Source organism: Ornithodoros turicata, chromosome 3 (assembly GCF_037126465.1).
Source record: "Ornithodoros turicata isolate Travis chromosome 3, ASM3712646v1, whole genome shotgun sequence".
In the NCBI taxonomy this organism is placed as follows: Eukaryota; Metazoa; Arthropoda; class Arachnida; order Ixodida; family Argasidae; genus Ornithodoros; species Ornithodoros turicata.
The window spans coordinates 100,549,481-100,621,569 of record NC_088203.1 but is presented as its reverse complement, the minus strand read 5'-3'; the positions used below and the strand labels follow the sequence as shown (position 1 = coordinate 100,621,569).

General features: G+C 48.6%; 4 long non-coding RNA genes and 1 other non-coding gene across 5 annotated transcripts; 2 read left to right on the top strand and 3 right to left on the bottom strand.

Annotated features, from left to right (window-relative positions):
* Positions 1 to 21,128: 21,128 nt before the first annotated feature.
* Positions 21,129 to 24,298, top strand: LOC135387553 (uncharacterized). Its single transcript, XR_010421190.1, has 3 exons — positions 21,129 to 21,266; positions 21,727 to 21,799; positions 24,097 to 24,298. It is a non-coding gene; the product is annotated as an uncharacterized LOC135387553 (long non-coding RNA).
* A 6,586-nt stretch (positions 24,299 to 30,884) lies between these two features.
* On the bottom strand, positions 30,885 to 38,747 carry LOC135387554 (uncharacterized). The gene is made up of 3 exons (XR_010421191.1): positions 38,539 to 38,747; positions 36,187 to 36,262; positions 30,885 to 31,076 (listed from the first exon to the last, which is right to left on the bottom strand). It is a non-coding gene; the product is annotated as an uncharacterized LOC135387554 (long non-coding RNA).
* A 6,630-nt stretch (positions 38,748 to 45,377) lies between these two features.
* On the bottom strand, positions 45,378 to 49,197 carry LOC135387552 (uncharacterized). Its single transcript, XR_010421189.1, has 3 exons — positions 48,974 to 49,197; positions 47,492 to 47,564; positions 45,378 to 45,488 (listed from the first exon to the last, which is right to left on the bottom strand). It is a non-coding gene; the product is annotated as an uncharacterized LOC135387552 (long non-coding RNA).
* Positions 49,198 to 54,875: 5,678 nt separating this feature from the next.
* On the top strand, positions 54,876 to 54,947 carry Trnap-cgg (transfer RNA proline (anticodon CGG)). The gene has a single exon. It is a non-coding gene; the product is annotated as a tRNA-Pro (tRNA).
* Positions 54,948 to 56,531: 1,584 nt separating this feature from the next.
* Positions 56,532 to 59,455, bottom strand: LOC135387551 (uncharacterized). The gene is made up of 3 exons (XR_010421188.1): positions 59,348 to 59,455; positions 57,974 to 58,043; positions 56,532 to 56,743 (listed from the first exon to the last, which is right to left on the bottom strand). It is a non-coding gene; the product is annotated as an uncharacterized LOC135387551 (long non-coding RNA).
* Between the last annotated feature and the right edge of the window lie 12,634 nt (positions 59,456 to 72,089).

The window sequence follows — 72,089 nt, the reverse complement described above, 5'->3', positions numbered from 1 at the left end:
CATCAGCGTATAGAATATATCGGAGTAGCCATGAAGAATTACAGTGCACACTGCTGTATTTAATACTTGCAGATAACATGTCTCGATTATATCAAACTGTATCTATTAGTACATTTTTCTTCGTGCTGCGATTGGAAACATGAAGCACATAATAAAACGCGGTAACCGTAAAAAGCACATTTATCAATAAATGCAAAGCGACATCTGCCTATGGTATGTTGGCTATCTTAGTGTCGAGGGGCAGTATGTAATGTACCACCTATAAAGAGTAGTGCTGGTGATGGTGATGGTGTAAGGACTCGCCGTTGTCGAACTCACAGAGGTAGGCAACGTCACGACAGACGCTCTGTGGCATGTGCGTCCTGGGCCGACTTCTAAAGAAACGGCGCCAACATAAGTCTGAATGTGTCTGAGGAAAACCGAGGAAATACACCCGACAGCACAGCCGGCACCGGGAGTATAGAACACGGGTACCTCCTAGTCTCCTAGGCTCCTAGTCTCGACATGACGTGGCCAGCACGCTAACCACAGAGCCACGCGAGCTGGCACAGAGAGAGCCCCCTAAGATCACACTCTTTGAACTACGTGTAATACTAAGTACCGCGCATAATACCATTGGCATCCTACTCCCCTGCCATCAGCGCCATGAAGCGTTGAACGTTGGGTTTCGAGATTAGGTCGCAGTGAGCATGCAGAACAACCAGTAGCGAGCGTGAGTGTGAAGTAGAGCCTAACTGTGGGTGGGATAACAGCCCAACCGAGCTCAAATCAAAGTCATGTTCCAGTGAGTGTAAATCAAGCATGCTGAGACGCTCTCTTGAGGTAGTGTATGTGACAACACAGCCTCGGACTGCAGCTTCACACACGGAGGATAGCGCTCCGCGGCGTCTGCGCAGGCAACATGCTCGCGTGTTGCGGCGCCTGTACCTTTTAGACAGCGTTCTAACTGTGATTATAAGTTCCCCTTACATTCTAAACATCACTAATCTATGCACGGTTGGTTAGCTAGTGACGTTCTATTGCCGAGCGACCAGCCTGTCAACAAGGTGGCGTGTATAGCGTCCGAGGAAAACCGAAGGAGAACAACCAGCCTGTGCACGAGAAGCTTACACTATAAATTTAAAAAAAAACTGCATTTAATACAGAGCCATATAGAAAACGTTGGCGTAAGCTTATCTAAAGCACCCATTTCGCCTGATTCATTTTAAACCGTGAGAGTGAGACAGGTTCGTGAATACCGCAAACTTCGCCTTATTTATTTAACACACCGAGAGAAGGGGACCGACATTAGAACGTGTCTTCTATGACGGACAGCCAAATATTGCGAGTGCAATACAGCACGGCATTCCGGTCCCTAATCCTCTGGAAACCCCCAAGTGGTCTTATCCTGTGCTCGAGGGAGAAACTAGCTCGGATTCCAGATGCCTTTTTGACGGCTAAACGGCATCCGTCTTACGCTTTCGCGGTTGTCATGGAAACTATGCAGGAGAGGCGAGATTGCCCCGTCTACGCGTCTTCTCCCTATACCAGAATTTCTAAATAGTGAGTTTTGGAAACGAGGTTCGTTGAAGGAATAAGATGGACAATAAATCACCGTGAAATAGCTTTCGTTTTTGTTCAAGATTTATTTATGCCTTCATCTATAACTAGTAAGAAGAAACAAACTTGATATTGGTTAGCAGCTCAATGGATTGCGTTGATGATTGATTGATTGAAAGAAAGAAAAAAATGGGGATTGTAGCCCTCATCACGAGGGCCGGCTACCCCGGATCACCTAAGGAAAGGAGTTCCAGACACATCCACCATCACCCACTGGAGATGTCAGGAAGCGGCGACGAACGCCACAGACAGGTCATAGCCCATCTAACAGCTTGGTGTCCCTTAAAAACTGTGTAACGGCTCGCAAAGCTGGCAGTTGAGTGCTCATTGGCCATGGGCCCAGCACCTTCTGCACTCCGAAGGGTCGACGGAGGTACCCGGGTTCGAATCCCGGTGCCGGCTGTGCTGTCTGGGGTTTTTCCTGGGTTTTCCTCAGACGCTTTCAGACATATGTCAGCACAGTTCCCTTAGAAGTCGGCCCAGGACGCACATTCCCCCAGGGCGTCAGTCGTGACGTTGCCCACATACGTGAGGCCGACAACGGCGAGCCCTATCGCCATCACCACCACCACCACCACCGAAGGGTCGATTGTCAACCCGGCCTAACGCGGCTACAAGTCTGTCACGACACTCAGAGTATCTTGGGCACGTAACTATAATATGTTCGACGTCTTCGATTGAGCCACAGACTGGACAATTAGGAGAGTCCGCCTTCCCAAGCCTGTACAGGAGTCTTGCACTGTATGGTACATTGAGCCGGAGCCTGTGAAACAATGACGTAATCTGCCGTGGCATGGATGTTGGGAGGACCAGAGCTAGTTCGGGGTCAACCGGGTGCAGAAGGGGATTGCGTTGACCTGCTGTAACATAGGAAAGTTAAGCAAATAGGAGCAGCTCAGTGGCGGCGCTGTAACAAATTGCAAGAACACAATTGCGTGTGTGTAACCGTGTATTCGGACCAGCGGCATCCTCACGGAAGATTCTAGTGGAAGAAAAAGCGAAAACACTGCACACGGGGTTCAGTGAAATGATTTATGTTCCTGTGTTAATTCGCAACACGTTTATCCTACTCAATTTGTAGAGCTAATTTTTTTATCGCAGTCGGAATAACAGTTTTCGTATCTTGGGTTTCTTATTTTTCGGCCTTTCGATAATTCGGTTTTCTGAATTTTCGGCTTTCTCATTTTTCGGTGTTTTGACTTTTCGGCCTTCTGGTTTTCGGCCTTATGATTGTTCGATGTTTTGATTATTCGGCCTTTTGAGTTTCAGCCTTTTGATAATTCGGCCGTATGAGTTTCGGCCTTATGATTGCCACCCCTTATTCATAAAGCGAGCCGGAGTATGCTAGCTAAAAAAAAAAAAGGAAAAAGAAAACGCAAACGCCATCGACCTTGTAGAGATCGCTTATTCTCCGCACGAACATGCTTCATGGCGCGAAGATAACTTTAATAGTGAGCCCAGTCACACGCATATAGTTTAGTAAAGTGAGCTGGTGTCACGTGTCAACAGGGTCATTTGAACAATCACAAACTTAATCCTTTTCGGGTAATATGAAACGTAAGATATAGTAACTTCAGACGATTTTAAGTTTGTTAACTTTTGGTTTTAGCACTACCAAGCACTTATGGATGCACAGATAGGATACCAAGAAGAAACACAGGGATTAGTATGCGTTCTGTGCCGACAACTGTCTAGAAACTCGGCCGTATTCGACTCTCCAAATGGCTGCTCGCCACCTAGCGGACCCCAACTCAATGAATGATAATAACAGCAGACGACCGCTATGTTTCGCGCTGACCCGAAACTGTCGCAAGTTCCCTTCGTGTGCGACGGAGTTTCCCGGCTTACAGAACTCAAAAACAGCAACAGCATTGCTCAATTCCGCAGTGCAAAAATACAAGAATAATATTCGATGTCGAGAAGGGGATATGAGAAAAAAAGATACCATCACGGGAGCGACGTGAACGAAAACAACGAAGACAGCGAGAAACAACACATGAGTTATATGTTACTTTTACACTTTTTGAAGCGTCTCCCGTGGAAGAAGGCACGAAGCAGGCTGATTTATAGTCATCGCCAATCGTTCTCGTCTCCACCGTCTTGAGGACGACGCGAGCGCCTCTATCGTTAGTTGGAGAGGCGAATAGGTGGGGAGGTTCCAACCCGACACCTTCTAGGATAGCCTTGTCTCCATCAACGAGCAAGATCTACAGGGTGAATTTAGCAAAGGTTACACATTTAGATCGAGTCGTAGAAATGCAAGATAACGTCTCTGGCGCTTTTCAAATTTCGCGGACTAGTCGCCATTCTCGTGAAGTTTTATCAGTATTTTCTTCAAATGCTATCACTTTAGGGACAAAAAGTTTGAAGCAAAGCAAATTCTCACCCCATGCATTTCCTATGGCCTATATATACCGCCCACAAATCACCATTTTCTCCTTTGTTTGCTTCATGTTTATATCACCACGTGTAGGTGGCGCTGCCAGGAGACGAAGCAAAACCGAAACCTATGGAACAGCCAACAACTAGATGGATCAGACGCAGGGTTTCGAGGCGGCGTCACCTATACGTGGTGATGTGAACGTGATGCAGACAAAGGAAAAAATGGCGGTTTGTGGGCGGTAGATGCCTTAGGAAATGCGTGGGATGAGAATTTGCTTTGCTTCTAACTTTTTTTTTCTACAAAGTGATAGCATTTAAAAAAAGAAAAAAAATATGGATAAAACTTCAAGCAAATGACTATCAGTCTGCAAAGTTTGAAGCGCCGGAACGATCATCTTCTATTTTTATGACGCGATCAAAATGTGTAACCTTTGCTAAATTCACCCTCTATATCCACAGTCATCGGTGTGGTGAAAACTTGCATAACGAACAAACAGACAAACAAATCAATAAATAAACGTGCTGCACGGCCTCAGAGACTCCGTAGCGTTTCCTTCGTATACGGAAAATGGGACCCATAAAATGCCCTCGCGTTAAACCGCCGTGTATGTGAACAGTAAAGCTATTCAAAAAGAAGAGGAGGCGTTGGCTCCGGAACACTCCGTTTTATTGGGCCATATCAGGCCATAAAAACGTACAGCGCGCTGAAATCTTGACGATCAATCTTGAAACTTTAGACAGCTCAGAATCAAGATTGCAAGAAAAATGTTATTACTACGAATTTCTAATTTCTGTATAGTAAACACGATATAGGCGCGAAGCTCAATTAATTTAAAATGCCATGAACGTGTCTTCGTTAACAAGTCGGAATTTTTTAGCACGCTTATTCTTTTATTTTTCTTCGCGTCTACAGGAGGTCTCAGACGTTTCAGGTGAAGAGGGTTGTTTCTTATTTTGCAGTGCATCTCGTCTTTTTTCCTTTTCTTTGTGCTTTTTCTTTTTTTTTTTTTTGTCGGTATTCCCTCATAGATTCCGTCAGACGATCCTGTATAGTTCTCATGTTTGATGCCAGCACACACCGCCGCTCTCGTCGGGGATCCACTAACTACACTATATAGTTCAATCAAACTACCAGCTAACGGCCTCGGTGGCTCAGACGGTAGCGTGTTCACCTTATAATCCCGAGATCGCGGGTTCGAACCCGGCCGAGGTGGCAGGGTACAAGTTGCTTAAAACAGGCTGTCTTCCGCGATGGACGTTAAATACGGTGTGCCGCGTGGTGAACTTTCATCGCACGTTAAAGAACCCTCAGGTGGGCAAAAGCAATCCACGAACCGACCGCTGCGGCGTCGCTCATGATCTCAGTTGTCTCGCGACGTAAACCCTCAATTATGTATTTATTTAAACTACCACCTAAAATTTTCTCATCTGCATTTTTCTCCGGTCGGCCTCTCCAAAGCCTTGGAATGGCAGGCAACGTAGGTGGAAGCTTTGCGGAATCCTTGGCCAATGTGCCGGCTCTCTCATTTCCAGGTGGGCAATACTGCGATTGTACCCATCTGCACGGCTATTCCATTGCCTTTGACCTTTAGTTCTTTTATAATTTCGCAATTTTAGATCAGAGAAACAGTCACTCCTTGCCGGCATTTTGCGCATGACGGACTGCCCAGTGGAGCTGACTCATTTATTGGGACCTTGTGGATACTGCCTGCTATCAACGGAAGGCAATCTGTCTGCTGGTAGCCTTGCTGAGTGAGGCTGGGTATGACAACTGTATATTATGAACACTAAGTGCGAACTCCCTTTTAGTGTTAAATGCTGACACCGTTTTTGTAGCTCTGTAGTGTGCTAATTTGTTTTCCCGCTCTATTGATTGAGTGCCCGTGAGTACGTGAGGGATCCCGCTGTGATTCAAGGTTTTGACTCAGAGCGTGCAATAGCTATACAGCTTCTGCAATGGAGCAGGTACACTGTAAAAACAGAACTTCACTGCATAGCACACTGTGCGCCAGACATTGCCAAGAATGATAGGGTTATCGCTTCTGATTCGAAGAGAGACGGGGGCGTACGCCTTTTTGTGGCACTTTTCATATATCCAAATTGCCACAAAAAGGCGTACACCCACCTCTCTCTTCGAATCCGAAGCGATAACCCTATCATTCGTGGCAATGGTTGGCTCACATCGTGCTATGCGATGAAGTTCTGTTTTTAGACTGTAGCACCCATGGTAGGGTGCTGAAAGCTCCAGGGTTTACTTTATTTTACTAATGTACTAGCTAACTATAATTTCAAGAATTTGCAATGCAACAGGATAACTTCTTTTAGTTGCTGGATATTATCTGGAGGGCGTCTTTTGGGTCTGATATAATGATACATATACGGGACATTTCTATGTGCTTCGTTTTGTTTTGTTTTCTTTGTTTTTTAGGTACCTTGCCGCCGATTCCGGCAGGGAGACCGCCTTTTTCCGTAAACATCAATCCACACCACGCCTTCGAAGCCAGTACATCAATCACAGGGCGACGTTTCGAAATGGCGTGAATAGAAGATTTTATAACTGAGATAACGCGCATGTTATGTTATCACCAAGCCTTTTTCCTCTTGACTCTAAATGCTAGATTATTCCTAATTACAAGGATGCAACAAATTCTTAATTCAAACTGGAGACGTCACTACGAAAATATTACCGAACTACGCTGTAAGGATTCAAATATCTTCAACGTACCATTATTTTCTTATATAGCTACGTCCCTCACAGAAGTCGTACTTCGGCAACATGTGCCGCACCAATTGATGATGGCCACGATCTGATTGAAACCATCATATTAATATGCAAATAAGGTAACCCTCTCTAAGTGCTCGTTTTAAAACTTTTTACTTCTCTTTACGTTATCGCGAAAGCCAATAGGTATAGATATGAAAATATAAACGTGACATAGCCATATTTCCCAGGCTTGTAATTGACACAAGTGCTTCTCTGCACGTGCGGAGGCGGTAAAAGTGTGCGTGGCAGGCATTATGAAGTTGTGTGCCAACGGTACCGTTTGCAAAGCGGCGATGCTTGCTCAGCGTTTCCGCAGGATGCAGGACACATAGCTGGACGCTAATTATCGCCCGCCACCAATTTACCAAATGCGTACGCGGTCGGTCACTTCACTGGAACAACAGCCTACTTCATTAGCTCCCCCAGAGGGAGAGCGACTTGGATAAAAGGTTAAAAGTGCAGGGCGCGCGCAGCTGGCACGTTCATGACCCATGTGGCTCTCTAGTTAGCTGGAAATAGTATTCAATTACTAGCTGCTAATAAACGCCCTCGTGATCATCTTGTGCACGGATGCGCCTAGTGTGAGCTCGAACGTATAATATAGAACCAGAGCATGAGAGTCGGCGTGAACAAGAATAATCCACCACATAACGGAGTATGTAGCAGTGAGGACGTGGTATAGGTAGTGGCTCGGGACGAGCACCTCCATTTTTTTTTCTTTTACGAATCAATCAGTCAACGTCGTAAGTTGTACTTAATACGTCACTAATAAATTGTCCGTTTTATATTGTTTTTTTTTACTAACCCAAGCTAACGTTACAGACAACGTAACACAACGCAGAAGTGCTTACATGTGAATATTGAACATAAAACTATACGGAAGCAAGCGAGCTAGTGATAATGTGCACACAGGGCCGATGAGAGAAATTCTGGGCCTCGTGAATGGGTAGTACCCAGGGCCCCTCTTAACTCCTCCATAACATAGTCTAAGCATTTTTTTTTTCTATACACGATTACGAAGGGTCTTGGGTCATGCGGGCCCCCGCAGTGTTCCGGGCCCCGGGGCGCCATCCCCTGCTGCCCCGACCTCTCGCCGGCCCTGCCTGCGCACGGTGACATTCCTTGAGGTTGAGGTGCGATAACTGGCGGGCATGAAGCTAAAGGACAAGTCTCGTAATCAGCAATGAAGAGTTTCACCTTTTTAATGGCACGGAGCCTTACAGTACTACATATGCCTGTAGGAGCTAACCACAATGACCACCACCGACCTCAGCTGATGCAGTCGAACTAGAGTTTATTGCCGCTCAAACAGCGCGCGACTTCAGCGTCGACGGCGATACATACGTCTAGAGGAAAGAATCGGCCAGATGACACCACTCTCGAGACGCCTTTAGGAGCGCTATAACCCAAAGACGGAATGAGTTGTGTAAAAATGCCGTTTGGAAGGTTCCGGTACAGTGTTCCGGCTAGTGTTCTGGTAAGAGTGTTCAATGGCTGCGGATTCAATGAAGTAGCGCTGTATACTGCACAATGGTAATGGCTTACAAGACACAATGACGACGGTGTTCGACACCTTCGGTTCGCAGTTACTGCAATTACTGACACGTTTCGCCAATTTCGAGTCCTTCTTTTCGTCTTTCTCTTTTTGTTCGTTGTTGTTGGTGGTGGTGTTAGGGCTTGCCGTTGTCGGCCTCACGTATGTGAGCAACGTCACGACTGACGCCCTGGGGGAATGTGCGTCCTGGGCCGACTTCTAAGGGAACCGTGCCGACATATGTCTGAAAGCGTCTGAGGAAAACCCAGGAAAAACCCCAGACAGCACAGCCGGCAGCAGGATTCGAACCCGGGTACCTCCCAGTCTCGACGTGACATGGCCAGCACGCTAGCCACTGAGCCACGGGAGCTGGTCTTTTTGTTCGTTCGTTTAGAGACCGGCGCAGACCACAAAAGTCAGGCCAGCCAATACGATGTACTTTTTGTTCGTTCGTTTAGAGACCGGCGCAGACCACAAAAGTCAGGCCAGCCAATACGATGTACTTTTTCCGAAGTTGAAGAACAAAAACTTGCCAACAGAAGATTTCTTTCTCGGCCAGAAAGCTGCTGTAAAGATAATATTGCGGCCGACTCATTCAGTTGCATTGTAGTGGCTAAGCGGGAAAAGCAAAAAGTGGCCATGGGTGTGATCTTTGTTTGGGGCATATCCGACTACTCATACTTGTTTACATACAATCGTAACGTGTGAACAGCATTGGATGTGTTTCATCCCGAACATTCCGTAAAAATTAACAGTGCTCGGAATATTTGGAGCGAGAGCAACACACGTTACACACAGACACAAATGCACTTTTCGTGCTGTGCGTACATAGTGTTTGATCAACGCACGACGCGTTGACGAGCAAGCCTGACCTCAAACTGTGCATAAATTAAGGTACCAAATAGCTGTCGCCATTGGTATATTTGAGTACAGTATAAGGTGCCATACTCAAATGTACATAGCGTAAACTACAAAGCATGCGAAGTACTTCAGGTATTCAATTAGATGGGTTAGTGTAACGTATTATTGTGCACCTGACTTATCCATCTACCCAATGCACCGTGTTCTGGTTCTAATCTCTTATACAAGAGAACATGCTTTCGTACAGAAACACAGGAGTGGTTGATGAGAAGCAGTGTGTGCAACATTTTAAGTCAACAAAGCGTGATTATACCACGTACGCCAGCGATTAAGCCGTGGAAATGGAGTGCACACGTGTGGACGCAGGCATGGTGTACCTTGCAGAATTGCGAGAATAGCTCGGTAGGGGAGAGAACTGCGCTGGCGTCGGTTCTCTAAACGCCGAACAGGCCAATAGCGCTTTTAAAAAAATTACAAAAGCTGAAAGTGGACGAGACCTTTATCGCCGTGACGATGACGAACGTCGTTTGGAGGGACTCGGAGGTAGAAGTGAACAAAAAGCGGTTATCACCGGTGGCGCCGTGATGAACAACTGATCACCTCTAGTTTCAATTACAACGCTAGCTGTCCATGTGGCTCCCCACCGCGGCAGCGCAGTGAAATGCGAACTGTTCCGGCCCATTTTTAAAAAGTACCGCGTGTCGTAGTATGCAGTATCCTGATACTATGCTAGCTGCAGCTTGTCAACTGCAAGACAGTTTATACAAGCAAAGAAAGAAATTAACGAACACCATAGGAGACCGCACGCTGCCTTTATTTAGGGAAGTTTCAGTACTGTTATATGTTTCATTTTCTTTGGCACTGCCCTAAACGAGGGTTCCCATCCTAGGGATAGGGAGCATATAATTGATGAAGGAAGGGCTCAATACTGTTTCTTTGGACCTTTTTCACGACGCTTCTGCGCATGCTCTGTGACGCTGACGGTGCAGGAGAGGGTTCCTTAATTCTTCAATAGACGGCGCCAAGGTGGCGCTGGCTGTGTTTTGGAGCGCGCCGAGCCTGTTTGTTTCGCAAGACAGCCGCTTGGATACAACGAGCGTGTGAAAAAGGTCCATTCCGTGCTAGCGCCGAGAAGCAAGCGTGATTATGCACGGCGCATGCGCGTGGACAGGTGGAGATATGACAGCAGGAAGGATTGGGGGACAGAGGCAGTGTACGTCCTGGTCCGACTTCAGGGGGGGGGGGTACCAAGTTACAAAATTACCCTACCACAAGCACTGATGTGTGCATGAGAAGGTAGTTAGCTTTGCATAACCTGTAGCAACACTGACCGGAGGTCGAAGGATGTGGGTTGGACCACCACTGCTGGTGACTTCTCATAAACTGTCATTCTTGAATTATGTGCTATGAGTAGCAGTTGGTTCATTTACAGAGACGCAGAGAGGTTATAGAGCAGGAGATACGTGGCAAACGCCGCAGACGATTTCAAACGCACGTAAATTATAACTGTAAACGGCGTTTATTGCTCGACAATTTATGCGAGCTGAGTGGTGTTCAAGTGTGTGCGTAGCTGCCGTGAGTCACAGCAAGTATGCATTGTCACAGTGGGTCCAGCTTGCACTTATTTGATAAGGCGTTGCCGCTACCAGGCCCACAGGAGCAGTCTGGGCCACAATTGCCATGGTGCGAGCACTGTAAAATATAAAGTATCTCTTGTATAACCTGTGACTTCTAACATTCTGACGTGCACGAGCGTGGATCTCTGCACACGATAAGCTGCTGTACCTATTACATGTGGGTTACATTATGTGAGTGGGGTAGAATGAATGGAGCACACACACACGATAGGTGAGGCATACACTGTAGGCATACGTCACCGAGTGGACATAAAAGGCGCTGTACTGACCACGTGCACGAGTATAAGGCATAATAAAGGCTGCCGACAGTTCCAGTTCAGTTCAGCCGTCAAGTCCTCTAGCGGCAACTGGCCTCTCTAGTGCAATGTTCCCAGGCATATATGTAATGGCACATATCACTACGACTGAACCACCTGGAACGAGCGGTGGTTTCCAAGAACTTCATAAATGATTCAAGACGCTGTCGGCATACCCACAGGGTTATGAAAAGGTTCTGAAACTGGCAGCAAGACTGAACGGCCTCCCAATGATGTTAGTCAATTCAATCCGAACTATGTGTCTCTTCGATTTATATAAGTCCGCAGTGTCTGGGGTCATGTATACCAAAACATTTTCTTATTTCCCGTATTCTCGCTCAATCCTGAAGGGGGAGGACATGTTTATTAAGAAAAAAGAAAGGCAAAGAGGAGTCCTGAGGGATCCTTAGCTACGACAGTATGTCTCTGCGCATGAGGGAGCGAGTTTGAGTTTGATTATAGAAAAAAAAAACGGAAGATATTGAATTCGTCGCCTGACGAATTCTGCTACTCCCACAAAGGAAATTAAATGAATGAAACGAGAAAGAAAACTGTAAAGATGAAAAGGTAAAAATAGAAAGACATCACCCCCTCCAAGTCACCGCACTGTACGTGCACATGACTGTACGTGACAGGCTACATCCCCTAGAAGTGAACTGACTTGCAAGAAACTAACAGGAACAGGGGGAAGTCGACGACACATGCCTAGAATACGGTCCTAAAGTACAGAATCCATCTCACTGCTCACTACGAAGTGGTTTCAATAAATATATATCCCCCCCTCACTATGAAGTTGACAAGCGCTGATAACGCCGCGTCTCTCTTGTTGGGTTCCCATACACCCAGCACCTTGACCATATCGAAGGTTCTATTGTCCAAGCGGGATAGAGCAGACTTCAACATTGCTCTTTGGGATGCGTATCTTGTGCAGTGCATAAAGATGTGTTCCGTGTTTTCCACAGAAGCACACACTGGACAGTTTGCTGAACTATAGCCCTGCCGACTTTATGGAGAAACAGTTGACCATACGGAACGTTAAGGCGAAACCGACGCAAAAGCCTTTGTAATGGTCGCGGTATGCTGGACGGAACACGGCATTTCAGCTCCGGGTCAATCTGATGAAGCAAGGATGACCGCCTGTCGACTTGTAACCATTGCCTTCTGCATATGTCTTCCGTCAACAGTTTTAACACATGTTTCACATCTGACCCGGAATATGTAACGGTGTGTTCCGTTGACGATTGGTGCGCTAGGTCTGCTACCTCATCTGCTGCTTCATTAACCCGTATGCCAGCGTGTCCAGGAATCCACTGAAGCAGTATGTCGTGGCCAGTATATACTGCTTTCTTGTATGCGATAAGGATGTCCCGTACTATTGGTGCCGAAACGAAAAGGTTGTTGTTGTTGTTGTTGCTGCTGCTGCTGGTGGTGTTGTTGAAAGGGCTCGCTTTTGTCGGTCTGACAGAGATGGGCAACTTCGCGACTGACGCCCTGGGGGAATCTTCGTTCTAAGCCGACTTCTAAGAGAACTATACCGACATATGTCTGAAAGCGTCGGAGGAAAACCCAGGAAAAACCACAGAAGGCACCGGGATTCGAACCCGGGTACCTCCCAGTCTCGACCTGACGAGAAAGCACGTGACAAAGCGTCTGTCCACTCAGAAAGGCATTCGCGGACGGGCCACAACACCTGCATGGTGAATTCTATTCCCTCTATTTCACTCCACTTCATAAATAATGGACATCAAGCAATTTGCTTTGTTATGTGGCTTTGTGGATGCGTACTCTACAAGATGTTCTACAACAAGCGCTCGGTGTTCTGCGTGTGTCCGTGCTCTGCCATGGTTTTAGCGCATTTAACACCATGAATTCAATCTATTAACACGCCCAAAAAAGATGCTTCGGTGAATATTTTCTAACATAGTAACAAACGCAGGAGGATGCACCGACACGCGTTCGACTTCAACTGATTTACTAGACAAAGACTCCGCAAACTGCAGTTATCGTTCAGCCTATGCCCGAAGAAAACTGACCGACGTCCTCTGGAGAAGGTGACAAGGACACTCATGTTAGTTGGAGTAAATAACGCTAGTTATATATAAATCTATCAGTACGTGTAGTATGTCACCGAATGTCACGTTCCTTTACCACACTCTTCCACCACATGATACTTAATGTGGCTTTTACACCGGCATTCAAACATCTCTTCGGTGTTGACGCATCCAGCCTCTGTTCCAGGTGTGACGTGCGCGGGGACCTCCATCACATCCTCCTGGTCTGCGGACAGTACGATCGCGAGCGCGCCCTCATGGAAACTGTCCTGCAACGCGTCGATTAACGCCATTTCGACTTAGTCAATATTCTCGGGCCATGGTAGGACCCCTCACATCAGATGCGAGGCCTACGAGTTGTTGCTGAGATCCTCTCCAGCATTGGACTAATTGACAAACTCTAATGGGACACCTTTCCATCATCATCCCTTTCTCATCCACTCCACAAGATCAATGTGGAAGTGTACCGCCATAACGGCGGTGAAAGAGCCACCGCATCATCATCCCATTTATGTGTGTGTGTGTGTGTGTGTGTTCACCTATCATCTGCCAGCTATACAATCTGATTAAAACACTGTGAAACTTACTATATTTCTATCGCATTCCCTTCTTCGTCCTCCGAATCTGTCAGCCTCAGGTTTCCCTCTGGAATTATCACCTCTGCAAGAGAAGCATTATGTCTCATAAGGGCCATTTCTTTGCTTACTGCGAATGGTGACACCGCCGTGCCGCTCAGCTTTTTGTAGTATTATTATAAATCATGACTCGTAATGTCAAATTAGCTCTGTGGTTCGTTTTGTATTCGCATTGACGACAGTGACAGCGAGACGAAAATTTGATTAACCTCAGGTGAAAATGTCAGGAATGTTTTGGCAAGTTCATTTGTTCCAGGCAGTATATAGAGGACAACAATATGAAAATCACAATTACTTTTATGAAAATTAGTTGCTTACGGGCATGACTGAACCATGACAATCAGTGCTGACAACGTGGCAATCAATAACAGCTTCATATCCGTGAGGGCTCCGCCGACTACGTAGATGAAATGGGTGAACCTCTGAGTTTCCGCTCTTTAGTTTGCTCGCGTGGCATATAAGTGGAGGGCAGCCTTTATTTAATATCATGAGCACTTATTAACTTTACAAAGGACGCTTCTCGCAGTACCACTTACTTCCACGTATACAAGAGGTAATTTCCAAGCGAACACGGCAGGCAAATAATGCATATCACAGTTTGCACCTGTTGCCGTGAATGGGAAACGAAGAACTGCCGTAATCATGTAAAAGAACATGCGGTACTTGCTCAGGCACCTGGTTCTGGCAAAAAGAAAAGTTACGCCTCTGTTGCTGATGGAAGCAGCAGGGAAAGTTGCGAGAAACATCCGATGTCTCCAACCGCTGGTCACAGCCAGCAAGTGGCTCCGACGAGTAGCACTGCGTCGCCCCATCGGCCTCGGCAGCGGCTCTCCACCAAAGCAAGCGCCCCGATAAATTTCGACGCAGTTGTTTCTTTACTCTTTGTTGCTCTGCGAGCTATTCTGCGTTCTCTGCCTTCAGCATCAGCGAATCTACCAGAAGTGCAGGCGTTGCTGTCTCTGGAGCCATTGTTCGACTTTCATTCCTCCGCGGCTCTCCTGAACGCCGGCGATGGAAAGTGAATATAAAAGGACTACCATTTTTCAGTGGAACTGTAATGGGCTAAGCTCTAAGTTGGGCGATTTCCGGAACTTCGTGTATCGGCATCGGTTTCCGATCCTTGCGCTCAGTGAACCTAACGTTAACCCGACGTTCAGACTGTCGAACTATGTCCTGTACAGTTCCCAACGAGTTTCCGGTGTAAGTCGGGCTATGTTAGCAGTCCGAAAGGACGTACCATCAGGAAACTTGAAAGTGTCCAGTGACGAGCATTTCGAACATGTACAGTGTTGTGTATTGATGAATAACCGACGGGTGACTGTCGCCAGTGTATACATCTCCCCGAGCGTCCGTATATCCGAAGACCAGGTTAGAGGTTTTTTTATGGACCTCCCCGTACCCTTCATCGTATGTGGCGACTTTAACGCCCACAGCGTTGTCTGGGGAAGCGCCCGGTCTGACGGGCGAGGGCAGATCGTCGAACGGTGCTTAGAGGAAGTCAGGGCCATATGTGTTAACGATGGATCACCCACCTTCTATAGAGGCCCAAGGTACAAGAGCTGTCTCGATGTCACCTTCTGTTCTGAGGACCAAGCGCAGCACCTACATTGGGCAACTAACTTGGAGTCCATGGGGAGCGATCATGTACCAGTGCTTATTTCACATTCGTTAATGGCTACCCGAAGCCACAGAGTGCGGGTCACAGATTGGAAGCTATTTGAAATAGAAGCGGATGCCACTGTCCAGCGTGCTGCCAACATCGCAGCCTTTGAGGCCCAGATATCTGCTACGGTGGACAAAGTGACAATCCTCACTTCAGCCCCAAGAGCACACCAGTCTGTGGACGTTGAGTACCAACGTCTACGGGCAATTCGACGCCGTGCCGAGCGCCGTTTCCGTAGAACTGGCCGGATCGAAGACTACAAAGAGGCCTGTAGGGTTAAAGTCATTATCCGCAGACATCTGGGGAAGCTTTCCTCCAAACGGTGGAAATCTTTCTGTGAAACATTAAACCCACATGCCACTACAGGACACATGTGGCGAATTGTGAAAGGCTTAGGAGCACCGGTGAGTCAGCTTTTTCCATTCCGCGCTCTTACCGTGCATCATGGTACGTCAGAAACAGCTGCTGGAGAAGAATTTTGCGCGTTACTCCTAAAACCATCGACAGCGTCCCTAACTTCTGGGTACCAGGTGTCAACGCAAGAGGCACTTTGCGCTGTCGACCTAAACCAAAATGCTGAAGATACTGCGATGGATCTTGACTTCACCCCTCAGGAGCTGGAAACAGCCATTCAAGCGTGCAATCGCCGGTCGTCCCCGGGCCCGGATGGTGTATCGTACCAAATGATAATGCATCTTGGCCATGTGGCTCGGAATGTATTGCTTCGGTTGATGAATGACCAATGGCAAAAGGGAACTATCCCTGAGGGCTGGAAGGTATCGCGAGCAATACCTATTCTGAAGCCGGGGAAAGCGCCAAGTCAAATAGACTCGTTTCGCCCAATAAGCTTGACAAGTTGCTTGTGCAAGATTATGGAACGTATTATCTTATCTCGGATTGAGTGGTATTTGGAATCTCGCAATCGTCTGCCGAAAGAGATGGCGGGGTTCCGAAGAGGAAGGTGTACAATGGATTGCGTACTGGACCTAGTATCAACAGTTGAACAGGAGCGATTGGGTGGACGATTGACTGCAGCTGTGTTCCTTGACATCAAAAGGGCGTATGACACTGCAAGTCACCCTCATGTTCTGCATGGCCTCTACTCCCTCGGCATAAGGGGGCGAGCGCTGAGGTGGATTGCTAACTATTTAAGTGGCCGGGCGGTGTTCATGCGTACCAGCACCGGGGATACACAGAAACATTCAGTGACCGCAGGAGTGCCGCAGGGAGCAGTACTCAGTCCCATGCTTTTTAATGCCCTACTGGCGACACTCCCGTCCCTGTTACCACGAGGTGTACGTCTGAGTATGTATGCCGATGACTTATGTCTGTGGTCGTCCGGGAAACAGTGGCCAGCGCTTCGTACACGTCTTCAGGAGGCACTAGACAAAGTTACCATCTTCTTGTCTCAACGGGGCATGGATGTGTCGTTAGAGAAAACAGTAGTGATGCCGTTCACGAGGAAACGTTTACCGAACTTTCAGCTTCAAGTCAATGGTCAACAACTCCGAAGAGTAACACATCACAGGTTCCTTGGGGTCATCGTGGACAGAGCTCTGTCCTGGGCAGCCGAAGTTCAGCGCATAAAGGAGAAAGCTACATCCGTCGTTAATGTCATGCGCTACATCGCAGGCAGTCGATGGGGAGCGTCTCCGACGGCTATGCTCGGTCTACATCATTCACTAATTCGTCAGATGTTGGCGTACTCCCTGCCACTTCTACAAGGTCTGTGTCCCACCTCAGAATCTATCCTCGAGAGTGTGGTTGCAAGGAGCCTAAAAGTGTGCTTGGGGGTTCATCGGTCAGCTTCTAACCAGCTCACAGTTGCAGAAGCGAAAGAACCTCCGGTCCCAGCTCTAAGAGTTCAGGAATCACTTCGTCACTTCATCCGACTGTCAACGCGTCATCGTCGGCACCACCTTGTTGAAGCAATTAATAAGAGAGATAATTCCACTTTTCACCAGGCCATTCTGCCATACCGAGGCATCTCACCATCATATAAACGCATTCCAGCATCGCCTTTGCCATGGTGGAGTGTTGTGCCTCTCAGAGTCAATGCAGAAGTTCCAGGCCTTTCGTCGAAGAAGTCCTCACCCCCTTGCATGCAGCGACAGCTGAGCTTAGAATTGATCCAACGTCTGGATGATCGCACGGCTGTATATACGGATGGCTCCACAATATCTACAGGATCCGCCTGTGCCTTCGTTGTACCAGCGTCGAATACTGCGCGCAGTGCTCGACTATCGCATCGTACTTCGTCGACAGCAGCAGAGCTATACGCTCTTCTTCTAGCCATAGAGCATATCTCGTGCGCGCCTTCCCAGGGAAAATGGGTGATTTTCTGTGATTCTAAAGCCGCTTTACAGACCCTTATGACACCGGGTACACACCACCTCACAGCTCCTGTACTGAATGACATACTAGCAGCGCACCAAAAAGCAGTGATCGCTGGCCATGACGTGATTTTCCGGTGGATACCTGGCCACTGTGGGATCACCGGACATGATGCGGCCGATCACAACGCCGGGAAAGCACATGGAAATAGTACATTCCGCAGTGTTTACTTCACGAAGGTGGACGCCAAGAGTGCCTTAAAGTCTCTGAGCCATAAGCTGTCAAAAGATCAATGGTTTTGTGGCGAGGCTGGATCTTCCCTTCTGCACCGGGTTGACCCCGAGCTAGCTCTGGTCCTCCCAACATCCATGCCACGGCAGATTACGTCATTGTTTCACAGGCTCCGGCTCAATGTACCATACAGTGCAAGACTCCTGTACAGGCTTGGGAAGGCGGACTCTCCTAACTGTCCACTCTGTGGCTCAATCGAAGACGTCGAACATATTATAGTTACGTGCCCAAGATACTCTGAGTGTCGTGACAGACTTGTAGCCGCGTTAGGCCGGGTTGACAATCGACCCTTCGGAGTGCAGAAGGTGCTGGGCCCATGGCCAATGAGCACTCAACTGCCAGCTTTGCGAGCCGTTACACAGTTTTTAAGGGACACCAAGCTGTTAGATGGGCTATGACCTGTCTGTGGCGTTCGTCGCCGCTTCGCGACATCTCCAGTGGGTGATGGTGGAGGTGTCTGGAATTCCTTTCCTTAGGTGATCTGGGGTAGCCGGCCCTCGTGATGAGGGCTACAATCCCCATTTTTTTCTTTCTTTCAATCAATCAATCAATCAACATGCGGTACTGAAGGAAGCTCGCACCTGGTGTGCCATGAAATGGACTAATCATGCTTTCCGAGTAGTGTTCCTTTTAATTGGTACATTTGAACGATGGGAGTTGCGACAAGTCTGCTTAAATGCTCACGACCGTTTGTTAAGTATACAAAAACTATAACTAGACATGAGACAATTGATGTTCTGAGGCTGCAACACATTCAGAAGGACACTACAGCTGGTCAACCTTTTCAGTGACTTCCATCTTTCATTATAACTAGACCCCGGAGCACAACAAATGTTCGTTTTAGTCGCCTATAACAGGCAAAAAAAAACATAATTATAGGCATCATATTACCCCACATGTTCTCGTATTTTGACCTGTATAAATGCTGAAGGTAGTTCTTAGTTCCATTGTTCCTGGTTGTGGCTGTGATGCAATTGCTTGCCATAGTCGGCCAGCCTCAGGCGGGCAACCTCACGGCTATCGCAGGGGTGGAGGGAATCGTGTGCCCTGGGCCGACTTCATGGGGAGCTTTCCTCTTTTATCCTTTGCGTGTTTGTGCGTGTATCTCAGCCAGCCGGTAGCTAACCCGAATTGGTCCTGACTTGCATCCTATTTTTTTATTTTCTCTATCATGATCATGATGCCTTTTCCGGCCTCGTAATGCCACATGAACCACCAAATATGAGCTCTTCAGCTACGGTAGCACTTTTATTATTCATTCGGGTTGTTCATGGGCACCTTATCAAAAATAAATTATCATCATCATCATCAAGGTTTTCCGAAGCTATGTAAATGACTCGTTGCATGAGAACTAGGAAACGTCAAACACAATGCGTTTCTCGCCAAGCGACCAATTTCGTCCACGAGGGGAAGTGCGGAGACTATAGTGTGGTAGCCGACAGGAGTTGTTGGCATGACTTCACATACGAGGCGGCCACCGGCTCGCGTGGCTCAGTGGTTAGCGTGCTGGCCATGTCATGTCAAGACTGAGAGGTACCCGGGTTCGAATCCCGGTGGCGGCCGTGCTGTCTGGGGTTTTTCCTGGGTTTTCCTGAGACACCTTCAGACGTACGTGAGCACCGTTGTTCCCTTAGAAGTCGGCCCAGGACGCACATTCCCCACGGGCGTTGTCGACCCCTGTGAGGCCGACAGCGGCGGGCCCTACCACCACCACCACTACATACGCGGCGGCACGAGCGTATGTATCGGCACGCACAGGTACATCTGGTTAATCGCATTAAAGAAGTTTCCACCAAGCTTGCGGCTACTCCTTCCTAGTTCCACGCCTTCGTTGACGAAGAAGACAAGGACTCTGCGTCGTACGCGGAAAGATTTGGGCACTATTGTAATGTAGCCAACGTACAAGAAGGAAGTGTACAAGATCGCTCAAGGACTTTCTTCACCTATCGAAGCCAGGTGAAGTTCGAAGATACGGTGAATGTACTGTGCGACCACTGTATGAGCCCATAAGCTAGGAGTGCCGAAGTGGATGACCACGTGGCCCCCCGCGCAAAAAAAATAAAAAGCGTACAATAATAAATAAATAATAAACGGTCGTGGCGTTATCATTGGGACTCTGTACTCGCGCTGTTTATCTTGCGTTAAGTAGTGACATAAAATTGTTGCCACTGACTTGTAGCAATAATAATAATTGGGGTTTTACGTCGCGAGACAACTAAGATCATGAGCGACGCCACAGCGGTCGGTCTGTGGATTGCTTTTGCCCACCTGACGGTTCTTTAAAGTGCGACGAAAGCTCACCACACGGCACCCCGTATTCAACGTCCCTTGCGGAACACGGCGTGTCTAAGCAGCAACTTGTACCCTGCCACCCGGTTGCTGGCGTCCTCGGCTGGGTTCGAACTCGGGATCTCGGGATCAGAAGGCGAACATGAATAAAGAAATAAAATAAAGGAAATATAAAAAATAAAGAAAAAATGGTTTTAACCTTCACGAGGAAAACCATTACGAAGTAGTACGAGGGTTGAAAAGACTGATGATGATGATGATGATGATAAAAATGGACACGTAAGTCAGGACCCGGGCTAGCTACTGGTTGTAGGCTGGCTGAAAAGGACACACACACAGACAGCAGAAGATACGAAAGAAAAACACTGCTTGCCATATATTTGTAGAGCTCAAACTACGAGAACATGTGCGCTAATTTATGACGCCTATATAATTCCGTTTTTAGTGCCTTAATCAAGGTTTTCCTTGCGTTTTATATGCGTCTAAAAACGCCTAAATTTCTTTCTTGCTTAAACCATCGGCTCTAATTATAATTTTCACGTAACAAACTGTCATCAACATTTAAACATACTGGCCGTTTCGTAGTGCAGGCGCGAAGTAATTTCAGTACCAGATTTTGTGTTACATAAAACGCATTTCCTCGTTTCCCATTCACGGCAACAGGTGCAAACAGTGATAGATGGGTACCTCATTAGCCATGTTCGTTACGAAATTTTCTGCGTTGAAGTAACTTGCGTAAGTTGCTAAGGGTTGAATATGATATTAAATAGAGGTTGCACCATTGGACTCCCCTACGCATGCGAGCAAATTGCAGAACGGAAACACAGAGAGACTTCATTTCATCTCCTTCGTCGACGGAGCTCTCACGGATATGAAGTTCTTATTAATTGTCACGTTTGCAACACTGATTGTCGTGGTTCAATCATGCGGGTAAGCAATTCATTTTAATCAAAGTAATTACCATAAAAGTAATTTCATAATTGTAATTGCCATAATTTTATCCTATATGTGCCGCTCGGCTTAACAAAACATTCCTGACATTTTCATGTGAGAGGAATCAATTTTTATTTCTTCCATCCCATTCTGTCGCTGTTGTCAGTGCGAATACAAAACTGACGACAGAGCTAATTGAATATCACGGGGGCATTATGTTACTAAAAGCCGAGGGGTACGGTGGTGTCACCCTTCGCCAGTGGCGGATCCAAGGAGGGGGGGGGGCGATGCCCCCCCAAAACGTCAGCTTATACATTGGATCTCCCTCTCCCCCCTCCCCCACTAAGCGCTCCGACAAAGAAACCGCCCCCCCCCCCCCAAACCGAGGGTCTGGATCCGCCCCTGCCTTTCGTAGTGCAAAGGAATGTGAGTGACAAGATATAACTTACTCATACAGAGGTGGTAATTCACATGCCGAACCAGAGGACGACAGCTTCGGAGGACGAAGAAGGCAATGCGATTCCGATAGAGTGAGTTTCACTGTATACGTCACTTCTTATATGTCTTACATCAGTTTATAGCTGGCAGATTGTAGGCGAACATACGGGTGTCCCAGCTAAATGCGAACATATTTTTAAAAAATAATTATAGCACTTTTTCTGAGATGAAATCAATTGCAATATAGCATATGCTAAAGGGCACTCCTTAGGAGGGCAATAGCAAACTGCTTATGCAATGTTTTAATTAACTTTAAATAATTAAGTTTTCAATTATAAAAGCTACGAAGTTGTCCCAATAAGAACATCTGAGCTCTTCGGTCACCTGATACCGGAGCCGTTTTCTGAGCAAAAATCGAAAAAAATCTGAAAAAACTTCGTGAAGGAACATCTTTTTTTCTTTATTTTGTTCATTGCGCATCTCTATAGAGTCGCGTCTTTCCTTCACCCCCAGTATGAGGGTGAAAGAGCATAATATCGTCTCTTGCGTCCTGGAAAAAGATTAAAAGGAAACAGAAAATTCAACCCAAGATAAGGGCATTTCCGATAGAGTCACCCAATTCATTTGTTTTTATTTTGTTTCCGCAAGTTAAAGCTCATCTTCGACGTATGAGGCGGCACTCTGCTCCTTCACCCTCTCACATTGAGGGTGAAGGAAAGACGCGTCTCCGAAGATGCGCAATGAACAAATTAAAAGAAAAAAAATGGTGTTCCTTCACGAATTTTTTGCGGACGATCTATCGAACGGATTTTTGTTCTGAAAACGGCTCCGGTATCAGGAGACAGAGGAGATCAGATGCTCTCATTGGGAAAACTTCATAGCTTCTATAATTAGAAAGTTAATTATTGAAAGTTAATTAAGACATTGCCTTAGGAGTTTGCTAATGCCCTCCAAAGGAGTGCCCTTCAGCATTTGCTATATTGCAATTGATTTCATCTCGGAAAAAGTGATATATATATATTTTTTTTTGAATATGTTCGCATTTAGCTGAGACACCCTGTATATTACTCGTACTGATAGATTTATGTAATACGTATATCTAGCGTTATTGGCTACAACTAAGGTGAGTCACTGGTCCTTGGAACCTTCTCCAAAGGAGGTCAGTCAGTTTTCTCAGTCAGGAGAGAGAGAGAGAGAGAAATACATGATGACGATGATATGGGGATGACTTCCGCTCATTGAGCTCAGCCAGGAGGCTGGAAGAGACCTGCAGCTTTCGGAGCCTGTGTGCAATTCTGCACATTAGCTCGTCATAAAAACCCACCTTTTTTTACTGCATAGATGCCTGGGAACATTCCAGTAAGGATTCAAGGGGCAGTTGCCGCTAGGGGAGTTGTCGGCCTAACTGAATTTTGGCAATCGGCAGCCGATACGTATAGCTTATGCTCGTACCTGTCGTCTGTATAGCACCTTTTTTATGTCCACTCGGTGGAGTATGCCTAAAGTGTATGCCTCACCTATCGTGTGTGTGAGTGTGTTTCATGGATTTCACTTGACTGACGTATTAAACCGCATGTAATGCAATAGGGTACAGCAACTCCAACGCGACCCTCATCACGAGGGCCGGCTACAATCCCCATTTTTTTTTCTTTCTTTCAATCAATCAATCAACTCCAACGTGACTGTTTAAGAGAGTACAGAGGGCCATCCAAAAACTTTTCAGGTTAAGAGAAGATTAAGAAAATGTGTGTGTCATTTTACCAAGTACCGCGAAAAGTTTTGTTGTGTGCAATTTGTTTCCCAGATAAAAACTCACATAAACATGGCTCCGCGCGGTCGCCCAAAACTCGCTACTCCGGGTGTAACGAGGAGGAGAAGTGTGATGCCACGTCACCGATGACGTTACAGGGGCAACTTATTCTGGTTCGCTGGTCAGTGAGGGTCAGCGCCCTGTCCTTTTGCCTCCATAAACCAGTTTTGCAGGTTCCCCAGGAGGATCGACCGAATCATGACCGAGTCAGGAGAAATGCTTTTTCAGAACCCCGAACAGCCGAGTAGAAGACGACAGCTGAGTAGCAGACAACATTTCTCTGCACCAATCAGGAAGCGTGGCCCCTGTAGCGCCAGCGCGAGGTCCCAGGCAGATCACCTGCTGGTACTGCTCTCCACCGCCTTTGCGCACGGTCCCTTTTTGCGGCGTCCTTCAAATTCAGTTTCTGCGATAATTATGACTCTACGGGGATGAATTAATTACGTATTATGGTGCATTTTACTGGCCCGCTTATCAGTTTTATACAAAGAAAACATGGTGTTAAGATCGATGAGATCGATGCACATCTATGCTCGTACATGTCAGAATGTCATACAAGGGACAGTTTATATCTTACAGTGCTCGAACAGTGCCCAGTGTGGCGAAGACTGCATCTGCAAGCCTCCTATTAGCAACGCCCTATCGAATAGGTGCCAGCTGGGGCCACTGAAGCAACGATGAATATTTGCTGTGGCTCATGGCCAGCTGCGATTCCTACGGACATCCTTTTGCCCACCGCTATGATCGCATAAATTGTCCAGTAAACGTCATTGATAGCTACTATCTCTGTTATCTCTGTTTAGCATCGACTATGACATCGTCGTGTTTCGCTTGCTCTGTGGTAACAACGCCACTGAAATGAACCAACTGTTATTCTTAGCACGCAGTTGAAGAGAGGCAGTTTTTTTTTATAAAAAGAAACCAACAATGGTGACCAACAAGCTGCGCTCCGTCGTGTCCGCCCTGCTAAGCCTAACGGCTGCTAAAATGTGCACATACGACTTGGACAGACATCGAACACAGGTGAATTTGAGTATTTAGAACACGGCATATCATCTTACGAAGCAATCGAACATTCTCATTGATTTTCCGGGTTTCGATAACGTAAATTTTGAGAGAGGGTATTTCGCGACTGGGAATATCGAGGTCCTCTTCTTCGATTTCCGATCAGAGATGAGCTACACCATGCTAACTTCCCTCTCATGAACACGCCTTGTACTCTGCTGTGGCAACGTAATTCTGTGGCTTGGTGCGTATATGAAAAGGTCGCTACTATGGTGAAGCCGTGATGTGGTGGCTGTGAAAGGGCTCGCCGTCCTCGGCCTTACAGAGGGCAACATCGTGACTGACGCCCCGGGGAATCTGCGTCCTTGGCCGACTTCCAAAGGAAGTGCGCCGACATATGTCTGAACTCAGGAAAACCCAGGAAAAAACCCCAAGCAGCACAGCTGGCACCAGGATTCGAACCGGGTACCTTCCAGTCTGGACGTGGCACCATGAAACCGTGAAACCAATGCTAGTGCGGAAATGAATGTAGGTTCCTTGGTCTACCAACTGCAGGTTTGCCAAGTATCCAAAAACAATCCATTATATAGGGTATTCCAGCTAATTGCGAACATATTTATTAAAAATATATATATCACTTTTTCCGAGATGAAATCAATTGCAATATAGCATATGCTGAAGGGCACTCCCTAGGAGGGCATTAGCAGACTTCTAAGGCAACGTCCTAATTAACTTTCAATAATTAACTTTTTAATTATAAAAGCTACGAAGTTGTTACCATGAGGAAATCTGATCTTTTCCGTCACCTGATATCGGAGCCGTTTTCAGAACAAAAATCGGTTCGATATATCGTCCGTAAAAAAATTCGTGAAGGAACACCTTTTTTTTTCTTTTAATTTGTTCATTGCGCATCTTCGGAGACGCGTCTTTCCTTCATCCTCAATGTGACAGGATGAAGGAGCACAGTGCCGCCTCATGCGTCGAAGATGAGCTTTAACTTGCGGAAACAAAACAAAAACAAATGTATCGGGTGACTCTATCGGAACTGCGCTTATCTATGGGTTGCATTTTCTGTTTTCTTTTAATCTTTTTCCAGGAAGCCAGAGGCGATAGTGTGCTCTTTCATCCTCTCATATTGGGGGCGAAGGAAAGACACGTCTCTAGAGATGCGCAATGAACAAAATATAGAAAAATGGTGTTCCTTTACGAATTTTTTTGCGGACGATCTATCGAACGGATTTTTGTTCTGAAAACGGCTCCGATATCAGGTGACAGAAGAGATCAGATGTCCTCATTGCAACAACTTCGTAACTTTTATAATTCAAAAGTTAATTATTGAAAGTTAACATTGCCATAGAAGCCTGCTAATGCCCTTCAGCATATGCTATATTGCAATTGATTTCATCTCGGAAAAAGTGATATATATATATACTTTTAGAAACATGTTCACACTTAGCTGAGACACCTTGTATATCTCTCGACTGCACAGAAGGCTTGCTTTTCTGGGACGATATTCAAGTAAAAGTACTCAACAGACGTCTATCTGTTAACCCACACACGACACACTTTCTTCTTTTACACTCAAAGGAAAATATAAGGTAAGACGTTATGATGCTCATATCTATGGACTGTCTTTGGGGGTTTCTTATGGCCGACAGAAACGAAGAGCCATTGATGGCTCTTCGTTTCGAGCCATTGTAGATTTTCGAGCCATTGTAGATGCAACGTTGTGCAACTCTTCTTTGCTAATATACATTATTTACAAGGGTCGTTCAAGGTACAAAGATACTTTTGCTCGAGCAAAAACAGTGAGTAAATGTAACTGAATAAAACTTGCTGATGAAACCCCTGGTGGTGTAACTTTCCATTAATCATCTCAAAATAAAGTTGTTGTTTGACTTGCTTACCTCAACATCACGAGTTCAGCCACGGACGAGGATGGTAGCAATATAGGGAAGGTAAACATAGTGGAGACTCCATGCACGCGTTCCCTGTTGCAGCTGCAACAACCATGGAGGGTCTCTAGGTAAACACTGCTTCCAGCATCATGCGTCGGGGATTTCCTGCGTACATCAAAGGGACACCCAGGTAATCGAAAATATCCGCAGTCCTACCCTGCGGCACGTGCAGCATGTCGCCACACAATTGTGGGCGAGCTCATAGTACGTGTAAGTCTACTCGCAGAAGACGATATGCAAAACACAGCGCCCTCTTGTAGCGCGCATGGAAACCCCCGAAATTCCGCCATGGGTCTCTACCAGACCCGAATCATACACACGACTCACGTGCGGCTATCGCGTGAGTAGTATACGGCCTTGTCCAGTTGCCTGCAACCCCGCCAGGGCTGCGCCACCGTCGCGTCTGGGCCGACTTCAATTGCGAATTTTTTCCGCGCGCGGTAGGTGGCGCGTGGGTGGAGGGCTACCCGTGCGCTTATCGTCGGACGTTTTTCCGATTGGGCCGACTTCGTTCACAATCTTTTTTCCGTGCGCGGTGGGCAGTTTCCATCCAAGTATGGACATACACGCTGGCAACCCTGCCAAGTGATGCCACCATCGCACCTGGAACTACTTTACTCGCGATATGGCGCAGTACTGCAAGCGACACTGCCCCGACGACCGTCTTATAGGCCGCGTAATCAGAGTCATGGCCCACCCAGGGGCGGACAGTGTTATCAAGGGGCCCTTATCCAAGTATGAAGGACCAGCTCACTTTCGCCTCCCTCCACCGCGAAAGATTAGTACGCGGAGCGTAAGGGAGACCTGAGCATAACCACAAGGGACCAAAGGGGCCAGATGTTCTCATTGGGACAACTTTTATAATTAAAAAGTTAATTATTGAAAGTTAATTAGGACATTGCCTCAGGAGTTTGCTGGTTCCCTCTTAAGGAGTGCCCTTCAGCATATGTAAAATTGCAACTGACTTCATCTGAAAGTGATATATATATTTTAAAGAAATCTGTTCACATCTAGCTGGGACACCTTGTATATATCTACATAAGTCGAGGAAACTTTCGTCAGGACCTGACGTCAAGTCCTGACGAAGACAGTGCCACTGTCGCAACGTCAACCCTTTTTCACTTAACTTTTACTTTCTCCCTATTAGAGAGTGTTCCTAACTTCCCTAAAATCTGTTCCCTGTAAAAATGAAAGGCAGACTCCGAAGGTACGCGAAGTAAGAAAAACGGGGCGAAATTTATTTACTTTTATGATATATGAAATGGTAAAAGGATGCCTACGTCACGGCGGAGGCTCTGCCTTCATCAGGACGGCACAAACGTGTAGTTGCTGCAACGGTAAGACACAAGCACCATTTCTGTACTCGTGTGGGTGAGGCTGAGTCGTGTGTCACGGAGCGCCATCTTGTAAAGCAGTGAAGACGTGTTCGGTGTCCACCGATCTCCGCGAAGCAGAATTGAACTTCGACATGTTCAAAAGCAGATTGTTGTATGCAGTGGCGTCCCAGGCCTTAGCTCTCGTCACTCCACTTTCTCCAACAGTGAAACCCCAGTTCTTTTTTTTTGTCAGAGAAAGATGCAGTTTCATCCCAACTTCATCAGCTACTTGACAGCTGGACACATTCTTCGCCTACTTTCGGACGTGAGAAACTGTATCAACAGTGTTGTAGCTTTAGCGAGCAGGAACAACTCTGCTCTACAGAGGCCCGTGCTCATCGGAGGATCGTCGTATCGGTTTTTCTGACAATCAAGCGGGCATATGACACTGTCTCGCACATTTGTGTGCTGCACGCCTTGCGCTCTTTTGGGGTAACCAGTCGACTCTTCATCTGGCTCCAAGACTTCATTACAGACCGACCTGTCGCTGTCCATACATTCCAAGGCCAAAGCCCTAAGCATCCTGTTGATCAAGGAGCCCCCAAGGAAGCATTTTGAATTTGACACTCTATAATATGGTGTTGGCCAGCCTACAATGGGTAATTCCTCGTAAAGTGTGATTTTCCGTGCATGCCTATGACGTCACACTTTAGACAGTAGGAATATCACGCCCAGCCATCATCATCTACGTAATGGAAAGGAATGGAAAGCACAGCCTGCGAGCTGGCCAAATGATGTGACAGAAACATGCCACGAAAAGGAGCCTGACACAACCACCGTACCAAATTCTAATACTATGGAAGACCATGGTTCTACACCGAGGTGTAGTACAGGAATCAAGAAGCCACCTGACCGCTTGATGTATTGACTGTTTTGTTAAGTTGCTGTATTGTAAAGTGCATTGAAGAGTTGTACTGTAGTTATTGCATGTCTTTGAATTGCCTTCATTAAGGGGGAAGGAATGTTATCGACGATGGTATCGTACATGATAGCTTGCATCTGAACCCTAGAAGGTCATTGTTTTCTAGCTTGGTTGTATCCACACACCGAGGTGATAAGCGAGCAACCTGACTCAACTTCATGATTCTCTTCTTATGTCCTGACTGGAATAAAGGGGTTCCGCAGTATGGCTGTCCAAGTTCCTACAAGCCGGTTGAGGTTCTACATGAACGTGAAACGGGACGGCACTTCCTACGCTTGCGTGGTCACAACCCCCGTCACCCGATCCTCAGGAAAATTTGTTACCACCCTGAAAGTCACTTCTACCGTGTAGCGCAGAGGAGACGCCGGACTCTCACAGGCTTCGTAGCTAGAACGCAACACCACCGGAAGCCGGCACCCCCTGGCCTCTGCCGGTACCACCAACCTTCTGGAAAAAAGAGACCAGGTTCCCCCTCAAGTCCTTCAAGCCCATTTTATGCTCTGGTAGACGAGAAGTTTTCTACGTCTACAGCAGCATATACAGATAGCGCACCCAGAAACGGCAAGTCTGCCTCGGCATTCGTCATACGATCCACAGGCGTAGTGCAAGGACGACGCCTTTCGCATCCAACCTCATCAAGAGCTTCGGAACTCTATGCCGCCCTTTTCTTTCGGCGGCACTTGGTTGCTTTTACCCCCCGAGAATGGACAGTCTTCACTCACTCAAAATCTGCACTGTAAGCTATTGAAAATTCTGGCATACAGGGCTCATCCACACCCCTATATAGTCGCGGATGTGCTAATGACTTACCACCACGTGTACAAAGCAGGCCACAGGCTGGTTCTCCAGTGGGTTCCAGCCCATTGTAGTGTGGTTTGCACTGAGCAGGCAGACAGCTCTACAGAAGCAGCTGTCTCGTATTGAAAGCAGATCAGTATTGCACTGCTGCTGGGAGACCGTCTTTCCATTCTGCGATGCCTCGTGACACCCCTGGCTTCCTGCCAATGAACAACCGACATTCTCTGCTCCCCCCGCCATGTATGCTGAGCAGAGTTGATCTAACACTCGCTTTCTGCATGGCATTGAAACGCCTCTCGTCAAGATGCTGCATTAATTCATCAAATGTGACTAGATGTGGCTTTTAGCTCATAGGCGTTCCCGCTTGAGACAAGTTGACTCTCCCAAATGCTGTGAACGCGCAATTCTTCTTCGTTGGCCACACTACCAACCTTCCCGAACCGCACTCTCTGGGTCTCCTAGTCAGCTAGACTCTCACCACTTTCTATGAATATTGCTTGGTCCCTGGCCAAATCCAGCACACCAAAGCTCTGCGCTCAAAGCTCTTTTGACCGTTTTGGACACAATAGGACTTCGATCTTTATTGTGAATGGGCTCATTATTTAATTCCGCACATCACCACCAGCAATGGGGTATAGAGTATCGTCCCTGGCAATGAAACTCCCCATTCAACGTCTGAAGTTGTTGTCATTGTACAATGGAAAACTGTGGTTTGGTCTTGGAAAAATGGCCTTGATGTAAGACACGACGGCATCGTGCGCGTGGTTGAATGACAGGCGATGGCGGTGTGGTGGCTGCTGCGTATCGGCTTCGGGCCAACAAAATTTGGGGTGGTGAACAGGAGAGTGGGGATATCGATGTCCGGGTCACCAAATGTTGAGCGGACGACAGTTCCCTTACATGAGTCATCGACGATGGTCCCATGGGGCCTGAAGTCCTGGGAAGTGAGTTTCTCTCATTTGTACCGTCAGTCGCGACGTTGCCGTTTCTAAGGCTGAGGACCGCGAGCCCTTTCACCACAACCGCTTCATGGTTTCACCATAGTAGCTACCCTTTCATATACACACCAAGCCACAAAATTACGTTGCCACTGCAGATCACAAGGCGTGTTCATGACAGGGTAGTTTGCATGGTGTAACCTATCTCTGATTGCAAGTCGAAGGGTGTGAATTCGAACACCACTGCTGGTGTCTGCTTATAAACTGTCATTCTTTAATTGTGCTGTAGGAGAAACAGCTGGTTCATTTCAGCGACGCTGTTACCACAGAGCAAGCGCCGCACTCGATTCCAAACAGAGATAACTTGCAGCTATAAATGGCGTTTATTGGACACTTTATGCGAGCATTAGTGGTGGGAATAAGCATGTTCATAGGAACTGTAGACGCCATGAGCCACGGCAAACATTCAGTCCAGTTTCTTCAGCGCGCACCTGTTGGCTAGGGCGTTGCCTCCAGAAGCCTTGCAGTAGCAGTCTTCGCCACACTGGCCGGCGTTCGAGCACTGTAAGATATAAACTGTCCCTTGTATGACATTCTGACGTGTACGAGCATAGATGTGCATCGATCTCCGTAACCGAAGTCTATCTACCGCGTTCCATGCAGTGTTAATACGCCGGTGAAATGAAATCGGTGAAGCACACGCGCACTCACACGACAGGTGCAGGCATACACCCGGTGGACATAAGAAAGGTGCTATACAGCTATAAGTAATGGCGGCCGACAGTCACAGGCAACTGCCTGTTGTGTCCTTAGTGGAACGTTCTCAGGCATCTATGCAGGTGAAAAACGTAGTTTTAATGACGAGCTTGTACCTTTTTCACAATAGAATGTGCGCATGCGCATGACCTTGAGGCGTCGGAGAGGGTTATTTCGATGGCGCAGTACGGGGACGACAGAAGTCGGGACCAGTGGGGAACTCGTCGGTCCAACTCAGGACCGGTTTTGGTCCTTCGTGCTACCCACGTGTATTTCTTTTGACCTGCACCGAGCATTGTTCGCTGTAGAGCAGCTAGGATACGACGCGTATGTGAAAAAAAAAAAAAGGTCCAAGTTAGAGTCATTAAATAGGGGTACAAAGTATAGCATTCCTCTCCAGCGTCGGAGCCGCCGTTCGGTGCCCCCGATTGGGCCAATCGTGTCACGTGGTTTCTCCTTCCAAGAACTCGCCGTCCATGTTGAGTCACCTCCATGCAAAACCGGCTTCCTGGCCTGCGAGCTGTCTCCGCTGCAGGTTGTTCTCCACCGGAGAAGGGGGAGAATCGCGTCCCATTGCTAGGAGACGCAGCAGCGCCTGACTCACGATGGCGGGCGCGATCGTCGGCGTGGCTCAGTGTCGCTACTCTACTCCCTATCTAATGACTCTAGTCCAAGTAGGGTGCCTGCATGCGCGTTCTCCTCCTCCGTTAGGTCCAAGCTCCGCAAGCTGCTGTTCTCTTCTAGCCTCCGCCCGAAGATAATTGAATGACCTCCTTTGGAGGAAGTGCCAAGGAAGTGCAATGACTTACGTTAATTGTAGTCAATAACGCTAGTTATATCTATCATGCAAGGCGTATATCAACGCGTAAATCTATCAGTACGAGCAGTACGTGTTCAAATAGACGAAAACACCTGTGGTAGGGCGATACATAAAGGACGATAGAGACACAGCACTGATTTGTCGCCCTACACTGGGGATTTTATATATTTTACTTTCACACTAAACAGACAATTTTTAACCCTTTTCAATATTTGCTCGCCTGTGATCTGCTTGCTACACACTGATGTAAGACATATAAGGAGTGACGTATAGGGTTCTTCGTTTTCGGGTAAACCCCGTTTTTTCACGATAGTTCCGCCCGAACCAATTTTCAAGAATTCGGGTAAAACCCGATAGCTACCCGAAATCATTTCGGCCCTTCACCTTGTCGTTCTATAGGTAAACGGTCGGAAAAGTGAATCATAATATCAGCAAAGAGAGTTATTTGCGACAACGTATTTGTCCTCCTTTTATAATCCCCTCCTGCAGGAGTCAAAGACCAGCTTTTGTGGAGCCCCAGAAAGTGTTTGAATATATAGCGGTCATTCACTGCCTCAGTTCTGAGCGGAAATATAAAGATTCTTGTTTCTCGTCCAAGTGTCACAGCGGTGACTTGTTTCATATATGCCTTTCATTTCACCCGAAAGTTCCCCGATGACATATCAAACAGAGATCGTAGCGCCCGATTTCTCCCCGAATCCTCGCGTGTAAATAGCACCCGACTTTTCCCTCTCGAATTTGAAAAATGATAAAACCCGAAAACCAAGAACCCTACGCGGTATACAGTGAGACTTACTCTATCGGCATCGCATTCCCTCCCGACTTATCCCTCTCGAATTTGAAAAATGATAGAACCCGAAAACCAAGAACCCTACGCGGTATACAGTGAGACTTACTCTATCGGCATCGCATTCCCTCCCGACTTTTCCCTCTCGAATTTGAAAAATGATAAAACCCGAAAACCAAGAACCCTACGCGGTATACAGTGAGACTTACTCTATCGGCATCGCATTCCCTCCCGACTTATCCCTCTCGAATTTGAAAAATGATAGAACCCGAAAACCAAGAACCCTACGCGGTATACAGTGAGACTTACTCTATCGGCATCGCATTCCCTCCCGACTTTTCCCTCTCGAATTTGAAAAATGATAAAACCCGAAAACCAAGAACCCTACGCGGTATACAGTGAGACTTACTCTATCGGCATCGCATTCCCTCCCGACTTATCCCTCTCGAATTTGAAAAATGATAGAACCCGAAAACCAAGAACCCTACGCGGTATACAGTGAGACTTACTCTATCGGCATCGCATTCCCTCCCGACTTTTCCCTCTCGAATTTGAAAAATGATAAAACCCGAAAACCAAGAACCCTACGCGGTATACAGTGAGACTTACTCTATCGGCATCGCATTCCCTCCCGACTTATCCCTCTCGAATTTGAAAAATGATAGAACCCGAAAACCAAGAACCCTACGCGGTATACAGTGAGACTTACTCTATCGGCATCGCATTCCCTCCCGACTTTTCCCTCTCGAATTTGAAAAATGATAAAACCCGAAAACCAAGAACCCTACGCGGTATACAGTGAGACTTACTCTATCGGCATCGCATTCCCTCCCGACTTATCCCTCTCGAATTTGAAAAATGATAGAACCCGAAAACCAAGAACCCTACGCGGTATACAGTGAGACTTACTCTATCGGCATCGCATTCCCTCCCGACTTTTCCCTCTCGAATTTGAAAAATGATAAAACCCGAAAACCAAGAACCCTACGCGGTATACAGTGAGACTTACTCTATCGGCATCGCATTCCCTCCCGACTTTTCCCTCTCGAATTTGAAAAATGATAAAACCCGAAAACCAAGAACCCTACGCGGTATACAGTGAGACTTACTCTATCGGCATCGCATTCCCTCCCGACTTTTCCCTCTCGAATTTGAAAAATGATAAAACCCGAAAACCAAGAACCCTACGCGGTATACAGTGAGACTTACTCTATCGGCATCGCATTCCCTCCCGACTTTTCCCTCTCGAATTTGAAAAATGATAAAACCCGAAAACCAAGAACCCTACGCGGTATACAGTGAGACTTACTCTATCGGCATCGCATTCCCTCCCGACTTTTCCCTCTCGAATTTGAAAAATGATAAAACCCGAAAACCAAGAACCCTACGCGGTATACAGTGAGACTTACTCTATAGGCATCGCATTCCCTCCCGACTTTTCCCTCTCGAATTTGAAAAATGATAAAACCCGAAAACCAAGAACCCTACGCGGTACACAGTGAGACTTACTCTATCGGCATCGCATTCCCTCCCGACTTTTCCCTCTCGAATTTGAAAAATGATAAAACCCGAAAACCAAGAACCCTACGCGGTACACAGTGAGACTTACTCTATCGGCATCGCATTCCCTCCCGACTTTTCCCTCTCGAATTTGAAAAATGATAAAACCCGAAAACCAAGAACCCTACGCGGTATACAGTGAGACTTACTCTATCGGCATCGCATTCCCTCCCGACTTTTCCCTCTCGAATTTGAAAAATGATAAAACCCGAAAACCAAGAACCCTACGCTGTATACAGTGAGACTTACTCTATCGGCATCGCATTCCCTCCCGACTTTTCCCTCTCGAATTTGAAAAATGATAAAACCCGAAAACCAAGAACCCTACGCGGTATACAGTGAGACTTACTCTATCGGCATCGCATTCCCTCCCGACTTTTCCCTCTCGAATTTGAAAAATGATAAAACCCGAAAACCAAGAACCCTACGCGGTATACAGTGAGACTTACTCTATCGGCATCGCATTCCCTCCCGACTTTTCCCTCTCGAATTTGAAAAATGATAAAACCCGAAAACTAAGAACCCTACGCGGTATACAGTGAGACTTACTCTATCGGCATCGCATTCCCTCCCGACTTTTCCCTCTCGAATTTGAAAAATGATAAAACCCGAAAACCAAGAACCCTACGCGGTATACAGTGAGACTTACTCTATCGGCATCGCATTCCCTCCCGACTTTTCCCTCTCGAATTTGAAAAATGATAAAACCCGAAAACCAAGAACCCTACACGGTATACAGTGAGACTTACTCTATCGGCATCGCATTCCCTCCCGACTTTTCCCTCTCGAATTTGAAAAATGATAAAACCCGAAAACCAAGAACCCTACGCGGTATACAGTGAGACTTACTCTATCGGCATCGGATTCCCTCCCGACTTTTCCCTCTCGAATTTGAAAAATGATAAAACCCGAAAACCAAGAACCCTACGCGGTATACAGTGAGACTTACTCTATCGGCATCGCATTCCCTCCCGACTTTTCCCTCTCGAATTTGAAAAATGATAAAAGCCGAAAACCAAGAACCCTACGCGGTATACAGTGAGACTTACTCTATCGGCATCGCATTCCCTCCCGACTTTTCCCTCTCGAATTTGAAAAATGATAAAACCCGAAAACCAAGAACCCTACGCGGTATACAGTGAGACTTACTCTATCGGCATCGCATTCCCTCCCGACTTTTCCCTCTCGAATTTGAAAAATGATAAAACCCGAAAACCAAGAACCCTACGCTGTATACAGTGAGACTTACTCTATCGGCATCGCATTCCCTCCCGACTTTTCCCTCTCGAATTTGAAAAATGATAAAAGCCGAAAACCAAGAACCCTACGCGGTATACAGTGAGACTTACTCTATCGGCATCGCATTCCCTCCCGACTTTTCCCTCTCGAATTTGAAAAATGATAAAAGCCGAAAACCAAGAACCCTACGCGGTATACAGTGAGACTTACTCTATCGGCATCGCATTCCCTCCCGACTTTTCCCTCTCGAATTTGAAAAATGATAAAACCCGAAAACCAAGAACCCTACGCGGTATACAGTGAGACTTACTCTATCGGCATCGCATTCCCTCCCGACTTTTCCCTCTCGAATTTGAAAAATGATAAAACCCGAAAACCAAGAACCCTACGCGGTATACAGTGAGACTTACTCTATCGGCATCGCATTCCCTCCCGACTTTTCCCTCTCGAATTTGAAAAATGATAAAACACGAAAACCAAGAACCCTACGCGGTATACAGTGACACTTACTCTATCGGCATCGCATTCCCTTCTTCGTCCTCCGAAGTCGTCCTCCCCTGGTTTGGTATGTGAATCCCCACCACCTCTGCACGAGTAACGTTATATCTTGTCACGCACATTCCTCTACTTATTGCGAAGGGTGGCACCCCAGTATCGCTCGGTTTTTCCTAACATCATGACCCGTGATATTAAATTGGCACTGTGGTCATTTTGTATTCGCACTGACGACAGTGACAGCGAGATGGAAGAAATAAAAATTGATTCCTCTCACGTAAAAGTGTCAGGAATGTTTTATTAAAGACCCAGGCCAGATTTTTGTCTTCAGAAGGCAAGGAGGATGATCAGCGGCGAAACCAAAACAACAAGAAAATGAGCGCTCATTCTTGGCCCGACTTTGGTAACGCTTATCGCAGTCGCGATAGACTAAAAATCTGTCGCGAAATGATGATGTTCGAAAAGATAAAAATGCGTCAGCGACGTGCTCGAACGACTGAGAGCATTTCGATTCTGGAAATGTCATTTTCCAGCATGTTTCCGCCCCGATGTTCGTCCGTTCATTATTCGAATGGGTCTTGTAGTATTGGGCGTACCGGCTCCTGCGAGAGAGGAACATGCTTGAAAAATCAAATAAAGGAGAAGAGCGACACTGGATGAGACTCTTGAGCAAGAAAATAAATGCATTGTTATGGGGCCTCTGGCTTCATTGACAGTGTGCCCTTGGGCATTCCCCATGATGGCTATAATAATGAAGCTCCTGATGACGCTGATCTCAACAGGTATTTCCCATGAATTTCTGTTACCACATAATGACCGTTTCCGACCATTAACTATGAGTCTATGAGGTGTCTACTTTCTAACATGGGATACCAAGTGTACAACAACAACAATAAATGATGACGATGAGATGGGGTGTTTCACCGCGGTGGTGCGGTAACCTGCGGCGCAACCAATACAAGATGTCCCATCCGAAATAATGATGAGAGGTATTTCGCAGTGGGAACATTGATTGAAATGCTTTTGAGCACGTCGCTGGCACATGTTCACCTTTCCAGGCAGGGACAAGTCTGTGCTCGAACATCCCGCGATAGATTAGCAGACTACGATAAGGCCGCGTACAGGTTGGGACAAAAGTTTACGGAACACGCGAGCGACGTACTTTTTCTCCGGTGCGACACCCTAGCGGCTGCCGGAAGCGAGTGAGTTCACTGTTGCGGAGGGGTGGAAGGGTGCGCTGTTAGCGGCACATAGCGGTAACTTGTACTTCCCAGGCACGCATAAGCGACACTGGAACCACCACTGTGTGTCGCTAACAGCGCATCCGTCCACCCCTTTGAAACAGTGAACTCTCCCGCTTCCGGCAGCCGCTAGGGTGTCGCACCGAAGAAAAAGTACGTGGCTCGCGTGTTCCGTGAACTTTTGTCCCAAGCTGTACCCACGAGGTGCCTGCCGCTTGCCGTGTGTATGCATGCCGGCCCAGCTATACTGCCTCCACCCGCGACTCTTCACAGCGAAAGCGCGAGAGCTTCTGAGACCGTGTTTGACAAGATGGCGAACGACAGCGAAGTCGAGTTATTGACTGTAGTGAACGATTCTGTTCTTACATCTGAGCTTTTGCGAAATCAACATCGCAGACGCAAGAAACGCAGGCTTTGGGTTCACTCGCAGTGGCGATAGCGCAATCTTTTCTTGTGAACAATGTTTAGCTTTCAACTTCCTGACACCATGACAGTCAATATCTTACACTTTACTTACCTGCACTCCCATATCGTATTCCAGTGACATTTCGTTTCCTTCATACATTCGCCGGTTGAAAAACGTGAGCATCACTGTGACATAGCTTCCACTCAACGACGCCGTCAATGCTCTCCGTGCGGGAGGCCGGAAGAAAACAGGAACGCACGCTACTTCCGTTTACTTCCTGATTGGACGACATGTGCGGATGACGCTAAAAATTGTGCACTGCGCGATTGCCAAAGAGCGGAAAGCGGAGGTGGCTTTTCCCGCCCCGCGGCAAGAGTTTACTGCGCCGCGTTCGCGTTCCCGCGCAGATTCTCCGCATGTGGGCCTAAGCCGAAGCGCGGGCGAAGGCGGACGCGAACAGCGCGTTATTTTTTTTTTTTTTTTTTTTCTGCTTATTTTGGTTTTGTGACTGATCAACTTCTCCCATATCGGAGCCAAACAAATCTTCATTACATCCTGAAGAGAACAACAACAACAACAACATAGAAGAATGGATGATGATGATGATAATGATCCTGAAGAGAAAATATGTCCTGGAGCTTGAAGTTCATATACCCCAGCGGCATATATAGGATAAAATTATGGCAATTACAATTACTTTTATGAAAATGAATTGCTTACCCGCATGACTGAACCATGACAATCAGTGTTGCAAACATGGCAATCAATAACAGCTTCATATCCGTGAGAGCTCCGTCGACGAAGCAGATGAAAAAGATGTCTCTCTGGGTTCCCGTCCTGTAATTTGCTCACTACTCAGGGGGTAAGTCCAAAGGTCCAACCTTTATTTGATATCATATTGAACACTTGCCAATTTACGCAAGTTATTTCGACACATAAAATTTCGAAAAGGACACGTCGAATAATGTAAACGGTTTACATCTGTTGCTGTCAATGGGAAAGGACCTCGGAAAGATGGAAACAACCTGACACCTGTTGTGGTGCCATGAATTCACGTTTCGGAGAAATAATCAACGATGTGATAACTGCATTGCGAAACGGCCAGTCTGTTTAAATGTTCACGACAGATTGTTACGTAAATGTTATAACTAGAGCCGAAGGTTTAAGCAGAAAAAATGTTCGTTTTAGGCGCACATAAAACACAAAGAAAACCTTGATTAAAGGGACGGTCTACGTTTGCGCGCGCTAGTGCACCGGCGTGAGCAGACGGCTTTCAGAAGTTACTGGGGACCGCGGCAACTCTCGTACATTTTTTTTTCTTTTTTCAGTTCTCAGGTGAAAAACACACATTCTAAGAAGTGGCAAACATGGTGGTTTAGAACAATTATATTAATCCTCAGAGACAAGTTAAATGTCGTGGGACAACCCCACCCACAATCACAAATCTGAAGTCACCGGCCATCGGGGCTCGTGGTCGCATTACAGATCCGACCAAAAATACATTACGCGCGCTTCCATTACACTCCCCGTTGCACACTGATCATGTTTCGAAATGAAGTATCGCTGACGATGTACATGGAGAAGGAGTGCGTGTGTATTTGAAAACCGCATTAAATACTCGCGGGAAAAAAAAAAAAAACACGTGACTGTACCGACGTCCACGTATCCGACTATACGCCACATTATCGGAGACCTCACAGTCAGGCTCCGCTCGCGGAGATATATGCCTGAGTGTCCCCATTTCGACAGCAAAGGGGATGACTCAACCCAAGGTGTTTCTGCAAGTTACAACTACAATGACAACGAAGATGTACCCGCAGGCCGACGTCATGCGTGACGTATGCATGATAGAAGTGCAGGTTTCGTCGTCTGCTATTATGGCACGTTTCGACAAATTCCTCGAAGACGACTTGGTTATTCCGAATGAAACTTTGACGGTTGTATGTGTACAGTACGCGTGAAGGTAGTTTTGGCTAATATTCGAATCGCCCCGGCTGTACGAGACCGTCCCTTTTAGGTACTAAAAACGGAATTATAAGCATCATAACCTACAGCACGTTGAAAGGTGGAAGTCACTGGAAAGTTTAGCCAGCTGTAGAACTCGCACCCACATCTTCTGGATTATCCGTCCAGGGCTCTACTAATTGAGCTAAGCTAACACACCTCCCCAGCGACTTCCAGGGGCGCGTCTTCTGAAGGGACACATCAACCACTCTCTCTCACTCATTCCCCTTTCACTCTTACATTTTTCTCACTCATACACACAATCATTTGACGGGATCGACGCAGCACGTGCTCTCGTATTTTGAGCTCTACAAATGTGGAAGGCAGTTTTTTTTGTATTTTCTGCTGTTTGTGTGTGTGCTTTTCAGCAAGCCTGCAACCGGTAGCTAACCCGGGTCCTGACCTACGTGTAAATTTTTATCACCATCATTAGTCTTTTCTACCCTCGTACTGCCACATGAAAGACAAAAATTAACCCTACAACTATACGGTAGCACTTTTATTATCAGAACTTTCCGGATCTACGTAAAGGACTCGCCACATGAGCCCTGTCCAGAGGACTATAGAAAACCTCAAACACAATGCTCTTCTCGCCAAACGACTCATTTCGTCCACGACAGAAAGTGCAGAGGATAGCTTGTGTATACCAAAGCGTTATGGGAGGCCACGAATCCGGACTCGTCAGCGGCTATATTACGAAAATCCCTAGCGCCACGTACAGTTTACCGCACATCGCTTGCACCGCCCTGCTGCTTGCGACACCGTGAGCCACGCCTCCGTTCTACACCCCCTCTCCCAAAACAGGCCTACACTCCAGAGCACTCTCATGGATTAAGGACTTCCTCCATGGCAGGCAACTATTTGTTCGCACCCGTCAGGGGGATACGGAGCATGTGTCGATAACTCATGGAGTCCCACAGGGGAGCGTGTCTGTTTAACGCGGCTCTGGCGGGCCTTCGGGGATGCATTAGAAAGAAACTGTCTATTTCGATCTACGCGGACGGCATATGCATTTAGACCAGCGGCAAATCCCTTTCGGCCATCCAGCAGCGCCTGCAACACGCTTTGAACGCTGTTGAGCACTACTGCGCAACGGCCGGCATGGACATCTCCACTGAAAAGTTCGTGGTACTCCCATTTACGAGAAGGAACATGCATCCCTTCCCTCTTTCAGTCGCTAGTGTATTGCAGACGTATGTATCTTTTCAGCGTTTTTTTTTTTCGTATTACTGTAGACGTCTTGGGTGAGGCACATAGTGAGTTTGGAAACCAGGACCCACCTGTGGATTGCGGTGATCAGGTATTAGCATGCATGAACTGGGGCAGTGCCACGGCGTGGTCTCTGGCAGTCCATCGGGTTTTGGTACGCGGGTCACTTGCATACAGCTTGCCTTTGTCTCCCAGCTTTTTCAGTTCATAAGCTTCAGTGTCTCCTGACGCGTAGTCTCCGAGTGTGCCTGGGAGTCCCTCGAGCAGCAGAGACTCGTATGGTCATTGCCGAGGCGAAGGAAGCCCCACATGAAGTTCTAACTCCTCATGTCTCCAGCTAGATGACTTTTTTCTACCCAGCTCCGACGTGTCGCTGTGCTCCGACACTACTACCACCACCGATGCCGTAGGTTCCCCTACCGTTCCGCCGCCCAGTTTTTGACACTCTTCGCAATCTCTCTCATCCTGGAGTCCAGGCCACCCATAAGACTCGTCAATGTACGTTTCATCTGACCGAAAATGAACAGGGACATTCGTGCCTGGGTTTCTACCTGCTCAGCATGTCAACGGTCCAAGGTCACCCTGCACACCTTCGCACCACTTGGCCGTTTTGCCCAGCCTGACGCCAGGTTCGATCACATGCCCATTGATATCGTTGGTCCCTTACCACACTCTTCGGGCCATCGCTAACCTTTCACCATCATCGACCGGTTCACGCGTTGGCCTGAATCCGCCCCAATGTCAGACTCCACCGCTGCCACTGTTGCATCCACTTGTTCACGTGGATTCAAAGATTTGGTGTGCCTTCCACTGTCACCATTGGCCATGGTCCCCAGCTCGACGCGCACCTCTTCGCTGCATTCCTGGCACTTCTGGGTACCACTCGCATCCCGACCACATCTTATCATCCCTCTGCTAATGGGTTGGTGGAACGCTTCCACAGCCAGCTCAAGGCTGCCATCATGGCCCACGAGAACCCAACCCACTGGGCTACCGTTCTGCCCGCTGTCCTGCTCGGCGTACGTGCCACGCTTAAGCCAGACATCGTGTGCAGTCTTGCTGGGTTGCTCAACGGCACAACTCTGAGGCTCCCAGCAGATTTCCTTGAGCCGTCCACCGCTCCTGCCACAGGCCCCAGAAGTTTCTTGCATGAACTCCACCAAACATTCGCTGAGCTACGGTCTACTCCAACACCGACTACTTCCTCCCGCATACCCTACGTTCCGCAGCAACTGGCCACAGCCACGCACGTTTTCCTGCGCCGCGACGCAGTCCGAAAGTCGATGTAGCAGCCCTATTCTGGCCCCCATCCTGTGTTGCACCGCGGTGACAAGTTCTACACCATCTCTATCAGCGACAAGTCCGACAACGTCAGCATTGACAGGCTGAAGCCCGTCTTTACGGAGCCCTGTCGCCTTGAAGCTGCACTGCTCCCCGAGGCACGCTTTTTAAAATTTGCTTTCGTGGCTAGCTGCCGACGGAGAATGTATCAGTTCGACCCTGTCTCATAAGGTAGTCGTTCCGTGCTCCTCACACGAAACGGTTCTCGTACAGTGGCTGGAAACACTTTTCGCGCCGCCCCCAATGCGAAAGCGTTCAGAAAACTCATGTGCGAATCCAGCTTAAAGGACCACAGAAAGCCATCCAAAACATTTTTGTTTCTGGCGAATTACGAAAGGACGTAACTTGACGTGACAACTAACACAAAAAATTATCTGTACGCAGCATTTTTCTTGAAATAAGACGCCCCCGAACGTCGACGCGCATGTTCCCACTGGAATCGCTCTGGAGGCCGAAACGAGGAGGAGCAGGTTTGTGATGTCATCCCAGTTACAAGAGAGACAGCACTCTAATCGGGGTCGGCGCTTTTCGCACTTTTTTCTTCGCCAGTTCTGCTCCCAGATGACGCCTCTCTAAACAAGCAAACCAGTTAGGGGGTTGCACTGCGATGACGTCAAAGTGAGTGTGGCGGCTAGTTGCGGGCATCGCCACCGTTGCGCGCGGCCGCGATTTTCAAAATCGAATTCCACGATATATGTGCATCTGTCGATTGAATCACTTCGCGTGGTGCGTTTTAGCAGTCAGGTTAACGGCATGGTTTGAAGAAATAGTCGTTACTGAAGCGTTTTCTGTGCTCCTTTAACAGCGGCAGACTACGCGTTCGGCACGCACCACTATTCCTTATAACTTATCAGGTAACGTGGCGCGTGCGGACGTGATCTTTGTGCTTTACCCTCAGCGAAGGAAACTTTGCGTGTGGAGGGCCGGGTAGGGGCGCATTGGAACCACCGATGGTTGTAGTGCTCCGCCGTTCCATTGCATGCCATAATATTTTACCACGCTGCCCACGCGTTAACCTCTTACCGGCGGTGAATACTCGCGGAAGGAGAATGTTATAATCTAGGCGTGCGTGCCACTATAAGCATTGAGCTTTGTCGTTCTTACCTCCAATTTTAGCTACGTGCTTGCGTACTGACATCCAACACACTAGCACGTGTAAACGCACGGGTTACACAGGCTACGCAAAATAGGGAGTCTCCGAAACCCATTTTCTTCACGCTTCGGTTGCTGACACTTGTGAATACTCAATACTTTTAGAGCGCAGGTATTAGGCGCCCGTTCCTGGGTTTAGTGGCGTCGGCGTTGTAACCTGCAGAGCGAACGAGCAGCGAAGCGAAGGATGAAAGTACCGGAGAGCGTGAGGAGGAAAGCAACGGGGGAGCGTACTGCCAGAGTAAAGTGCACGCGAGGAGGAAAGCGAAGAACGAGGTCACGGCAAAAACGAAGAAGGATAGAGTAGGAAAGTGAAGGAGGAGGGTGCTACGAGAGCAGTCGTATGAGCCACACTCGGTCTGCGGCTTCCGCCTATATACATACATGTGACGTCACGACAAGACAGTTTCGAGGTTATATTTTGCTGTGGTGGGCAAGAAGCGGGAAAAACGCTTCGGCTGATAGGCGGATAAAGCTGATGCTGTCCACGAGCATGCTTTGCGCGGCGCCGTTACGTAATCGATGACGTAGGGGTTCAGGTCATCTATAAGCGCAATAAAACATGCTCAGGCACTTTCTTCGGTCAATACTCTGCTTTGGGCGCGTTGGTAGTCGTCCACAATCATTGCTACACTGAACCTGTCAGCCAATAAAAATAAAAACAGTCGTGTATAACACGACCTCAACAGCTGCACTCAAATTTCACACACTGACTCAGTGATTTTTTTTTTCTTTTTTTACAAACGTTTGGTGGTGACGTGAGGAATGATGTTACTGTGACAACAACTTTGTTTAGTGAAGCAGAGTCCAGCGTTAAATTCAAATTGTTGATACGTTGCAAACGATTGATATCGGTTCAAATGTTAATCGGCAAGGGTGAAACCGGGTCTAAGCCAAGGAGGACTGCGACGTGCGGAAGCCGCATGTCACTGTCCTACTTGATCTCTGTCCGATACGATGTGAAACGAAACGGCTCATAAGATCGACTCATGAAAACTTTGGGACACGCGACGAATAAACAGGCAGTCGCTTCTTTTGAAATCGGGATGCCACAACTGGCGCATGCCGGCAACGTTTGCGCGTGCCTCCTATTGTGTACAAAGTTTAAAATATCTAGGATGACACGACGTGAGGTGACTTAAAGGAACTGCATGCATTTTGGACGACATGATGAATATGGTCTTCTGCTACAGCGTTCCTAGCGAGTCCGTCTTTGGGAACAGAGACGCTGGATGAGGTGTCGCCAAGCGATAGCCAGGGGTAGCGAGCGAGTCCTCGCTATATAACCAACTCGTTTGGGAACGTTGGATTGCACGAAGCCATCGCAAATTCCATCGCTAATTCCAAATTACTGGGATCACGTGGTATATAAGCAGGGTATCCGGCAACAGTGCCAGAAGCCAGTTTGCCATATCTGGCCTTGTGTGCAAAGTCATCCAGAGTACTCGTGAATCGTGCACGTTAAACCCGCTAAGAGCACATCAACCAAAATAACTTCAGTCGGTTTCCGTCGAGACTGGGAGTTACCCGGGTTCGAATCCCGGCGCCGGCTGTGCTGTCTGGGATTTTTTCTCGGTTTTCCTCAGACGCTTTCAGACATATGTCGGCACAGTTCCCTTAGAAGTCGGCCCAGGACGCACATTCCGCCAGGGCGTCCGTCTTGACGTTGCCCACGTTGCCCAGTGTGTAATTTGTACGTAACTCGGTTTCTCGTAGCTGTATAGTGCATAATAATAGCTATATTGCATGCACGTTAAACGTCACGCAAATATTCCTAGGCAATAAAATAGGCTTTGCTGCGCGGACAGTTTGAGAGGACACAAGAATGTTAACGTGCATACCCGGTTGCCATGAGTAATTGCAAACGTTTATTTATTTGCCCTGAAAGGCCTGCACGTGTTATAATTACCGCCAATAGCACCGGCGCAGAAACAACCGGAACCACAGTCGCTGGAACCCGTGCACTGTAAGAAAGAAACAGTGTCTTGCATGATATACATCATGAATTGAATTGCACTGAATTGGTTGTTTATTCAAATAAAGAACATTTATAAATACTGGTCACGTGCAGACACACAACAATGCGCTAGTAATGGGTCTGCTACTGCAATCAACAGTTTCACTTGCAACAGCATGAAACGAAGCACCCAAGAAGAGAAACAACTAGAATACAATACAAACAGCACTATCAAGCTTATATACACTCTTGTGAGGAATGCTTTACCTGATTTGGACAAATCTGATGTTTTCAGACAACAAAGTTTCTTATGAATGTCTCATGCTTTATGGGTGTGTTCCTGATAAGACAGTAGTGTCGCGCAGACCTTGTTTTTAATTTCAGAGACAGCCTTCTTGATCAGTTGTGACTGTAAACAGTCAACTTGTGAAATCAGACCTCGGAAGATTTCGTCGTGCTTTAGTGAGCACTTTAGCACTTCGTGGCCCGAATACACAAGGTTTGTTCCGAGAAGATCCATAGAGGAGCGTAGAGCACAGGAACCCGGATAACGGATACAACACACGCCACCACAGACATGCACAAAATTACAGTATAGGGTAAATTTCTCCCGGTGTTCATTTCCCTAGGGCGGTCGTGGGTATTTTATTATATCTAAGACTGGTATGCCGCATAATCAATTAGAATAACCGCACATTTCCTTCGCCTATGTAATAATGCTAATTTGGAGCAGATTTACATGTAAGGTGTGTCAACGTAGTGCGGCGACATGCTGCACGTGCCGTAGGGTACACTGTTAAGACAAAACTTCACCACATTGCACGCTCATACCCAGTCATCATTCCGAATGATATCATTCTGCGTATACATGCCCTTCTGCACCACTTCCGGTTTGTTGCCAAAACGACATCCGGTTTCGCAGCAAACACGGTCTGCGCCAGCCGCAACGGCGACTGATACTGATCGCTTCTGTTTTGAGGAGAGAGAGGTCCGTATACGCCTTCTAATGGAAATTCAAAATGCCACAAAAAGGCGTACCCTCTCATTTTCAACAAATCAGGAAAGTGAACGTTATAATTTTGCATGGTTGCTGGTTCCAAGCGTTTTTTGTTGCGGAAGGACCGGAAGTCTTCGTGGCACCGAAAGTTGCGATGCGGCCTTGATTATGTTTACACGAGAATGTCATGTATTGATTTGGTGAAAATGGAAGGAGGCGCCTATCTGGGACACATTATGCATGTTCTAGATAGGCGCCTCCCCCCTGTTTTCAACAAATCAGGACACAGAATGATGTCATTCGGAACGATGGTTGGCTATGAGCGTGCTATGTGGTGAAGTTCTGTTTTCGGGTTCGAATCCCGGTGCCGGCTGTGCTGTCTGGGGTCTTTCCTGGGTTTTCCTCAGACGCTTTCAGACATATGTCGGCACAGTTCCCTTAGAAGTCGGCCCAGGACGCACATTCCCCCAGGGCGTCTGTCGTGACGTTGCCCACATACGTGAGGCCGACAACGGCAAGCCCTTTCACCATCACCACCATCCATCTGTTTTAACAGTGTATAGGACTGACGAAACATGAACATGAAGCGAGAAACCGCGACGGCGCCATATCTGCCATAGAAATTGTCCTGTAGCACGCAACACAAGGGGCGCCACACGACTCGTCAGGCGTACAAGTGCTGCAGTGGGGCCATAACTGAAGAGGGAGATCAAAATAGAAGGTTAGACAACGAATAGGAATTCTGTAAATAATAAACGGTGACGTAAGACACACCGCGAGGCATGCACATGAGGAAATTTAGGAAAGACACCAAATGTCCTCTAGACACACATCACACCATACTTTTCCAGTGCGTGTAGGAAGTAGTGGGCTAGTTGTCGAATATGGAACTGCGTTCGCTCTCGGACATTCTAACGGCCTTTATATTAATATGAAATATAGTCGTCCGGTCTTCTTGCGTGAGACATACACCAACGAAAGACAAAGAAGAAATGACATACATTGAACCTTACCCTGTAAGCCCGGCATGACGCCCTTCCTTCTACCCACATATGCTGCTCGACTGCGGCTCCCTGGGTGCCACCCCTGTAGGGAAGACATAAGAACTCCAGAATTGCACTCCTTTTCCTTCCGCTGGGAAGAACGTGACATTCCAGTTTTTATAGGTGTCACCGGGGAGATTCCCAGGGTTTTCATCTCGAGGGGGGATCTCGTAGGGCGTCGTGTCGTCTGTTTTCGTCTTTTTTCCCGTCGTCATGGATCGTAGGGGAATTGTGACGCCCATATCTGCTGCTTTCGTGGCATTTCTGGCCTTCCTGGCCGGTACTTTGGGAGTGTTTTAAGATTTTGTTGGGTGTTAGTGAAGTACAAGGAGAATCCCTGGGTGCCCACTTGAGTGCGGCCAACAACGGCAAGCTACCTCGACCCCCCCCCCCCCCCCCCCTGGGTGCTACACTTAAGCTATGACCAATTCCCGTGCCATACGTGCACGAAAAGTGTCATTAAGGGCTTAACGGCATTAATGACACTAAATACGTTGAACGCACAAGTTTTAATGTCATTTCTGCAGTGCCACGCGGACTGCTTTAATGACTTTGCCACAATTCCATTCCCTGCTTAATACGTTCTGCACAGCTCATTTGCTCATGAAGTGCCTACTCACGGTTTTACTGTTTAAGTAGAGTAACAATATTAGCTCGTTTTTTAAACATTGTCTACGCAATTATCTTCCCACCAAAGAAGCAGTCATGTTGTTAGGAATTTTCACTGTCAAAAGGAGCATGACTGCAGCAAACGCTGTGGCAATTGTTTTAGCGAGTTGGCAACCTATGACCACGCTATAAAAATACACAAACATATTGAAACACATCAAATTCAACTCACTATTATTACGTTTTAAAATACTATGATGAATTTTCAACCTGCAAAGCACGTTGAACTGTCACATACGTCTTACTTTTGTGAGCGGGCCCCATTATCACGGGTGCCGTCATCACGTACGAACGTGGCCACTGGAAATTATCTCTGTGGTACGGGCGTGTTCCAAACGCTAGGCCAAAAGCAGCGCATGTTTTACGGAACTTTAGCACCCTACCAAGTGTCATACTTAGCTATTGACCGCAGAGGTACACTCAAGTCCAGGAACCTTTCGACGTGTCTCAGTGAAGGTACCCCGTCACATAAAATAATAATACTTTTTCCCCGCTTTGAATTTATTGTGTGAAATTATTCGGCCTCAAATCTCCGCCTTACTAACAGCTCAAAGCAGGTTTGGTGCAAGAAATCCCAAAGACAGACATGTCGGAAATTTTCGGGTCAACTCATCTGCCCTAATAAAATATGCAGAACATAATAATAATAATCATAATCATAACGACACTGTCGAAATACGTTCAAGCACGACGCCATCGTCTGTGTCATCCTCCCTTATAATCCCCGTTCATCGTCCTATAGCAGAGTAAGTTTTACCACTTTTACGGAAAACAGCTGCTTACCCCAGCATCTGAACGACGATTATTAGTGCTAGCAGCGTACCAATCATGAACAGCTTCATACTCGAGAGGGCTTTGTCAACGCTTCCACCATGTACATGGAACGTAAGAGACCCCCTCAGCTGTCCATATACATATACCTCGCCTACAAGACCCAAAGCTGGTTAGTTGTCTATAGGTCAGGCGAGTAATTGCTTTCCCGCATGGCTGAACAACGACAATCAGTGCTGCCAATGTGGCAATCAATAACAGATAGCCTCAAACGAATAAGCAAAGAAGCCTCATATCTCTGATATAGGTCTCTCTGAGCAGCCGCTGTGTAATTTTTCTCACGTGCGCAAATAAGTCCAGTCCAACCTTTATTTAATGTCACGGTGAACGCTTAGTATCGTTAACAAGGACACGCCTCACAAATATCACTTGCTTCCAACGTACAAAAGGTAATTTCGAAACGACAACATCCAACAATGCTCACATCTATCACAGTTTGCACCTGTTGCCGTGAATGCGAAACCAGAAAATATCGTATATGTAACACAAAATCTGGTATAGAAAAAAAAAAAGAAAAAAAAAAGACTCGCACCTGGTGCGCCCTAACATAAGTGATAAGTGAGTTTATTTTTTGTTCGGTACCTGCCAACAGCCAGAGGCCTTCTAGGCAACATGGACAAATCTTGCTTCCAACATTCTCCGACGATGTGACAACTGTACTGCGAAACGACCAGTCTGTTTAAATGTTCATGACCGCTAACTAACATAAATACGCTGACACGCTTTTTTTTCATTTTTTTTTTTCAAGAACGCTCAAATGTTTACCATGGTGTTGGTGCAAGGTCTAAGTACGGCGTCATGCATAGGATACATGATAAAAAAATGTGCAGGGGAGGAAGGAGGGGGGAGATACACCGAGATATGTCCCAAGCAGCCCAATGTACTGAAAGTCGAGTGCAATAGGGGTGGACGGGTAGGTGAACGGCCTTGAACAGACTCGTGAATCAACAGAACATTGATAAGACGCATACCGTCCACCCCTATTGCACTCGACTTTCAGTACATTTTGCTGCTTGGGGTACATGTCACGCGTCTCATAGCATGGGAGTGTTGCTGATGCTGAAACTAGGGTAACGTTTGCTACGCGTACTTGCTACGGCGAATGCGAACCACGCATTGTGATTTTTCTTGCGATGCTTCCAGTAGGGCGAGGGAGAAACAATGTTTCAAGCTGCGTCCTTGTCGCATCACACAAGACAGTTTTCTTGCAGCCAGCCTTTCCACATTTGCATTTTTCCTCGTCTTGTCGAAAGAGAGGTTTAAAGTTTAAAGCGGTGTTCGATCACTTCGTTTTAATCGCGTTCACCGCACCACGTAACACAATAAGGACCGACACACATGCCTTCTACGCATGACTACACATGACATGACCTTTATGCGATGTTTAGCATCATCCCATCGTCACTCATGTAGTTGTTTCTGTATGCAACGTGCCTTGACACCTAATGCTCAATTTAACGAGCAATTCCCAACGGCTTACCAATCCTGAGAATCACCTTTACGATACCAGAGTGCCTTCCATCTTGAGTGTTGTGGAACCACTTCTACTATATACCAATTCTGCATGGCAGAGACCTCCCAACACATTTCGAACATGCAGAAATATAAAAACATATAGAAACAATACCCCGTTGCTTAACAACAAACCAAGGAACGTCCCTTTTGCGGGACTGACGCTTCCACACGCGCTCGTTTCCAAACCAAGACTGGCGTCTCATTCTTCTTGGTCTCGTTCCAGATCTGGTCCACTGCTTATTTTGTTTGTTCCGTACTTTTTCTTCATTCCGGGAAAGGAGGAATTCCACCCGCACACACACTCGGTGGTGTCGCTCGACACCCGATCACACGGCCATGGGTTCACCGCCCTCCAGTGTACGGTCTCCAGACATAAGCACTAACGGCTTTCCACAGGAAGAGGGCCATTTCATCGTCTAGACAATGCACATGATGTACAAAGACGGCTGCAGCCCTCGGCTGCCTTACTTCTGGCTAAACAGACCTTGTTCGAAAACTTACCCAAATACGGTGGAATCACGTACTTGTGACACGGCAGCACCTATATGTCATTCAGAAAGCGCACCAAGTGCCGGTTGCCGTTGCTCATCGGGCCAGTCCTCCAGCATATTCTTGAGAATGAGTAGTCTACGGTCCACTCCAGTCTTCAGAGAGAGCCGAATGGACCTTTTCCGAGTATAAGCATATGCGCATGCTCTGTCGCGGCTTCCATGTTTCGGGGTAGGTAATCAGTGCATGGTTGCGCAGACTTTCGAGACAGACACTTGGCGACGCTCTGGACTCGTAATCGGTACAATACGCTTTCACTCTTTCCGCATTCTTTTTGCAATCTTCTTTTGCTACATTCCCACGCGACGTGCCAGTCCGAAAAAGCGCCCCTCGTTCATTTTGGATTAAGTTACGACGTTTTGCATTCCGATGCCAGGAGCAACGCGTACATGGAAAGCGGCCATTCGGCGGTGCAGCGAGTCTTATCTTGTACAGGAATGTTGCTGGTTGAACGCTGAGCCTCAGACAATGAATTACTTCAACCGGCGGGTTCCATTGAACAGCGGAGTGAAAGCGTAAAGTCGAGGACGCGTGGGCGACAGTACCGCGACCAGTACAAAGCGACCGTACTGAGGCGTGGGGCGTGATGTTTCGAAAGAGCCTTTAGATGGAAGCGGCAGTCCAGAAAAAGGTTTCGAACCAGCTGTGTCGGCCTCGACCGCTTCAGCAAAAGACAGTTTCAGCTTGGGTTGCCGCGATTTTCAGCTTGGGCTGGCGGGGAGCATGGTGAGAAGAGGGTCCCAGGAACGAAGACGAGGGGGAGGGATATGTTTATTGAAAAAAAAAAGGGAGGAAAGGTTAGTCAAGCGTAGGCCGGCTTGCTATTCCTTTAAGATAAAAAGAAGAAAAGGAAAAGAAAAAACCACACAGACGCACACAGACACGCACGCACGCACGCACGCACGCGCGCGCGCGCGCGCGCGCGCACGCACACACACACACACACACACACACACGAGGGACCTTAGAGGCTGGTCGAGAGGCCGGGCACGGAGAAAGCTCAAGAGGGCAGTCGTAACTGCACCCTGGTTGTGCAGGACTTGGCCGAGCAGGGTGGCCAAAGAGACCTTATGGTAGTCATGTTGTCGCAAGTGGAGTTGGAGGATGAGTCTTTGAGAGAGATACCGGTTGTAGAATAATATGTAATGCTCAATGTCGGCTTCCACGCAACAAATTGTGTAATTGGGGGAGTCCGTCTAGCGCATTTTATACAGGAGTGAGGGGGTGCGTGCAACATTCATTCGAAAGCGATGGAGGAGTGACTCTTCAGCTCTATTGCACCAGCAGGCAATAGTAAAGTCCTGCAGGGGGTCAATGAGACGTACGAAATTATCATATGAGGTAGAGTCCGCTCGGAACTGCCAGGTACGGACACAGCGCCACCGAAGAAAGTGCAGGGAACAGGCAGAAGTCGTTAGGGGTAGAGAAGTAGCCGGGAGAGCTCTGGTAGATGTTGCGAGTCTCGCCATTGTGTCTGCTCGGGTGTTACCAAGAAGGTCTACGTGTCCCGTGATCCACTCGCGCGTCACAGAATGTCCAGTAGTCGCGAGTTGTGTGGAGCTTGCAGTGTGAGCGCGTGGAGAGCGCATATCGTTGTGGGGCGAAAAGAGAGCAGCAGATCATGTGAAGTCTTGCTGTCAGTCAGAAACAACAACAACACATAAATCGTGACTATGACGTGGGGTGATTCACCACTGGAGGGCAGTACACTACCCCACTACACGCGAAACATTAGATGTGAGATATGAGAATGAAGTTAAAGTTATGTGCAAGTAGCACAATTGAGCTCTCCTCCACTGGCTGTGCTGTGCTACGCCACAAAGAAGGAAGGCGAAGAAAAAAAAACGCATGAAGGAAACACCGACGGCCACTGAGGTATAGGGTAGGATTCTACAGCGTAAGGAGCAATCCGGTAGACAAGAGGAACTCCAAGAATATCAGAAGACATCTACGGTGTTGCATGTGGCTCCGACATGGGCCAAGAATTGCAGCCAGGTTGAATGTCTGTCGGCAAGCAGGTACACACACACGGACACAGCACTCAACTGGGCACAGCGTTGCCGCCTCTCCGTTTCGTAGAGCTCACATTCTGTTAGGACGTGCTCAATGTTCACTACGACGCCACATTTGGAGCATAGGCTGCTGTCACAGTGTTCGATCCAGTATTCTCGAATTGGGGAGTGAAGGCTACAATGAGACGTACTCTGTGCAGGAGGGACGTAAAACAGCGTGGTAAACGGTCTGGAACTCAGAAAGACAAAGTTGGATCCACCGTATACACGAGAGACCTGTCAGAGATGTGGGGTGTCCCGACTCCACTGCTAGCATGCTTGTAGCTGGATGAGCTCAATTAGATCTCCTGTCTCCTCTTGACAACACTATTGGTACAACCGCCCGATACTGTTGGGCAGCTGCCTGTCAGAAAAAAACACTGTGCAGCTGGCAGGCCAAGCAAGTGTTGTAGAGGACAGGAATTGCTGTAGAGAGAGAGAGAGAGAGGTGTAGACATGATGCCGAGGAGTTCTGCTTCCATAGAGGACATTGGGTAAGGGAGGGCAAAGGCTTGCTGAAAATCACTAGCAGGTATATAAAATGCTGTTCGCGAGCTGTCTGCCGTGACTGAGCCGTCAGTGTATACCTGGTGATGGTTCTGGTTCGTGGAGTGCAGAAAGTCGAGAGCGAGTTGGAGGGCTACATGTACGGGAGTGTCACGCTTGCGCTGAAGACCGTGGAATGAGGAACAGATATCAAGACGTGCAAAGGTCCACATTGCTGACGCATAAGAGGGAGCGGTTGAGAAGGAGGGAACATGATCCTTCAGGCGTGCGATGGCCTTGCAGAAAGCTGAGTCAGGGCAATCGTCATCAATATGGCGGAGATGGTGGTGAGGATGACGGGTGACATAGCGAGTACATACTCGAAGTATATCAGCATCCCGCAGAATGAGAACAGGCATTCGCTTCAGGAAGAGTGCAGTGAGTCTCCGAGTTTCTCACCTCTTTATTTTCTAGGGTTTCTTCTTTTTACAGCGTCAGCTGGAGGCTATAGAAGACACAGGCACGAAACCGCAAAAACTTAGACAACACGCAATAGGCGCCACGATGGAAGAAGCTGCGGTTCGCCTCGGTCACGTGGTCCGATGGTGCTGCTCTATGTAATATTTTTGTTATTCTCCTATCGCTTCGAACAATGGCGTCTGAAAACCTCGTCCTTGACCGCTCATACAGAAGCCACAGCACTTTGGACGACACGATAGAAGTCAAATTTCACGTTTCCATATTTTCGAAGTTAATAGTCATCCAAAAAGCATATGGCAGCGAACGATTGCGAGGTGACGTCGGTGAATAAACCCTATTATGGGAATAAATCTGAAATATGAATGAAGGCGTCTGGTGGAATGTAGCTGTCCTTATATCCAGATAGGTTGTGCGGAGAGTCATTAAGCCACAACTAAAATTGTATGGTAATTGCCACATTGTACGCAACGTAGCACGTTCGAAAAGTGGAGACGGCCTAAGGACTATCTGACTCTGTTTGTAATAATCTTATGTCGCACTTATTACTCCAGAACGCCGGGTTTACGGTTGTCGAGAAACAAATTGGTGCGATAGCTCCCGGCTTCAAATCCCGGACGAGCCCTTGTTTCTTATCAATAGTGACTTCATTTTGCTATGCGGTTTGCTATTATGACTATCACACACGAACTCCAATTTGTTTCTCGACAGGCATGTTTCTCTCTGCTGTAATTACGCCTCCGACACACGAACACCGGAACGTACAACAATTTTGTGGCTCGTTGGTCTAGGGGTATGATTCTCGCTTCGGGTGCGAGAGGTCCCGGGTTCAAATCCCGGACGAGCCCGCGTTTCCTATTGATAGTGACTTCATTTTGCTATGCGCTTGGCTACTATAATTATCACACACATCCCAATTTGTTTTTCGACAAGCATCTTTATCTCAACAAATAGCCGGGAGGCGTAATTACGTCTAGGTTGAAGATGGTGTCCGGACAAAGAAAAACGCATTTGTACTGAAAGTACGATCAAAATAGTGTGTGTCTGAAATACAAGACAGAATACACACGTCATAAATTGAATTTAATCGAATGTTGCAGCCGACTGCGCGTTCCCGACTGAATTCAGGCAAATGTGTGCCGCCGACGTCACTGGGGTCTGTTCTCATGGAATGTTGTCCGTCCAAAATGCGGTCTTCCAACTCGCGATCTGCTGCCGAACAGCAGCTAGAAGCATGTGCTTTCATGCTTTCGTTGGTATCGAATTGCAACCAGCCTGACGACGACTCCAGCTGAGCGATTGGGAATCTCGCAGGCAACGCTAATTACGTCATCGGAAGAGGTTAAGCAGGGAAGGAAACCTGGAAGTTGGCACTTGGTCTCGAATTCGATGTCTTTCATGTTTCATGAAAAAAACGCGAACGAAACGCGAATCTCTTTTTGTGTGTGTTTTCTTCTTGGAAGGCATCTCCAAGTGGACATCCCATTACCTTTACAGTTCCGGATTCCTCGAGGACACCACCTTTAAGCACTCGATCGATAGTTTCGATACTGATCATGCTTAGGGTGTACTTCCCTTCTAGCAGGTGGTCTTCCCTTTGTTCATGTTTGTTTTAGTATAGCAGGGATATAATGTAGTTTGAACACCATGGCGCGTCAGATGGTCAGTACACATAACCAATGCAATAAGCTTTGCCCCGTGCGTTTCGCTGCACAGTTTGAAAGGACACAAGATTGATAGCGTGCATTGCTTTGAGGCCAGATTCTGACTCAAAATCTGGCCTCAAAGCAATGCAAGGTTCGACGACATCCTCACTTGCGCCGGTCGTCTACAGTGTTATCGCAGCATACAACTCTGCCGAAACAAAGGGTCACAACATCATCATCCAGTGGATACCAGGGCACTGCGGCACCAGTGGAAATGAGAAGGCGTACCAGGCTGTTCGAATTGCTCACCATAAAAGAACCACTCATAATATCTACTTCACGCAGTCCGATGCAAAGTACTTGCTGGCTTCCTTACCTAATCGCCTCTCTAAAACCATGTGGACAGGCGACGTCATGAATCACTCGTTCATTGCGCGAATCGACCCCAACTGCACCTGCTGCCTCCTATCGTAGGGTCCGTCATCCATCGCCTGCGACTCGACGTCCCGTTCGCAGCAGCATTCCTTCATAAGATAGGTGTCGTTGGATCGCCGTACTGTTCAACTTGCGGAACTGTGGAGAATACGGAGCACGTGCTGGTCACCTGCCGACGCTTCGACTTTAGTCGGCGAGCACTGACGAACGCCCTCCCGAAACTTGACAACCGACCTTTTAGTGTTGGGAAGGTACTGCGGAGCTGGCCAAGGCAGCACCAGCAACCTGCGCTGTGTGCACTGACGATACCTCAAGGACATACGTGCTGAAATAATCTTTTAACTCATTCAGTGCTTTCACACGTCAAAAGTCATGAAACAGCTGGTCGCACCAGTGCGACCTACGTTTCCATTTCTTTCTTTCTATTTCTATTTCTGATAGCGTGCATACACAGTTGCGATATAGGTAATTTGAAATATTTATTTCTTCGGCACGCACCAGGGCCGGAGGCCGCGGCCAGAAGACTGGCAGACACAACCGGTACCACAGCCTCCAATCGGGCACTGTAAGAAAGAAACAGCGTCTTGTATAACATCCATAGGGTATATGAACCAAGACATTACGATAATCAAAGTGTACAGTATAAAAAGCTTCTCGCCCATAGAAACGGGTGAAGCTAACACTAATATGATACTCAACCTCTCCTTCATGTAGGAGCCCAGAAAGCCACGCATAAGATTTTCTGTATCTGGCGAATTACGAAAGGACGTGACTTGACGTGACAACTAACACAAAAAAAAATTATCTGTACGCAGTATCTTTCTTGGAATAAAACGCCCCCGAACATCGATGCGTGCGTTCCCGCTCTACTCACTCTCCAGGCCGAAATGAGGAGGAGGATTGTGATGTCATCGTGGTGACAAGAGAGACCGCACTCCAATCGGGGTCGGCCCTTTTCGCACTTTTTCCTGTTTCGTTTCTGCTCCCAGTTCCCTCTATGTGTAGCAGACAACGCTTCCCCAAACAAGCAAACCAGTTAGCGGGTTGCACCGCGATGACGTCAAAGCAACTCTGGCGGCTAGTTACGGGCATTGCCAGCGCTGCGCGCAGTCGCGATTTTTCAAAATCGAATTCCGCGATATGCATGCATCTGTCGAGTGAACCACTTCGCATTGTGTGTTTTAGCAGTCAGACTTACAGCTTTGTTTGAAAAAATAGTCGTGACTTAAGCGCTTTCTGTGCTCCTTTAATCTACCAACGAGATAAGGTGAGTGGACGCAGAGCAGCCTCCGATTACGATGACTGACGGCTCGATGGGAACAGAGGTTCCGTAAGCGTCCGAAGTAAAAGTTAAAAGTTCTAATTAGTGAGCGTATGCAAATGAGCTGCTCACTACTCAGTTCATGGCCGATGTCCCAAGGATTTTTACCAAAACGAAATTTCTTCGATAGCGCCACCTGTTCACGAATTATTCAGCCGGGGGATTTTCGTGAAACACCCGGTATATATACACCCGTCGACGAACCCTACAAGAACAACGAAAGCGTGCTGAAGAGAGAAATGAAAACAACAGAAGGAATGGGAGCGTTGTAGATAACAGTCGGCGGTGTAGGACACACGGCGAAGGATGCACACGAAAAAGGTGTGTGTAGGAAGCAGTACGCTACTTGTCGAATATGCAACTGTGTTCGCTCATGGACGTTCTACCGATATGAAATGCAGCTGTCCGCTTTTATTGCGCAAAATATACATCAACGAAAGACAAAGAAAAGACGATATGCAGTGAACCTTACCGTTTGATAGCATGACCCGCTCCTTTCTTCCAACATATGCTCCTCGACTGCGGCTCCCTGGGTGCCACCCCTGTTGGGATAACGTAAGATCTCCAAAAGTGCACCCTTTCGCTGGGAAGAACGTATCATTCCAGTATACATAGGGGCTACGCTTAAGGCAAGATGAATACGCATGCCACACGGGCTGGAAAGATATCATCAAATGCTCGACGACATGCACTAATGACATTAAATGCGTTGAGCGCGTAAGTTTTCATGCCATTTGTGCAGTGCCACGCGGATTGTTTCAATGGCATTTGCCATATGATGCTCAATCCGTTCTCCAGAACTCATTTGCTCATGAAGTGCATACTCAGGGTTCTATTGTTTGCGTAGAGTAACAATATTAGCGGTATTTTTAAACTTAATATACGCAAATATCATCCCACCAAAGAACCATTCAAGTTGTGAGGAATTTTCACTGTCTAAAGGAGCACGACGACGGCAGAAGTTGGGGTAATTGTTTTATGATTTGGGGCAACCTATGTTGAAATCACCATGTTTCTCAAAAACGCAACTCATTAGAAGGCATCAAAATTACCTTAATAATATCACGTGTCAACATACTAATTGAATTTTCAATCTGTAAAGTATGGGAATGTGAAGAAAACAGCCAGCGTCCAGAATAGTAATGATATGCAGGAAATCCAACAGCGAGGCCTTAAAACGCATCAAAATCAACATTTCAAGATACGAAGTGGACCTCTAAATTACGTTCAGTTTTTGAACGTACTATCGCACATGTACTAGATAGACGTTAGGCCAAAAACATCAACTATATTACCAAACTTGAGCATACTACCAAATGTCAAACATTGCGGTTGACCGCGGAGGTAGGCGAAAGGCCGATAATCTTTCAACGTGACTGCGGGTGTAGGCACCCTATGACCTAAAAAATGAAGTGTTTTCCCCGCCTTGAATTTCCTAACACTCAACGAAGTTTGCCAGATAATGAGCAAATAGTCATAGATACAGGCGAGCTGGTGGATGAACTCCATACTGAAGAAGCCTGACCAATGGGCAAACACGAAGCAGAAGCATTGTGTTGTGTCCTCTCTGCCTCTGACCTTAGCTCGGGCTTCTACGGAGTTTGTCCGTCGAATTTGCTCCGGGCTAGTATCCAAAAACTAATTTTTGATATTCTTCGGCCTTAAACCTCTACAGCTCGCAGCAGATTTGTTGTACGGAATCACCAAGACATAAACGTCCGTAATATTTGGGCAGACAAATCTGTCCTCATGAAATAAGGCATACATATATAATCCATCCTTTCATTCCTCGCATGTCTATCCGGCAAAGTAACCTTTATAACTTCTATGGAAAATAACTGCTTACCCGAGCATGTGTACCACGGTTACCAGTGCTATCAGCGTGCCAACCAAAAGCAGCTTCATATTGGAGAGGGCTTTGTCAACGCTGCGAGCGTGTACATCGAACGTAGAGGTCTACCTGAATTCCCCATATATATATACCATTCTTATAAACGCTATGGTGCCCGCTTCGTGATTAAAAAATGTGCGGATCAAGACATTTAATTTAACATGATCGCATCCCCGGTATTGTGTCATGCTTTACGAACGTCATCTTTACAATACCAGACGTTGAACAGTCTCGGCTTTTCCGTAGTTTAATACTCGAACAATGTTGCATCCATCATTGTTTGTATTGCCTGCAAATTAGTGCGAATGACAGGAATACCGTTTGCACAACGCGAAATATTCCAGGTGAAAAGTTCGCGCACCTGGTATTATATGGAATCGCCCAATGATAATTCTGAAAGTTCTATTTCGAAATTGCGACATTTCAACGACGGAATACAGGCCTCGCGAAATGGCACGTCGGTTCAACGCTTCATGGTGAACCAATGAGAGTAGAGATAGGGTGCAGGTAAACTGGTACTTCATCATGGAAGCAAACCGAGGGGCTCGCGATCCGTGTGTGTGTTCATCGTTGGTGTTCGTGTTGATGTTGAAAATACTAGGGAGAGGTTGAATTCGTCACACGACAACGACATTCATCGTTTTCGCCCGTGCCTCACAGCTCTCCTCCACGATCAGAGCGCACCGATCATGCCCATCGGCGGATTAGAGCGCACCGATCATGATCGGTGCGCTCTAATCCGCCGATGGGCACGAGCATGTTGCAACATGCTCGGTAAGTTGCAACATGCTCGGGCCCATCGGTGGATCGTCCTATCGGTTTTCCTTGACATCAAGCGCGCATATGATACCGTCTCGCACATTTGTGTGCTGCACGGCTTGCGCTCGTTTGGGATATGCAGTCGGCTCTTCATCTGGCTCCAAGACTTCATTACGGACCGAACTGTCGCTGTCCGTACGTCCCAAGGCCAAAGCCCCCAGCATCCTGTTCATCAAGGAGTCCCCCAAGGAAGTATTCTGAGTCCGACACTCTTTAATGTGGTGATGGCCGGCCTACAATCAGTAATTCCTCGCAAAGTGTCGTTTTCCGTGTATGCAGATGACGTCGCCCTTTGGACGGTAGAAAAATCACGCCCCGCCATACAGCGCCGCCTGCAGCTCGCTTCAAATAATGTACATACGTGCCTCACGCATCTTGGGATGGACCTTTCACCCGAAAAGTGCGTCGAGCTCCCTTTCACGGGGCAAAGCTATGACCAATTTCCCTCTTTGGGTTGGTGCCAAGAAGCTTGAGCCGGTACGCTTCCACCGCTTCATTGGCGTGGTAATCGACTCGGACTTGCGCTGGGCTCGCCACATTAAACACCTTGAAGTGCAGCGATGGCTCCCTGCAATTCAACATCTTTCTGGCTCAGGATGGAGCTATGATTAGCGTTCCCTGCTCGCAGTTCACGCGGCGTTGGTGAGGGCCACAGTGCTTTACAGCCTTCCTCTCCTGCACAGGATATCAACAACATCATTAAATACCCTTGGGTCCCTGTTTGCTCGAAGCCTTCGTCGCTGCCTCGGAGTTCCAAGAATGGCTGAAACACGGCTGAAGCTGGTGAACTCCCGGTCATGCCCAAGATTCGCGGACAAAAACATAAAGCGTGCTTCGCCTGCATTAGACCCATAGACGCAATGCATAAGAAACTTATAATTTCATTTTGACGGAGAACGCCGACACTTTTCACTGGCTCGCCACTGAATCCTCTGAGATATGTACACAAGGTATTATACGAAAAGGAATTATCCGTACATATATAAAGGCTTTTGTTCCCCGGCGTTGGAAATCTTACACATTGTGCTCAATGGGACAGAAGTCGAATTCGCGCTCCATTGTGATTTCACAGTCTTATGCATCAAAATGTATCCGCTTTAGGTAATTTTCCCCTGCAGTTTCACGATTAGGGGGACCATGTTTGGAACCTAAAGTGAATGTCATGGTTTTGTAGCGAGTCAATTTTGTTCCCGAGGGCATCAAAGTGCGACTAAAATGTGAGACATCACACTTAAAGAGGGCTTAGCCTATCGACACTCCCGCATGTAGGAAAGCAGACTATACCTTTGAGCACGTGTAAATGGGAGGAGGAATGAAACACGAAAGGGAGGGGAATTATCAGAGTTCAGCACGCATTTTCCTCTGATAACCGGCACCGCAAGACGGGTTTGATAAAAACATCTACGAAATGAAAGGAGTGCTTTCACGGCCAAAGAGTCTGGAGAACATTTCTGGTGACTTCTGCTTTAACGACAGAAAAGACAAGGCTGCAGATACTGCGTTCCTCTGAGGTTCGCATTTTGGGAGATCGAACTGTTCTTCTTAGTATCAGTTTTTAAACTCTTTCTGACATTGTACTTCAAAAAGATGTACAAATATTCTTATGACTGTATTGTACAGGTATTGCATTGTGATCTTCCCGCCGATGATTTCCTTTTCGTCTTTACCTTATCTGTGACCGTCATTTTTTTTGTATGTATACAATTCATGCTTACTTTTATGCTTCACACTCTTTCTTAATTTTTCCTCGCCGCACCACGGGGAAGCTTGGTTGCCACCAGTATGAAATTTGATGCGTACCTTAATGGCTGTCAGCTGGTATATATTGTCTAACGACGTTATATACCTCTATTTAGAAGAAGCGAAGGCAAGGCAATTTTTCTTTGTCTTTTCTTCATGCATACACTTGCCTCGGCGACAACATGCTTAAACTGTGCATGGCCGAGCCGTTGCGCCTGCGCTGTGTGGGAGCGTCATTCACGAACAAAATGTGTATGTCATCTAAGTAAAGCATATGCCCCTATGTTCAACTCACTTAAATGCGTCGAATACAACTGACACCTAGTGCATATAATCGTGTTGTGTCAATGTTTTCTTGGCATCAAGCCGATCATGGAGATGATTTACAATTTTCCTTTTTTTGCGTATTGCTCGACGATTATTCTTACAGTGACATACCTGTTTGTTCATTATATTTTCACACGACTAGCGAGCCATATACCGAGACGGAAAGAAGATGATGATGAACGAGCATGGGAACGAACATTGGAACGGAACGAGCATGTATGAGAGCACGAGAATGCGAGCTATCGGAACAAATGAAACAGTCCTATTGGTCGGAGAAAATGCAGCCTTGCTGCCTGCCTGCTCTTCGCTCAGGGTGGTGACATCACAACACGTGGGCGCTCGCAACGTGCACAATAACCACAAAGAAGCAGCTCTGTAGTTACTGAAGCCCTACCGAGAAAGAGACTCAAAGACCAGGAGCCAGGTTAGGTCGGTTTAATCTGCGCGGCACAGAACTGAACTGCCGATATGCATGCGAGCTGTGCACGAGAAACAGATGGGCCGATTCGTCGTCGTCGAAGGCTACCGGCACGCAATGAGTGGCGCTACAGTTGCCCCCCTCCCAGAAGACCGGAAGTGTCTAGCCCAGATCACATGACGGGTCGATGGGGGTGGCTGAGGCGCTGCGGGGTTGTAGCTGGAAGCGGCAGTAGTTGCATCTGGCGGTGGATTGTCTTGGAGGTAGGCGGGCTTGAGACTATCGATCCCGACTGTTTGCTCTTTACCGTTGACGAGGATACGGAAAGTCTTATCACCGTGGGCGATGACGCGGTAGGGGCCGGTGTAGGGGCTTCCAAGGATCGGTGCACGGGGGCCGAACGTAGAAAAACGTGGGTGGCGGAGGCGAGGTCTCGGGGTACATAGAATGGGCGTCCGACAGATTTTCGTACCGGGAGAGGCCCAAGTTGGGAGAGGGTGGACTGGGGTCGGGCGAGGAAGTCCAGGGGAGACTCCACGTGGTCTCGAGGGGGAAGAAGCAGCTGCCTCGGAATTCGGAGGCTCGATTCGTAGACCATGTCCGCGGGGGAGCAGTGTGAGTCCGCCATGACGGCACAGCGAATACCGAGGAGTATCAAGGGGAGGTGATTATGCCAGTGGGTGCGATGCTCATATGCCATTGTGGCGTGTACCTCGGGAGACAAGCAAGGACAACTAGACTGACTGTCGTTGCCAGAAGGAATGCGAAAGCGCACTGGCACGCAGAAGCGGCCCCGTGAGCTCGCGTCCCATTTATTGCGCTCGTTGTCGATGGGCGATGGGCGATGCTGATAGGCGGCTGCTACAGGGCTCCCCCTCCCCGAAGACGGGTTGAAGGAGAATAAGACACAGAGAGGGGAGTAGCCCAGGTAACGGTGCGGCGAGGCCTGACGCGAGGTGGGTGAGGGACGAAGACAGAGGACTCTGTGGCAGGTGCGGCAGGGGTGTCGACCTCCAGGTATGCCGGTTTTACCCTGTCGAGGGAGACCACCTGAGGCCGGGCTTGAATGTCCAGAGCCATGGTCTTGTCGGTGCGAGACAGGACACGGAAGGGACCGTCGTAATGGGGTGAAAGGGGCTTGCGGGGGGCGTCATGCCGAAGAAAGACGTGTGTGCATGTCTTGAGATCGGGGTGGACGAAGATGACCGGGGAATTGGGGGTCCTGGTGGCGGTCGGCGAAAGGCGTCGGAAGAAGCGACGAAGTAACTCGACGTATTCAGACTGCCGAGTTTCGGCTTGGGAGTCGAGCCAGAAATCGCCGGGGAGGTGCAGTGTCGTTCCAAAGACGAGCTCTGCAGCGGAGCAGGACAGGTCTTGCTTGAGGGCAGAACGAATGCCCAACAGCACAATCGGCAGATGATCTACCCAGGTGACTTGGGCCTCGCGAGCAATAAGCGATGCCTTGAGCTGGCGATGGAAGCGCTCTACAGCACCGTTAGCGGCGGGATGATAGGCAGTCGTTCTGATGTGGTGAACTCCCAGCAGGGTCATGAGAGCCTTGAAGAGGGCGCTTTGGAATTGCCTGCCCTGGTCGGTCGTAATTCGAGTGGGGCATCCGTAGCGGGCGATCCAGGTAGAGACGATCGCACGAGCTACGGTGTCGGCGGTCATGTCTGGGATGGGCAGAGCTTCGGGCCACCGGGTATACCTGTCGACCATGGTAAGAAGGTACCGATAGTCGCGGGAGGGTGGTAGGGGGCCGACGATGTCGACATGGAGATGACGGAAGCGGCCGTCGGGCAGGGGAAATTGGCCGACGGGCGACTTGGTGTGACGGGTTATTTTGGCCCTCTGGCAGGCCATGCAGGATCGTGCCCAGCGTCTCACGTCGGCGTTTATGCCCGGCCAGACGAAACGGGAACACAACAGACGCTGGGTGGCCCGGATGCCGGGATGAGCAATGCTGTGGACGCTCTGGAAGGCTGGGAAACGGAGCGAAGGAGGGAGATACGGGCGCGGCGAATCACCGGAAACGTCGCAGGCGATGTCGCAAGGAGCCATGGGGAGAGGAATGTACTTGAGTTGGAGGGACATCTTGCAGGGGCTAGCGGACGTATAATCACGGAGATCTCGATCATTTGCCTGTGCTTCCGCGATGTCGTCGAGAGTGACGCCGGAGACACGGACGGCCTCGATGCGGGAAAGGGCATCCGCTGCTTGGTTTTCAGCACCGTGCACAAAGCGAATGTCCGTGGTGTACTCAGAGATGTAGCACAGGTGACGAAGGTCGGCAGAGGAGTACGCAGCACGGTTAGACTTGAACGCAAAGGTCAGAGGCTTGTGGTCTGTGAGCACGTGGAAGGTCTGCCCGTCGAGGAAATGGTGAAAGTGTTTAAGCGCGTAATAGATGGCCAGGAGCTCTCGACTGAACGTGCTGTACTTTTCTTCCGAGGGCTTGAGTCGCTGGGAAAAGAAGGCCAGTGGGCACCAACCGGATGGGGAATATTGTTGGAGCACGGCTCCGACGGCATGGGTTGATGCGTCGACCATGAGGCGGAGGTCGGCCGAAGGATCAGGATGTACCAGTAGGGCGGCATCGGCCAAGGCGGTCTTGGCCCGTACAAATGCGTCCAGAGCCTCGGGAGAGAGGTGGAAAGGCTTTGCCGCACTCCCAGAATTGCGCAGCGTATCAGTGAGAGGACGAAGAATGTCGGCACAGTGCGGAATGAAGCGGCGATGAAAGTTGATGAGTCCCAGGAATTCGCGCAGTTTCCGAAAGGAAGTGGGGGCGGGGAACTGCTGGATCGCGTGCACTTTGGATGGGAGAGGCCGAATACCCTCCGGGGTTACCTCGTGTCCCAGGAACCGCACGGACGACTGGCCGAAAACGCATTTTGCGGGGTTAAGGACAAGGCCATGCTCGTCCAACCTGCAGAACAGCTGGCGTAGATGTTCTTCATGTTCACCGGGAGTCTTGCTGGCGACCAGTATATCGTCGAGATATGCGAAGGCGAAAGGGAGCCCGCGCAGAACCTCGTTGATAAACCTCTGGAAGGTCTGCGCCGCGTTACGCAGACCGAAGGGCATGCGGATGAACTCGAAAAGGCCAAATGGTGTTATGATTGCCGTTTTTGGGATGTCTTCCGGTGCCACAGGGATTTGATGGTAGGCCTTTACGAGGTCGATCGTGCTGAAGGTGGTCGCGCCAGCGAGGCCTAGGGCGAAGTCGTGAAGGTGTGGAAGGGGATACTGGTCTGGGACAGTAGAGGCGTTCAAAGCTCTATAATCGCCGCAGGGGCGCCAATCCCCTGAAGACTTCGGAACCATATGGAGCGGTGAAGACCACGGACTGGACGATGGTCGAATCAAACCTAGCTGCAACATATGGTCGAACTCTTGGCGGGCGATCTTGAGGCGGTCGCCGGCGAGTCGGCGTGGCCGAGCCGTCACAGGGGGACCCGTCGTCACAATGGTGTGGGTGACAGCATGCTTCGGGGTGACAGCCAAGTTGCAGGGCTTCGCGACGGAAGGGAAGTCGAGCAGAATGGTGGAATACGGGGACGAGGGCAAAACTGTCCTGATGCCCGAACTATGCTGGGAAGACGGGACGCCAGAGATTGTGAGGCCGGTTGTGGAGTCAGCAAGCTTCTTGCGTGCGATACTTATGTCGAGACCGAAGTGGTGAAGGAAGTCGGCTCCCAGAATGGCAGTAGGCACGTCGGCTGTGACAAACAGCCAACGAAAAAGGCGCCTGAGCCCGATGTCAATGGTGAGGGATCGCAGGCCAAAGGTTGCGATGGGCGACGTGTTGACGGCCTGAAGAGTCGAGGAGGAGGGCCCGCGGGCGCGATCAGCCCGCGTGGGGGGCACGATGCTCACCTCAGCGCCGGTGTCTACCAAAAAACGGTGGCCTGCGAGTCGGTCAATGACGTAGAACAGGCGGCTTCCTGGGGGGCCGTGGTCGAAGGCCGCCTCTATCGACCGGCCTCCGCGTTTCCCGTCCAGGAACAAGGTCGTGTGCACTTCAGTGCCTTGTCGCCGTATTTCCTGTGATACCAGCAGAGGCCGTTGGGCTGGCTCTGTGCATCAGACTGGGCGGAAGGAGAGCGGCGGCGGCCGCGGGACGGTGAACGTAAAGTCCGAGGGCGGTGAGCGAGATCAGAGCGGAGACTTTCCACAGCTTCAGACAACCGCGCAATCTGCTCCTGAAGGGCGCGGGTAGAGCTGTCAGTGGGAGGAGGGGCGTGCGGGGTGCGGTGGGAAACAGCGGCGATGGAAGGCGAAGAGTACTCAATGATCCTATCCGCGAGTTGGGCGAAGGCCTTGAGGGAGAGATCTTCGGAGCCGGCCAAGACCATTCGTACTTGCTGCGGAAGCCTCTGGAGGAATAGCTCACGTAATATGGGGTGCTGATCGTCCGTGGCGCCTCCGAGCAGTTGTTGCATACGATGGAGAAGCTGCGATGGCTTGCGATCGCCCAGTTTCTCGCCAGAGAGGAGCTGACGGATCCGTGACTGCTCTGTGCACTCAGCACACGAAAGAATCGCTTCCTTGAGCTGTTGGTACGGATTTTCGGCAGGTGGGGAGGCCAGAAGGTCGTCTACCTGGTCGGCAACGTCGGGAGGTAAGGCCGAAACGACGTTCAGATACATCGTAAGGGGTGATGTGATTCGGCGAAGGGCGAAGCGAGCTTCGATCTGCGAGAACCATGCACGCGGGTTTTTCGTCCAGAACGGCGGCAGGTGGACTTCTGTGCCAACGGCGCCTACTGTGGCCCCTGTCGAAGCAGGCGGTGCAGAAGGAGGCGGCTCCAAAGGAGCGTCTGGAGAAACGTTCATTGTCGGGTCACCAGTTGTGGCGTGTACCTCGGGAGACAAGCAAGGACAATAGACTGACTGTCGTTGCCAGAAGGAATGCGAAAGCGCACTGGCACGCAGAAGCGGCCCCGTGAGCTCGCGTCCCATTTATTGCGCTCGTTGTCGATGGGCGATGGGCGATGCTGATAGGCGGCTGCTACACCATGATGGCGGATTTTAGATGGCGATGGTATCTCTCGACGAGCCCGTTGGCGGCGGGATGATAGGCGGTTGTGCGATACCTGGTTGTTCCCAACATCTTGAGCATGCTGCGAAATAGGGAGGATTCAACTTGTGCTCCTCTGTCAGTTATGAGTTCGGCTGGGGTCCCGAAACGTGCGACCCAGGTGTGCAGAAAGGTGTGCAGAAAGTTTCGGCGGTGGCGTCCACCATAGGAGCGGCCTCGGGCCACCGAGTGTACCTGTCTATGCAGGTGAGTAGGTAGCGGTAACCGTTGCATGAGGGAAGTGGGCCGACGATGTCCACGTGAATGTTGTGAAACCTGTGATCCGGGGGCAGGAAGGCGGCAAGGGGGGAGGCCGTGTGACGCTGCACTTTCACACGCTGGCATGGGACGCAAGACTGGGTCCATTTGCTGATATGATTCCGCATGCCAGGCCAGACGTATAGTGATGAGATGAGGTGGTGGGTGGCACAGACGCCACCATGGGCAAGGGAGTGAAGCGTGTCGAAGACCCTGCGCTGAAGTGTGGCCGGTGCGAAAAGGCGCGGCGTACCGGTGGAAACGTCACAGGCGACAGGGAGATCGGAACCGGGAAGGACAATGTCTTGGAGATGCAGGCTGGTGGAGTGCGCGGCGCGTATCTTGGTAAGCTCGGCGTCCGTTTGCTGGTGTCTAGCCAGAGTCGAGAGGAAGCTCATGGGGGGTGGCGCAAATGCGACTCAGGGCATCGGCGGGTTGGTTGGAGCGGCCAGCGACGTGCCTGATATCCGTAGTAAATTCGGCCAAGTAGGAGAGATGGCGAATCTCGCGGGGAGAGTACTTCGCACTGGCCGATGTAAAGGCAGTCAAAAGGGGGTTGTGATCAGTGAGGAGCATGAAGCGACGCCCTTCGAGGAAGTATCGGAAATGCCGCACGGCCTTGAATGCGGCCAGCAGTTCCTTGCCGAAGGTACTGTACGCTGATTCTGTAGGCGAGAGCTTCTGCGAGAAGAACGCGAGTGGGACGACGACTCCATCCTGGATCTGGTGCAAGGCGGCTCCAACAGCACCATCCGAAGCATCAACCATGAAAGAAGTGGGTGCGTCAGCACGGGGATGGACCAGGAGAGTCGCCGAAGCCAGGGCATACTTAATGTCATGGAATGCGGACGTGGAGGCAGCGGACCACGAAAGAAGAGAGTTCTTCGCGGGTTGACCCCGAAGGAGTTCATCCAGAGGGCGAAGGATGCGGGCGCAGTTCGGTATGAAACGGCGATAGAAGTTAATTAAACCAAGGAATCTTCGGAGCTGGTGGATTGTGGAGGGAATTGGGAAGTTTGTGATGGCTTCTACTTTGGACGGGAGTGGTGATATGCCAGCGCTTGAGACCTGGTGTCCGAGAAACTCGAGGGACGGTACGCCGAACTGACATGTCTCGAGATTGATGATGATGCCGCACTGCCGAAGACGCGAGAATACTTGACGAAGATGGTGCTCATGCTCATCAGGGGAAGAACTCGCAATGAGCAGGTCGTCGATGTATGCCGCCATGACGAAGGGTAGGCCTCGCAGCACAGTATCTATAAACCTCTGAACCGTTTGTGCCGCGTTGCGGAGGCCGAAAGGCATCCTCACGAATTCAAAGGCCAAAGGCCAAAGGGCGTGGTGGTAGAGGTCTTGGGGACATCATCTGGCGCGACTGGTATCTGATGGTAGGCTTTCTTGAGATCCAGCTTTGAGAAGAGTGTTGCGCCAGCTAAGCTGGTAGTAAAATCCTGAATATGAGGTAAGGGATATCTGTCGGGTTTAGTAACGAGGTTGAGAACCCTGTAATCTCCGCAGCGGCGCTAGTCGCCAGTTTTCTTGGGCGTCATGTGGAGAGCAGAGGACCAGGCGCTCGTCGCAGGGCGTATGATACCAAGTTCCAACATATGCTGAAATTCTTGGCGAGCGATTGCCAGCTTTTCAGGGTCGAGGCGACCAGGGCGGCAGTGGATAGGCGGTCCGGAAGTCTCAATGTGGTGAAAAACGTCGTGTGTAATAGGTTTCTTCCCGTTGCAGGCTTGCGTGAGTTCTGGGAAGTCGTCCAAAATGCGAGCAAATCTTGACTCCAGCGCTTGTAGCGCTGTTCCGTATAGCCGCGTGGAGTGCCCGGCGCGGACGGCCTGTACGGAGAGCGAAGTGTAGGTGTCGACGAGACGGCCACGAGCGAGGTCGACGGTGAGGTTATAGTTGGAGAGAAAGTCGGCGCCGAGGTTGGGATGAGCGACGTGAGCCACCAGCAAAACCCGCGGAAACGATCGTCGAAGACCAAGATTGAGGGTCAGGGATCTTTCGGAGTAGACAGGAATGCCGGAGTTATTAACAGCGCGAAGGTGGTATAACGCTGGACGAAGTCGATCAGTCTTGGTGGCCGGGAAAACGCTAACCTCTGCTCCCGTATCAACGAGGAATTGCTTCCGTGAATTGCGGTCCAGAACGTAGAAAAGGCGGCTTTGACGGGAATGGGGGCCGGTCGCCGCAGTTAAGGGCCTCCCAGGGAGTTTCCTGACCAGGAGCAGGGAATTGTGCACTTCTGGGCGCTCGCTCCGAAACGTTGATGGTATACCAGCAAATTCCGGGCTGGTCAGGAGATCGGTTGTCGGGGGTGGGTGAACGGTGCCGCTGCTGCGTGGGATGGTGCGAAGGAGAGCGTGAACCGCGTCGGTAACGTCGGGGTGAGCGGCGGCGAAAACGTGGCCTGGATAGGACGGCCGCAACCATCTCGGAAAGTCGAGCGACATCGGCTTGCAGGCGAGCCATGGGGTCTAGCCCGGGAGCGCCTGCTGGCGGCAGGACTGACCGAGGGGTTGATGAAAGAGCGCAGATAGGGTGAATGGCGACCTCCATAATGCGATCGGCATGCGCAGCAAGATCAGCTAGGGGTAAGGTCGATGCGGTAGCCAAGATCATCTGGACGTTGGGGGGTAATCTTTGGAGGAAGAGTTCTTTCGTAAGGTTGGTGTCGAAGGTGGCCGCCCGGGTTCCGAGGAGGGCCTGCATATGGCGCAGGAACTGACTTGGTGTTCGATCGCCTAGTTCCTCGGCCGAAAGGAGTCTCTGGAACCGCTTGCGTTCGGACGCCATGGTGCGTTGTACAATGGCGTCCCTGAGCGAATCGTAAGCATTTTCGGCTGGAGGGAACCCAGGATATCGAGAAGCTCTGCGGCGATCTCTTGCGGAAGGATGCTTACGACGCGACGATACTTTGTGGCTTGCGCTGTTATGCCAGCGAGGGCAAACTGGCAGTCCACTTGATGGAACCATACCGTGGGATTGGCTGTCCAAAACGGGGGTAGCCTGACGGCGAAATGGGACACGACAGCAGGCGGACCGATGGACATATTGTCTCCCGTATGCGATGGGGCGTTGGCAGTAGGAGGTAGGAGCGCTTGGTTTCCGGCATGAGGGGGCTCCGAAGCCATTATCACGTCCGGGTCACCAGTTTGTAGTTACTGAAGCCCTACCGAGAAAGAGGCTCAAAGACCAGGAGCCAGGTTAGGTCGGTTTCATATGCGCGGCACAGAACTGAACTGCCGATGTTGTTGTTGTTGTTGTTGCTCCTCAAGCGGGATGGCGCTTATCCGCTAGGGAGATTGGCCAGGACTACTGAGGTGCGGTCAACAGGATGTTAAAAAAGAGTTAGAATCGATAGAAAAAGATGCATGCAAAGATCGATGTGCATGCGAGCTGTGCACGAGAAACAGACGGGCCGATTCGTCGTCGACGAAGGCTACCGGCATACAATGAGTGGCGCTACAGCTCCACGAGGAGCACAGATTGTGACCACATCAAAGCATCGATAAAGTTGCTCGTTTCGTTACCCTGAACGACTCGTTCAGCTGTCTCGTGCCGTTAAGTTAAACGTACCAACCTAGTGGTACCTAGTGGTACCTAGTGGTGAAAGAAGAAGAAGTTAAACGTGTGAAACGATTAAGCCCCCTGGATTGTTGAAAACGGGAGGCGTACGCCCTTTTTGTGACACTTATTCTGTCCATAATTGTCACACAAAAAAAGGCATACGCCTCCCGTTTTCAACAAATCCGGGCAGATGACGATATCATTCGAGGTTATGGTTGGCTAGGAGCGTGCTATGGCGGTGAAGTTCATTTCTAAGAGAAGAGTGTAAGTGCTAACTATTGAAGTTACCACGTTTTCACAACCTTTTTCTTAAAGTGTGGCAGAATAACAGCTTACCAGTCCTTCCGGAAGAAGGTTTCGCTTCTCCAGAGATCGAACAAAGAATGAGATTTTGAAAATATTCTTTTTCGGACAAACAAACTATATTTGCTTGCACTGCGTTGTGCGTAGGTCTATCAATCTACGGTTTTTGTA